This window comes from Mirounga leonina, unplaced genomic scaffold (genome assembly GCF_011800145.1).
Source record: "Mirounga leonina isolate KUSES-001 unplaced genomic scaffold, KU_Mleo_1.0 Mir_176, whole genome shotgun sequence".
NCBI lineage: Eukaryota > Metazoa > Chordata > Mammalia > Carnivora > Phocidae > Mirounga > Mirounga leonina.
In genome coordinates this window covers 21485598-21538941 of record NW_023270454.1, presented here as the reverse complement: position 1 = coordinate 21538941, position 53344 = coordinate 21485598, and the positions used below count along the sequence as shown (strand labels likewise).

Sequence of the window (53344 nt, the reverse complement as noted above, 5' to 3'; positions counted from 1 at the left end):
CACTGTCATGATACTGACTTTACTGTCCTTGTCAGACATGGGACAGTTAGACGAGAGACATCCCTCAAGAGGGAACTGCCTCAAGCAGATGACACCTGAATTGACAGGTGATGGGTGGCCGGGGAGACGGCTGATTATTTCATGCAGAAAAACCAGTTTCAGCATAGCCCTGAGAGAACAGCATCCTGTTTCCTGAAACTACTGAATAGAAAGTGCCTTCGACTAGACCAAATGGTGCCTTTGTGCGAACTTTTAGAAGGCACTCTTAGGTTTGAATTCGTATATTATTACACCACCTGTACACGCTACCCGTATTCCCTTGTACACAAGTATTTGAGTGTTGAGAGATGGCTGCGATGAGGCCAGGGCAGTAGACCACTTGCAAGGGTGTCAAATCCTCTGTGCCCCTCCACCCCCGGGCTTCTGGAGCTCCCTGTTTCCCTGTGGATTACACCACCTGGGGGTTCTCGCAGCCCACGCACTACTGGCCAGGTCAAGGCCTTACCCCTCCTCAGGGGAGCAGCCATCTGCCATCTGTTATGTCAAATCATTTTCTAAGCTTTTCCTGGCTTCGATTTTCTCATCTGCAAACTGGGGATAATGATAACCAACTCTCTAGATGATCGCAGGAAATATACTGCCATGGAAATTCTCCATCTTCCATACATATAGTTTATTAAGGGATACTGGGGCTGGGGAAGCAAGGCAGGAGAAAGATCTAAATCCCAGGTACACCAGAGAAGGGCGGAGCTATCTGTAAACACAGAACAGTCAAACTGCATTTATACTATTCTCTTCCCAGGTTTTGGCGAAGCGACTGCTACACAAAGCACATCTTAAAGTCGCGGGGAGGACGGCCTGGTACCCTCTTACCGGGACAGCGCGGGCGCGGCAGGAAGCGCGAAGGAACCCAGGTTGCCAAGGCAACTCCTGGCGGGGGCCCGCACGTAGCGGCCGTCCGAGCCCGCCCCCTCACGCCGTCACGCGCCTCGCGCTTCCCCGCCTCTAGGCGCGCCGCGGCGCTGGCTACTGGCTAGACGTCCCGGTCTCACTATCCTCACTCCATCCGCGGAGCCAATGGCTGAGATCGCCAGGGAGTCGTTCACGCGAGTCACACGATGCCGGCAACCCCAAGGACCAATCACAGCGCTGAGAAGGCGGGTTGCGAGCCCTCACAAGCCAATAACGACAAAAAGAAGACGGCCTTGCGCTTTTGGCTCCACCCCCGACGCTGAGAGGCAGGTTCCGAGGCTGCCGCACCTGGCCGAGCCTGGGTGACGGTGGCCCGCAGTTCCCGCGCGGTCGTCCAGGTGAGGGGGCTGGAAGAGACTCGGGTAGGTCAGGACGCGGGAGTGGCTGGCTCCGGCCAGCTGCTCCGTGGTGTTGAGGGGAGCGGGGTCCCGCGTGGATGCGCGCTCGGGGCGCCAGTGCCGGATGTGAGGACCGCGGGCAAGGGGAACAGGTGAAAGCGGTATGAAATCTTAAATGATGGAATTGGGCTGGGGCGTATTTCTTGCCCTTTAGGAGTTTTTTAGTCCTCGAAGACGGGAGATATTAGGAGATAGTTAACAGCACAGGGTGAAGGAGTGATGACAGTTTTACCAAAACGGAAGCACTACCGGGGAGGTAAGATCTGTTGTGTTTGTGCCCTGGACGTGGTGTGGTTGGGAAGAGCGTCTGAGAGGAGGTTACTGAAGGATGAGTAGGAGTTGGATGTTACCGGCAAAGGATAAATGCTGTGTCCGTTACACGTGAAATACAAGAATATGGCGAGGTGGGAGATGCGAGAGATGGAGAGTGGAGAAGGCCTGGCAGGGCCGGTTTTGCATCGCTGAGGGCCTTGGTCTTTGTCTTTCAGGGAGGCACACCCTTGAAATTTGTTTGAAGAAGGGGGTTAACTCCCCTGTTGAGATAATATCCCGGCATTGGATCGCTTCAGGAGGGCAAGCTTAGAGCAACTCCAGCAAATGAGGAAACTTCTGCAGTCCGGGCTCAACTAAGGTATAGGGCCAAAGGACAGACCCTGGCTGACCCTCCTCGGACCCCTAAACTTCACGGTTTCTCAGAGCATCCACGGGTAACTAATTTTTTTCTGAGGATAGAGCACGCTTTCAGCCAATCAGGTTGCACAAGGATGAGAGAAGGAAAAGAAAATTCACTCTTTATTTCTCCTCCCCCTCCTTAATTCCTAGTTTTTGTTTTGGTTCAGTTGGCAAAGGTGTATCCACTTTCTTTTCTTGTGCTGGGAGAGTAAACTCCTGAATGTTAATTAAACCAAGTATTTCTAAATTGAGGGGGAGTTTGAAGGCTTAGGCAGCAGAGACAGGAGAGACTTAGAACACTCCTTCAGAAATGACTAAATAGGTGATGGTGCAATTCACCAAATTAGAGGTTAAAGAAGGTAGAGTATTTGGGCAGGGTTGCAGGGAGCAGTTGCTGAACTTTTGGACATGTTGAGTTTGATGGGCTTCTGAACTGTCTGATTGGAGATGGCCGGTAGAGTTTTAGATAATCAGAACCTGGAGTTTAGGAGAGAGGGCTAGGGCTAGAAAGGTTGTGGATATCTGTATTTTTAAAACAGGAAATAGGGGCGCCTGGGTGGCTCAGTCAATAAGCGTCTGCCTTCGGCTCAGGTCATGATCCCAGGGTCCTGGGATCGAGCCCCACATCGGGCTCCCTGCTCGGCGGGAAGCCTGCTTCTCCCTCTCCCACTCCCCCTGCTTGTGTTCCCTCTCTCGCTGTGTCTCTGTCAAATAAATAAATAAAATCTAAAACAAAATAAAAATAAAACAGGAAATAGTTACTATCACTCTGGGTACTCTGAAATAGTTAGAAAGGAGTAAGGAAAGCATTCTTGGGAAACTAGCCTCAATTCTCAGGTCTTCCTTTCTCAAAAGCTGTAGCACAAAAATACTAAATCAGAAAGTGCTGTCTTTCTGGCCTCCTGGTTGAGTCTTTGGATCTGTTGTGCCCTCTACTCAAAACATTCCCTGTTCCTCCCACCCACCAACCCTACTTTACTCTCTTTTAATCAGGTCACCTCCCCCTTAGCTCCAGGTCTCAGTTTAGATGGCATCTTTCTTTAAGAACTCTTTCCTGGTCCTCTGTGTTCTAGCACTCTGTATTTCCAACCCGATATTGTTCTTATCACATAATTTTATGACAGTCTGGTTATTGCTTTGTATTCCTCTTTAGAGTTTGTATCTTGAAGTCAGGGGTGAGGACAGCAGCTAGCACGGTAGCTGCACATAGTAGCGCAAATTAAATCAGAGTGAATACATGTGAATCCCAAGAACCAAGGAAGGAGAGTATTTTAAGGAGAGAAGTAGCAAATCTTCAGATTGGTCAAATAAAATCAAAGAATGTTTGTCGGATTTGGCAGCTAGGAGATCCTTAGTGATTATATTAGTGAGTAAATTCAGTGCAGTGATGAGCACAGAAAGCAGATTGTAAAAGCTGGAGAGTAAATGGGAAATGTGAAAATGAAGACAGCCTGTGTAGAATAATGTTTAAGGAGCCTTGGGAAAGCTGTAGGAATCATTCCCTTTTTCCTATAATATTTACTGTGTGCTTTATTATTTCTTATTACAGTAGAGCCTAAGGGATGAGTGCATAGGCTCCCCCACTTAATATTTTTGTCACTTGGGTTACAAAAGTTGTTTACTCTTTCTAAACCTCAGTTTTTCAATTATAAAATAGAGATGATAAAATTACCTACTTCATGAAGGTATGGTAAGGATTAAAGTCTTTAATATAGAGAGAGCATACAGAACTCTTAAAACACAGTTCCTGGCATATAAGAAGTGCCCCCAAATTCTTAGCTTCTTGTAGCTACTATGTGTAAGGTTCTATGTTAAGTACTTAACATTAGGTCTTGGACCCATTAGAACTATTGTTTTTCTTTTTTCAGCTTTATCAAGGTATAATTGACAGGTAAAATTGTAAGATATTTAAAGTGCTCATTGTGGTGATTTAATATATACATACCTTGTGAAAAGATCCCCACCATTTAGTTACTATTGTTATTCTGTGCATTTTGCAGATGATAAAACTGAGGCTCAGAGAGGTTATATAACTTGCTCAAGGTCACACAGCTAGTAAGTGGTGTTCGTTCAACATTGCCAAATTTGGTAATGACCTCATGAAAAATGAGGATTGGAATGACTGTTTTACCTTGCAAGTTAGAAGACCGAAGATACCTTGGTGTTAGCGGGAGCTAGATTGTAAGTAGATGAGTGAGTTGTATGGGTAAGAGGAAAGCAGGGGGAGGCTTTTTGTTGATTTCTCCCTAGAGAAAGAAGCTGGTTCAAAGAAAAAGAAGAGGGACAGTGGCTTGGGGAAGAGGAGATACAGGTTAGGAAAACTTTGCACTGGAAATGAAGACTTGAGTATGTTTTTAAACTTGAGGGGATGGACTTAGTGAAGAGGGAAGAACGAAAGATGAGAAAGGGTAAGTGACAGGTTCTCAGGTAAAATAAGAACAGCAGACTGGTCACTCTCAGAGAGGGGGAGCGAGAAAAGAGGAATTTTGAGGTTGGGATGGCCCAGGATGTAACTGTAGCTTCCATAGTATAAGTCATTGAGAATGAGTAGGACAGAAAAATAAGGCTGCAGAGTGAATTCAGAGACCTGAGGAAGCTGGCTAAGTAAGCTTCCCAGACCCTCCATGAGGAACTGGTCAGAGGTCAATATGGGAAGTGGGGCATTTTAAGCACTATTAAGAGTGCTTCTGAGGCATTTTGTTTTTAAAGTAGTGTATTATAATTAATAAGTTAGGAACAACAGTGAACATTTTTAGGAAAATGACACTCTTTATAAACTTTTCTTTTTTGATTTGGTGACGTATTATGCTTATTTGTTGTATAGATAAAGCATACTCATGAGAAAATTATAATTGTAAGAAGGTATAAAATGGAAAGAAATTTTTCTCCTCTCCTCCATTACAGCTCCCCCCCCACCCCGGGTGTGCACATATGAAAATGAGAGCATCTATTACCTCTTGATCTCGTTTCCCTAAAGGTCATCACTCTCAGTTGTTCCCTGGATATCCTTCCATACGTTTTGTGTGTGTCTCTGTGTGTGTGTGTGTGTCTGTGTCCGCCTGTCCATAGGCATGAAAGTGCACAATATATAACCTTTTCACAAAAACAAAAGGGGGGTGCTCCTGTTATGTGCATTATTCCTCCTAAACTTGCTGTTTCACTTAACATTGTATCTTGGACATCTTTCTTTGTGGGAACATAGAGATTTTCCTGTTCTTTTAAGTGGCTGTATAATTGTCTATGGAAGGACTTAGGGTTTATTTAACTCCTTTCTTGTTGATGGACTTATTGTTTTTCTTTTTTCTTTGTTTTTGCTGCTATAAGCAATGCTTCTTTCAGTCTTAGTGTGCCTGAGTGAGAAAATTGCTGGGTCAAAGGGTATATTTATTTTGAATTGTGACAAATATTGTGAATTTTTCTTCAAAGGCCTACTAATCCCTTCATCAACAATGTATAATGGTGTCTGTTTCCCCAAATTGTTACCCTTACCAGTACTCTGTCCTGAACACTGACACTTTTAAAGATTTTTGTTTTAGGGTGTATTTCTTTATTTGAGTCTAACTGAACTGCTTATTTGTTTAGTGAACATTTGTATTTATTTTTCCGTGAACCCCTTGGGAATGGCCTTTGTCGTTTTTCTGTTGGGTTTTTAGTCTTTTTCTAAAGCACACTTTTCAGCCTTTTGTCATAAGTGTTGGAAGTATTTTTTCCAGTTTGTCATTTGATCTTTGACTTTATTTATAATTGTCTATTTGTCCCCCAATTAGAAGTATTTAATTTTTATGTAGTCTTACTTGGCAGACTTTTTCTTTATAGGGTTTTTGGTGTTTTTTTGTAATTTTTTGTTTGTTTTTGTTTTTTTGGTTTTAAATGACGCTCGAACGCCATTATTGGTAATTGAAATTACAAATTTTTCCATGGAGACCACATTGAAAAGTCTCTTTAAAGGTAGTTTGAAATTCTTTGTCCACTGTTGTTTAGATCCTGCTCTTGAAAGTTAACATGTGGCTTTTATTTTTTATTTTTAAAAGATTTTATTTATTTATTTGACAGAGAGCACAAGCAGGGGGAGCAGCAGCAGAGGGAGAGGGAGAAGCAGACTCCCCGCTGAGCAGGGAGCCCGATGCAGGACTCCATCCCAGGACCCTGAGATCATGACCTGAGCCGAAGGCAAATGGTTAACCAAAGGCAGACGCTTAACTGACTGAGCCACCCAGGCGCCCCTATTTATTTATTTGAGAGAGAGAGCGCGCATGCCCTCACCCAAGCCCTCACCCTCATAAGGGAGGGGGAGTAGCAGGGAGAGAGGGGCAGGGAGGGGGAAAGAATCTCAAGTGGACTCTGCCCTGCGAAGTGGAGGCCGAGCAAGATCTCATGACCCTGAGATCATGACCTAAGCAGAAACTAAGAGTCCTGACCTTTAACTGATTGAGCCACCCAGGTGCCCCAACATGTGGCTGGCTGGCTGGCTGGCTTATTTATTTATTTAAATTCAGTTAATTAACATAATGCATTATTTGTTTCAGGGGTACAGGTCTGGGATTCATCAGTCTTATGTAATACCTAGTGTTCATTACAACACCTACACTCCCCAATGTCCATTACCCAGTTATCCCATCCCTTCACCCCCTCCCTCCAGCAACCCCCATTTTGTTTCCTACGATTAAGAGTCTCTTAAATCAGGGGCGCCTGGGTGGCTCAGTTGGTTAAGCAACTGCCTTCGGCTCAGGTCATGATCCTGGAGTCCCAGGATCGAGTCCCGCATCGAGCTCCCTGCTCAGCAGGGAGTCTGCTTCTCCCTCTGACCCTCCCAGCTTCTCATGTGCTCTCTCTCTCTCAAATAAATAAATAAAATCTTTAAAAAAAAAAAAAAAAAAAAGTCTCTTAAATCAATGTCTGCAAATGGACATGGTGATGATACCCAGTAGACTTTTTTTTTTTTAAAGATTTTATTTATTTATCTGAGAGAGAAAGAATGAGACAGAGAGAGCATGAGAGGGAGGAGGGTCAGAGGGAGAAGCAGACTCCCCGCTGAGCAGGGAGCCCGATGCGGGACTCGATCCCGGGACTCCAGGATCATGACCTGAGCCGAAGGCAGTCGCTTAACCAACTGAGCCACCCAGGCGCCCTAGACTTTTTTTTTTTAATCACATGTTTAGGATCTGAGAATTGGTACTTTAGTATTTGTGGTTTTTAAAATTATCAGAAGTTGGATTTTAAAAATTATTTTCTGGGAATTTCATTGTTTGGCTTACTTGGTTTGCTTGCTTGCTTATGTATTTATTTATTTTTACAGAATTCTAAGGCTTTCAGCAGAGATTTGAGAAATGGCAACAAATGAAAGTATCGGCATCTTTAGTTCAGCATCCTTGGCTGTGGAGTATGTAGATTCACTTTTACCTGAGAACCCTCTACAAGAACCATTTAAGAATGCTTGGAACTATATGCTGAATAATTACACAAAGTTCCAGATTGCAACATGGGGATCCTTGATAGTTCATGAGGTCCTTTATTTCTTGTTCTGTTTACCTGGATTTTTGTTTCAATTTATACCTTACATGAAAAAGTTCAAAATTCAAAAGGTGAGTGCGATGGACTTACAGTCAAATGTTATTATTCATGTTGAATATTTTAAAAGTAAATGTAACTTTGTTTTAAGAGAACCTAGATCAGGACTGTCCAATAGATAGAGAAAGAAGGAACATATGTAATTTTACGTTTTCTGATAGAATACATAAAAAGGTATAAAGAAATAGGGACATTAGTTTTAATATTATATTTTATTTAACACAGTAAATTGAAATTATTATTTCAATAAGTAATCAGAATTTAGAAGTACTTAATGGGATGTTTTATGTTCATGTTCTCACAATCAGTCTTTGAAATTGGGTGTTTTACATTAATTTTAGCCCATCTAAGTTTAGACTAGCCGTATTTAAAGTGTTCTGTAGCCACATATTTCTAGTTCCTGCCACATTGGACAACCCTAGATCATTACTGATAATGTTTCAAAAATAATTTGTTAACTTGTGCTTTCAGTAGGTGTGACATTTATCTAATTTGGGTTTATAATCTTTAAACTAGCTGGAAAGAGAAGTTACAGGGATTTGTAGATACTTTGCAGTTCACTCCAACCCTTGATGTCTCAGCCACTAAGTGTATGTTTAATATGGTAAGATCTTTATCAGGGCTATTAAAGTTTTGTTTTTTCCTTAAATATATGATGTTGGTTCTGCGGGATTCAGGTCATCCCAAATGAGGAAGTCATGATGCTCCCAGATTCTAGGTATTTGCTTCAATGCACTAAGTTCCTTGAGACTCCCACCGTGCATGACAAAGTGTTGAGGTAGACACAGTGCCTCTTCTTAGTTGTAGTCATGGGGAAAATAGCTCTACCACTGTGAAGACTAGAGCTTGACAGGGTGCCCAGAACAGAATCTGGACTAGCTTATCAGAGATGATTTATCAGCACTTGGCAAAGCCATGGTAGTGTCTAATATTTGCTGTTTACTTTCTAAAAAGTCATGCCAAACTAAAACTCGGGGGCACATGGTCTATGTAGAAAGTGGACATCTTGAGAGCGTTCACCTGTGGAGACTAATTTGTACTCACCAAGTACACATCAGGTGGCAGTCACCATGCACATTCTCTCCCACCAGTCTCTTAGCCCTGTTGCCTCTCCCAGTGAGTCTCACTTCAGGTGCTCACTCAAGTGTTGTTGTTGATCCTTTCTGGGGATAGTGCATGGGGTCAGGCCACTAGACTCTAAGCCAAAGGAGGGAGGAGCAAAAGGAAAAGGGGGAGGAATTAAAAAGGGACATGTCCAAAGGGGAGTATCCTGTTACCCTAAATTAAGGACAGAACTTCCAAAATGCTTTTTATAACAGGGCCTGCTTTGAAAAGCAGAATTCAATTTGGATGTGTAAGTTCTCATGCATGTTTGGGGTGATTCTGGCTATAGTGTGTCACTCCTGTATTTGTTGATAGGGCTGATTCATGGTGTGTCTGGCCAGGCTGGAGTATCCTTGTCCTCCTCCTCCCCTCTGCCCTTGACTCACTGGTCAGAGGTGGTAAATTTTCCAGAGAGAGGAAGGCCTTTTTCAGTCATGGTTTTATGCATGATTTTAAAATAAACTGTGGCAAAAGACAGTACAAGTAGTTGTCTAGTTGGTTACGGGTAGTTTTTTAAAGATTTTATTTATTTATCTGACAGAGCAAGAGAGCACAAGCAGGGGGAACAGTAGAGGGAGAGGAAGAAGCAGACTCCCTGCCAAGCAGGGAGCCCGATGCGGGGCTCAGTCCCAGGACCCTGGGATCATGACCGAGCCGAAGGCAGACGCTTAACCATCTGAGCCACCCAGGTGCCCTATAAACAGAAATTGAAAGGCTGGGTAGTGTGGCTTCACATTGCCTTGTCTTCCTTTGAGTTTCACAACTGTTAAAAATCCCTACTTTGAGCTTTTTTTTTCTTAAGATATCATTTATTTATTTGTCAGAGAGAGAACATGAGCAGGGATAGGGGCAGAGGGAAGGGGAGAAGCAGACTCCTCACTGAGCAAGGAGTTGGACATGGGACTCGATCCCAGGATCCCAGAATCATGACTCCAGCCGAAGGCAGATGCTTAACCAACTGAGCCACCTAGGCAATCCTAACTGCAGCCCTTTAAATTGAATAAACTTAGGTTTTTTTTATATGGCTTACTAATCAAGTCGATATCCTGATGAGGTTTTTTTGAACATTTACTACATTGATCTTACTTTTCTCGCTTTGGCTTTTATCTTTGAACATCGTTATCTGCGGGGCAGTAGCTCTCCATTCTTTGGGAACCACTGGACCCATTTCTGAAGTTCTTTCAGCTCAGTGAATTTATAATTCTGTCATCATATGTGAACAAAACTATGCTTTTTTCTGGGAACAAGCACCGCTGAATGGCTGGCAGCATCGATTTCCCTTTGTAATAGAGGCTTCCGGTGCTGCCTGCAGGACTGCCGCAACAATTGGGAGAACCCACCTGTGATCTTAGCGTAACACATTTCTGCTCTGAGAGTCCTGGCTGACAGAAGGGAATGATCTGTGGGCTGCAGAGACTGGACAGTTACTCTGTAGTGTTTCTTTGGTTTGTTTGAGATCATTAGCCTGGGCTTGTGTATTAACAGTTTCTTTACCTATTTAAACTAGTGATCACAGTTGTCAAGAAGTTAGAAGGGGAGGAGGCTGTGATTCCTGGGCCTCAGTTACTGTCATATAGTCACTGTAATATGGAATTCACATCATAAGATTAATTAAATAATGTAGAATTACGATCACCTAGAAACATTACAGAAACAATTAGGAATTCACTCTTAAGTATCAAGTCAAACTACTGATAGCAGTGGCTAATAGTAAATATTGTGATTTTTCTCCATAGGATAAACCAGAAACATGGGAAAACCAATGGAAATGTTTTAAAGTACTTCTCTTTAATCACTTTTGCATCCAGCTTCCTTTGATCTGTGGAACTTATTATTTTACAGAGTATTTTAATATACCTTATGATTGGGAAAGAATGCCAAGATGGTATGTAGATAAAGATTTGATTTTGATACTCAGTCATGGTTTATCGTCCAGTTAAAATACCCTTCATGTTTATCTTCTTCTTCATGTTTGTTCTAAACTTGAGAAGTAAATAAAATGTAGAAAAGTAAGCCATAGTAGAAACTTAAAACGTTTCCATTTTTCTGTCTTCCTGTGTTTTAATGTAATATTTTATTGGAAAGTGACTTATGTATGTATTTATTTATTTTGGAAAGTGATTTCTTACATCAGAAGTTTCGGTAGCATCCTTTATATTATTTTATACAGATACACCTGCTTATACCCAGAAAAACTATATTACATTTTAAGTCTGAAATGAATAAAAAGAAAAGAGTAATTGTGAGGTTTATAAAAGTTGTGTCTATATAGACACAAATATATATTACCTGAGCACTAGTAGTTGTGTTCAAATAATATTTGTATTCAACTATCTGCTCTAGACATAATCTGAATACAGATACACCAATATATAGGTGTATACTTTTTCTTTGTAATATATGTAATATAAAAGTTTTTGTGTATGTGTTTATTTGTATATAAAATGTTTTGCCCATTGCACTTATGTCCCTCTCTTTGGTGGAAAGAAGTGATGATTTTTACTATTGATAATCTCAGTTCTAGTCCCTCATCAGTCCTCATCAATATTACTCTTTTCCTAGAAGTTTTGGATTTTGTTTCTTAACTTTGATTTTATACATGTGAAATTTTTTTCAGTGTTTTTTCTTTAAGTGGGCTCCATGCCCAACATTCAGCTTGAACTCATGACCCTGCAGTCAAGAGTTGCATGTTCTACTTACTGAGCCAGCCAGGCTCCCATGTACATGGCAGTTTTTAAAAAATGAACTAGAATTGGGATCGTGGTCAATCTCTTTAACCCTGCTGCAGGAGGCATTATAGAGTCACCTTTACGTAGCAATTGTGAGAGCTTGTTGCTATGTATCCAGTTGGTCAAGCTGGTTAGTGGGTATTTGGTTTCATGTAATTCTCCAAACAGTGATCCCAAGGAAAAGTTTAGGTTGTTGAAGCAAGTTATTTTATACTCATTACAGTGTTTTCATCCTGAAGGTATCTGCTTTTGGCAAGATGCTTCGGCTGTGCAGTGATTGAGGATACCTGGCACTATTTCCTGCATAGGCTCTTACATCACAAAAGAATATATAAATATATTCATAAAGTTCATCATGAGTTTCAGGTATGTTAGAATTATTTTTAACACATTTTTTTGTATTAAAGGCAAAATGCTTTTTTAAAATCTTCTGAGGTTTTAAAAAAATTGTCAGTGATGTTTTTATTTCTTTCTCTTTGGCATGAACATGTTAAGAACATCACACACACACACACACACAGCCAGTTCTATAAATTTTCAAGAAAAGTGTTACATGAAATAGTTCAGTTTCTCATTTGGGGCCAGACCACTATCCTGTCACAGTTGGTACTTGGCAGATTAATAGAGACCATAGTGATGTTAAGGTCATTTAAATTGGACCCCAAAACAATGAACCTTTCATCTTTAAATTTCTAAAACAATTACCGACTTGTTTGATGAACACATTTCCACCTCATTCTGACCCCCACAAAAACTGATTTTATCAGAACTGCTTTGTATAAAATATACCTTTGTCAAACTGGTTTTGTCGATATGTTCTGCATTGGCCCTGATTACATGGTATGCTAAATCAAGCATCCCTTTCTAAGAAGCAGAACAAATTCAGAAGCATAAACCAAAATTAGAATTTAAGTCAATTGTTTAATGCCTTTATCTTTTTTTTTTTTTTTAAAGATTTTATTTATTTATTTGACAGAGGGAGACACAGTGAGAGCAGGAACACAAGCAGGGGGAGTGGGAGAGGGAGAAGCAGGCTTCCTGCCTAACAGAGAGCCCGATGCGGGACTCGATCCCAGGACCCTGGGATCATGACCTGAGCCGAAGGCAGACGCTTAACGACTGAGCCACCCAGGCGCCCCGCCTTTATCTTTTTTTTTATAGTTAATATTTTTATTGATGTTTGCTTGTTGAACCCAGTGAGTTGTTCTTTTGACAAATTTTCCGGCGTCAGGAAGACAAAGAATTTGAATTTACAGTGTCAAATAAAGAATAATAGACAGATCATGAGCACTTTGAGGTATATAGGTTGGGCTCTGACTAATGCTCAAGATTAGGGAAACTCTATGGGACTGTCTGATCCAGAATTTCATTGATTCTTGCCCCTGGGGATGTGGGAATCTGGGAAGGGTTTGGCACATGTTTTCATACCCCTCCCATGTTCATCACCATAAAGAGGAGCACCCACTTAGCTCATCTTCTTTTTACTGGAAACCTTTGAAAGAAAATACAAGAATTCATATGTATCTGGGAAACAAAGGTTGCCAAATACATGTTCAGATTGTTAGACTATATTTGGAAGACTGAATAATTTTTTAATGCCTTTATCTTAAACCATCAAAGGCAGTTACTAAGATTCTCTTAAGGACATCCCTAGACCTTTTGATGTTTGGTAGGAACAAAAAGATGTTTTTATTAAGAATTACTGTTATTTGTTATATATCTATGGTTAGATATACTGTCATTACCTATAGAAACAATCTAATTTTATAAAACTGTATGCATAAATTAGAATATATGTATTTGTCACGGTTCTCCAGAGAAACAAAATCAGTAGGAGATACATACACACACACACACAGATTTATTTTAAGGAACTGGCTCATGTGATTGTGGGGCTTGGCAAGTCTGAATTGCGTAGGACAGACCAAGGACTGGAAATTCAAGCAGGGTTTCTCTATTGCAGTCGTGAGAATTCTTTCTTCTTTGTGAAACCTCAGTCTTTGCTTTTAAGGCCTTCAACTGGTTGGATAAAGCCCGCTTGCATTATGGAGGGTAATCTCCCTTACTCAGAGTCTACTGATTAGTAGGAGTCACATCTACAAAATACCTTCCCAGCCGTATGGTGTTTGACCAACCAAACAGTTGGGCACGGTAGCTTAGCTAAGCTGACACATAAAATTAACAGTCACAATATATTAAGGCATTCGTATTTATTTATTTTAGGCTCCATTTGGAATGGAAGCTGAATATGCACATCCCTTGGAAACTCTGATTCTTGGAACTGGATTTTTCATTGGAATCATGCTGTTATGTGACCATGTCATTCTCCTTTGGGCATGGGTGACTATCCGTTTGATAGAAACTATTGATGTCCACAGGTGAGTTATGGTTTCTATTCAGGTGTAAGGTATCAAAATATAAAATATCTTTGTTTTCATGGTCATAAGATCATCTTTATTTCTAAGCAGACTAATAGGACAGATTAAATTGTAAAGGATGTCTCCTTCCTTCATTCTTTCCTTCCACTGTTGTCTTCTCCCTCCTGCCCTCTCAGCTTCCTGAGGAAGGGAGGGGGTGGGTGATTCAGAGCTGTACAGTTGTGGCTATCAGATTCTAGATTTGTTGTTGGAAATAAAGGAGGATACTCTGAAAGAATTGCTACATAGTGATTCTCAGGTTTAACCTTCTTAGTGCTTGATACTCATTTCATTTAACTTTTCCTAAAGGACATAGACTGTTAGGGGCATTACAAACTGTGGTGAGAAAGCTCCTCTAAAGAAAAATAATTCTTGAAAATCTGTGTCTAAAGATCCATTATTATAACCCCCACTTTCATCCCCTGTTGTGTAATAATTAAATTCCATAGATCTTTCAGGGCTTTTATTTTAATTTCTTAAAATGGTTTCTAGAATATGTACCATTTTTCTGTGAGTTTTTGTCTTGTGTAAACCTGTCAGAAACAAAGTGACTGAGGTAAAGTGGAATATTATTTGAATTAGTTAACAGGCATATTACTATCAATGAAAATGTCAGTTATTTAAAATGTATTTATTTCCTTAAGAATCTTTATCATTTTTATTTCAGTGGTTATGACATTCCTCTCAACCCTTTAAATCTGATCCCTTTCTATGCTGGTTCTCGGCATCATGATTTCCACCACATGAACTTCATCGGAAACTATGCTTCAACATTTACATGGTGGGATAGAATTTTCGGAACAGACTCTCAATTTACTGCCTACTATGAAAAGATGAAGAAGATTGAGAAAAAGACTGAGTAAATATCTAAACCTTCCTGAACATACACACTTTCCTGAATTGAAGCGAGTAGCTAACATTGCTTCTGCAGAGCAGAAATAAACAAGTGTCGTGGCTGCTAAGTGATACAAAGGACATTAACAACCTTTAATTATCTTCCTAGTGGGAACTTTTTCTACTTTACATAAAAGTTCTGTATGTGTAGAAATAAGTATATATTTAAGTATGATTTTCATGAGGAAGTTGTAAAGGCCATGTTGCTAACCTTACAGAAAGGTTTTAAGTAATGGAAGAAGTATTAATTTCTGTCTTTCCCCCAGTAATACCATAGGCCTGAAGTTGAAACTGGTCTTTAAAATCTTTTATATATATAGTGGCCATTTCAGAAACTCTTAGTAGGGTGTTGGCCTCATGTTGAACTTTAAACATTTTTTAGAATTTGCCTAAACATCAAAGTATCATGGGTTGAACCATACCAGTTGACAGTGGGTGAGGCTGCCGAATCAGGAATAGCCAGTAACAAGAACTTCACTCTTGTCCTGAGCCGACCGGTTTGGGGTGATTTTCTTTCTTTGAGAAGTCTTTTGGGATTTGCACCGTACTGCTGGTGTCTATAAATTAAGGCATTTCTGAATTGTTGTAAGTGGAATATTTTAGTCTAAAGGTTTTCGGGTTACTTGAATTCTTTAAAAAATTGAGCTTTATTTCTGCTATTTACCCTTTCATTTTTGTATTTCAAGTTTTCATTATACTTAAAACTGTATCTTGAAACGTGAACTGACTTGCTGTATTTGCACTTTGAACTATTGAAATAAATGTGATTTTTTTTGTCTGATTATCCAGTTTCCAATTTTGAACATCAGTTTTATTTTATTCTTATAAGGAAAAAGTACAGAAATCATTAAATTAAGTTTTGTAATAAAAGGAATAATTCTACTTTTTTTAAGTGCTTCATTTGCTGAACTTCTTGGGCAGTTTCAACATGTATTTATCAGGCTATGATTGTGGGGAATTCCACTGACCTAGTATTGAGACAGCTCTTCTCTGGTTAAAAGATGAATGCTTTCTGTACAGAGGGAAAATAGAGTTAAACTTTTTTTTTTTTTTTTTTTAAGATTTTGTTTATTTATTTGACAGAGAGAGAGAGATAGCGAGAGCAGGAACACAAGCAGGGGGAGTGGGAGAGGGAGAAGCAGGCCTCCCGTGGAGCAGGGAGCCCGATGCGGGGCTCGATCCCAGGACCCTGGGATCATAACCCAAGCCAAAGGCAGACACTTAACGACTGAGCCACCCAGGCGCTCCTAGAGTTAAACTTTTTAAGGCTGATTTAAATCTGGTATCTAGATTCTAACTCAAACAGTTGATAATGCTAACTTAGTATATGATAGTACCAAATTGTTATTTATAATATGGAGCCATTTTCTGTTAAGTTTCTTTTCCTTCTTTTGAAAACACAGTAAAGAGATTCACATAAGGATTCAGAAAGTTAAACAGAATATTCTGCTAGACCATGTTTTCTAACTTGTACCTAGTCCCTATGACCCTTTCCATTTGCCCTTTCTGTCCCTTCCCCTACTCTCATGGGTGTGGGTTTAATATGTTAGCTCTTCATTCTCAAACCGATTTGGGGGCTGTGCTTAAAATCGTGCTGTTCAATTATAAGGTAATCTATAGGAAGTTTTATTCTCTACCTTTTGTTCTCTAATATTCATGGAATGCACAGGCACCTAATTAGTTAAAGGTGACTCTCAGTACTTGGGGGGAGGGTGACCTCTACCGTTGGAAATAGTACTAAACAACTTGGTATGCCTAATTCATTCTTCACACTAGTTAACTTACTGTATACTCTGAATTCTGATAGAGCTTCTTTTTTTTTTTAATATTTATTTGAGCGAGAGAGAGAGAGTGCGGGCTAGCAAGGGGAGGGGTCAGGAGAGAAGCAGACTCCCTGCTGAGCATGTAGCCTGATGTGGGGCTCAGTCTCAGGACCCTGAGATCATGACCTGCACTGAAATCGAGTTGGATGTTTGAGCCACCCAGGCTCCCCACTCCCATGAGCTTTTTTTTTTTTTTTGATGTAGTGTTCCATGATTTATTGTTTGTGCATAACACCCAGTGCTCCATGCAGAATGTGCCCTCCTCAATACCCACCACCAGGCTAACCCATCCTCCCACCCTCCTCCCCTCTAGAACCCTCATTTTGTTTTTCAGAGTCCATCATCTCTCATGGTTCGGCTCCCGCTCCGATTTCTCCCCCTTCCCCTCCTGCTGTCTTCTTCTTTTTTTAACATATAATGTATTATTTGTTTCAGAGGTACAGATCTGTGATTCAACAGTCTTACTCAATTCACAGCGCTCACCATAGCACATACCTTCCCTAATGTCTATCACACAGCCACCCCATCCCTCCCACCCCCCACCACTCCAGCAACCCTCAGTTTGTTTCCTGAGATTAAGAATTCCTCACATCAGTGAGGTCATATGATACATGTCTTTCTCTGATTGACTTATTCCGCTCAGCATAACAGTCTCCACGTTGTTGCAAATGGCAAGATTTCATTCCTTTTGATGGCTGCATAATATTCCATTGTATATATATACCACATTGTCTTTATCCATTCATCTATTGATGGACATCGAGGCTCTTTCCACAGTTTGGCTATTGTGGACATTGCTGCTATAAACATTGGGGTGCACGTACCCCTTCAGATCCCTACATTTGTATCTTTGGGGTAAATACCCAGTAGTGCAATTGCTAGGTTGTAGGGCAGCTCTATTTTCAACTTTTTGAGGAATCTCCATACTGTTTTCCAGAGTGGCTGCACCAGCTTGCATTCCCACCAACAGTGTAGGAGGGTTCCCCCTTCTCCACATCCCCGCCAACATCTGTCATTTCCTGACTTGTTAATTTTAGCCATTCTGGCTGGTATGAGGTGGTATCTCATTGAGGTTTTGATTTGTAGTTCCCTGATGCCGAGTGACGTGGAGCACTTTTTCATGTGTCTGTTGGCCATTTGGATGTCTTCTTTGGAAAAATGTCCATTCATGTCTTCTGCCCATTTCTTGATTGGATCATTTGTTCATTTGTTGAGTTTAAGAAGTTCTTTATAGATTTTGGATTCTAGCCCTTTATCTGATATGTCATTTGCAAATATCTTCTCCCATTCTGTCAGTTGTCTTTTTGTTTTGTTGACTGTTTCTTTTGCTGTGCAAAAGCTTTTGATCTTGATGAAGTCCCAATAGTTCATTTTGCTATTGGGAAAGCCTTTGCTAAGGGAAGCCCTTGCTTCCCTTGCCTTTGGCGATGTTTCTAGGAAGAAGTTGCTGCGGCTGAGGTTGAGGAGGTTGCTGCCTGTGTTCTCCTTTAGGATTTTGATGGACTCCTGTCTCACATTTAGGTCTTTCAACCATTTGGAGTCTATTTTTGTGTGTGGTGTAAGGAAATGGTCCAGTTTCATTCTTCTGCATGTGGTTGTCCAATTTTCCCAACACCATTTGTTGAAGAGACTGTCTTTTTTCCATTGGACATTCTTTTTTTTTTTTCTTCCATTGGACATTCTTTCCTGCTTTGTCAAAGATTAGTTGACCCTAGAGTTGAGGGTCCATTTCTGGGCTCTCTATTCTGTTCCATTGATCTATGTGTCTGTTTTTGTGCCAGTACCATACTGTCTTGATGATGACAGCTTTGTAATAGAGCTTGAAGTCCGGAATTGTGATGCCGCCAGCTTTGCTTTTCTTTTTTAACATTCCTCCGGCTATTTGGGGTCTTTTCTGGTTCCATACAAATTTTAGGATTATTTGTTCCATTTCTTTGAAAAAAGTGGATGGTATTTTGATAGGGATTGTATTGAATGTGTAGATTGCTCTAGGTAGCATTGACATCTTCACAATATTTGTTCTTCCAATCCATGAGCATGGAACGTTTTTCCATTTCTTTGTGTCTTTCTCAATTTCTTTTATGAGTATTTTATAGTTTTCTGAGTACAGACTCTTTGCCTCTTTGGTTAGATTTATTCCTAGGTATCTTATGGTTTTGGGTGCAATTGTAAATGGGATTGACTCCTTAATTTCTCTTTCTTCTGTCTTACTGTTGGTGTATAAGAATGCCACTGATTTCTGTGCATTGATTTTATATCCTGCCACTTTACTGAATTCCTATATGAGTTCTAGCAGGTTTGGGGTGGAGTCTTTTGGGTTTTCCACATAAAATATCATATCATCTACAGAGTGAGAGTTTGACTTCTTTGCAGATTCGGATGCCTTTTATTTCTTTTTGTTGTCTGATTGTTGTGGCTGGGACTTCTAGTACTGTGTTGAATAGCAATGGTGATAGTGGACATCCCTGCCGTGTTCCTGACCTTAGGGAGAAAGCTCTCAGTTCTTCCCCATTGAGAATGATATTCACTGTGGGTTTTCATAGATGGCTTTTATGATATTGAGGTATGTACCCTCTATCCCTACACCCCGAAGAGTTTTGATCAAGAAAGGATGCTGTACTTTGTCAAATACTTTTTCTGCATCTATTGAGAGGATCATATGGTTCTTGTTCTTTCTTTTATTAATGTATTGTATCACATTGATTGATTTGCAGATGGTGAACCAACCTTGCAGCCCAGGGATAAATCGCACTTGGTCGTGGTGAACAATCCTTTTAACGTACTGTTTCCCATGAGCTTTTAATGCATAATCTCATTTAAGTCTCTGAGGCAAATGCCATTTTCTCCATTTATATGTGAGGGATTTGATATATGAGAGGTTAAGTTACTCAAGATCACAGGGCGAGCCTTTTGACATCAGAAGCCATGCTTGCAGCTACTATATTCACTACACTGGAGACTTGCATCTTCTAGAAAAATCTCACAGGATAGGTTTCCAAATTTTTCTCTCATTATGTACAGTTGTCTGAGAAGAAATTCTAAACCAGTAGCTACCCAGAAAGTAAGGTTCATATATAAAACTTTAGTGCAAATTTTAATGATTTACTGGCCAACCTCTTTTTAAATTACCTGGATTAAGCTTCTATCTCTTTTCTATTTGTACTTGTCAAAAATAACACATGGAGACTGGACTACAAATACAACACATAGCTCTGATTCTACTCTAGAAAATTGTAAAATGCTCTCTTTCTTGGATTATCTATGGGACTTTACTGAAGCTTAAGGTTAACATTGTAGCCAAAATGAATAGCAGAATATGTTGGAGTTACATCTATAATGTCACAATTAACTAATATTTTACTCTTCCGCATATTCTGGCTAAAGACATTTAGACCTTTAGAAAAGCCTATGTTTGCAATATTTCACGAGACCTCCCCCTGTCCTGCAGCTCCCAGGTCTCCTGCTCTCACGTAAAGCCTCGGGCTATGAAATCATTTTCAAGTCCCATATCCTCCCTTGCTGGAGAAAGACTCTAAACCATTCAGTAGCGGGTGGTCAGAAGGTTGTATGTTCATCTCTGAGGATTTAGCTCCTAATCAATTCTTCCAAAAGATTATAATCTCTGCCAGTATTCTGAAGAATGATGTGCCTCTGGTCACATGAATGGCAGGTGACTGTCAAATGGTGACATTCTTACCTAAAATCACTGGAGGACCATGTGAAATGTCTTTAGGACCTGTACTTAGGGGTCGAGTTCCACATGTCAAAAGGAAGGGGATGTGGGAGGCTAAAATCCAGTATCTGAAATTACCTTCAACCTACTAAGAAAATCACAGAACTCAGGGGACAGAGGCATGCTCACTGTGTATGGAAAGGAAAGGGCTGGTGGCAGAGAAGAAGGGCACAGGATAAGTAACCCCCGGAGCTGCTTGCTTACGGACACTGAAACCAACTGCAGGGACAGTAGCAGGAGAGACAAAGCCACAGGGGCCACGACAGCAGCGCTCACTTCCTGGAGAGCCTTTTCCCCTCCTCTTCCTCGAAACCCATTTCCTTACCTATGCAATGAGGCTAATAGTAATTCATAGGAGTTTTGTGAGGATTTAGTAAGATGCTCCATGTGAAGTATGTGTTGCCGTGTGCAATAAATGTTTATTCTGTTAAAAATTCCCTACCTTCCCTATTCTTAAGGACCCGGCTCAAGGCTCACCGAACCACCCCCACCTTCTTATTCCTAGAAGGTCTTATTCCTGCTTCGGGTGACTGCAATCTCTCATGGCTCTCCCCACTCCGGGTTCTGCAGCACTCGTCTCTATCACTGCTTGCACATGCTACTATGTATTGCTACCTCTTTTTAGCCAAAGATACCTATTTTGCACCATGTGCTTCCCTTCTGTGCAGTTGCTCATGCTAATCTCTCAGCCTGAAACAGAGGCTCAGTGAGGGGCATTCATATGGTCAAAGACATGCAGGTCATGAGTGGCTGAGCTGCCTGCAGAGCTGGGATTTTCCTCTTCTCTGTATTTTCCCCTGTATCCTTTGTACATCTGACATGATGCCTCTTATGGGATAGTTTGAGAAACGTCTACCGATTAAAAAAAGGGGAGGGCCTGTAACAGCATCTTAATGTAGGATTTAGCGATTGAGCTGCTATTGTAACAATCAATTCAGAAAGTCTTAAGTAATAACAGCAAATGGTGGTGAGAGCAGAGGGCAAAGAGGGGTTCTTGAAGTACCTGCCGGAGGTGGAACCCTGCGTTGGGGCTGCCTGGGTCAGCTGAGGTCTGGCTGCACTTTCATGCTTTGGCAGCTTAGAGTCCGACTTCATTGATGTAGATTGCTATGGAGTATGCAGCTTGATATATTCGGAGGGCATGCATGTCTGTTGAACTTGACAAAAGACAGTGTCCGCCTAATAAAGAACATCTAAAATTTTGTTTAGCCTTCTGGCAGATTTGAGTGAAACTTCTTGTACTCCATGAAGATTCAGTGAGCTTTCTTTTGCTATAAAATCATTCATCTGCTAGGAATAGAAGAAGGAGAGAGTAAGAAGTAAGAACAAGGTCACTGCTCAGGAGTAGCCGTCTGAACGACTTTGCTCTTACACTCCCGTGTCAAGGGAACACGATCTGTAGTTGGGAAAGGAAGCAAGATTGCCCTGCTAAGAGAGAACTGAATCCCAGGAGAGAGGAGGAAATAGCTCATCAAGTACCTAGTAGCTTTAAAGACTTGATTTATTTATATGACACAGAGAGAGCGAGAACCAGTAGGTAGAGCAGCAGGCAGAGGGAGAGGGAGAAGCAGACTCCCCGCTGAGCAGGGAGCCCGATGCGATGCAGGGCTCGATCCCAGGACTCTGGGATCACGACCTGAGCCGAAGGCAGACGTTGAACCGACTGAACCACCCAGGCGCCCCTGCCTAGTAGTTTTAAATGCACTTTGAAATTTTCAAGTTCCTGAGGAGGGAAAGTATTTGCAAATGTGATTGTGAAATCATTTTAGATGATCAGGCAGCAAGTGAGTCATTTCAGACTTTGTCTTTTTCTGTAGGTTGGGTTTGGTTTCTTCAGAGAAGAGTGTTCCAGTCTCTGTCTGGGGAAGAATATACCCTGATTCCCAGATTCATTCTTAGGAGCCCCGGGTCAGTAGTGCCCTTTCACAGAATCCCTCTGTTCTTGGCCTCATGCCCACCTCATCCAAGGCCTCCTTAGTATCTGGAGATACCTGAGCCTCTTCTGCTCAATTTCTACTCCTTTTCTCCCAAAGAATAAACCTACTCTCTTGGGTCTCAGGTTAGACATCACTTGAACATTGTCTAACCTCTTCTCTCAGGTCAGACCTAGGTACTTCTCTGTTGACTGTTGACTTCTCCTATCATGGAACTTAGCACACTGGATGCAAAGGGCAATGTGCTGGTCTGTATCTCCCAGTAGACTTAAACTCAGGGATTGTCATAGTGGTTATCTTATCCAGAGTCGCCTTCCTAGTTCCTACACAGAGTCTGGGTGTTCCTAGGAATGCTAGTTAAAATATAACTATTTTGGACTGAAGCCAGTCCAAAGCTTTTGGACAAAAAGTCTTCTACAAAATGATTTCATTGTAATTATTATTAAGTGGATGAATATTTAATCAATCATTATGGACCCATATCAGGAATACCTATAGGCATATAAACTTTTCAAGAAAGTGAAAACACTTGACAGTGACCTGATAGATTGAGACAGAGAGACAGAGAGAACAGCAGTGTTTCAAACTCAGTAAAATGCATTCTGTGAGACCAGTATTACCTGGATACCAAAACTAGACAATAACATCACAACAAAGAAAAACTATAGAGTAATATCCCTTATGAATGTAGATGTGGAAATCCATAAGAAAATACTAGCAAACCAAATCCAGTATGATATAAAGAAGGATTATTTATACATTATCAGATGGCATTTGTCTCAGAAATGTAAAGTTAGTTTTGTTGTTGTTATGTTTTTATTATATAAATTTCAGGTGTACAGGTTTATGATTCAACATCTGTTGAATACCCTACATAGTGATCCCCCACCACAAGTCTAGTTACCACCCATCACCATACAGTTAACCCCCTTCACCCATTTCACCCACTCCCTGACTCCCTTCCCCTCTTGGTAACCACTAGTCTGTTCTTTGTAAGTTTGTTTTTGATTTATTTTGTTTGTTCATTTGTTTTCCTTTTTAAATTCCACATATAAGTGAAATCATATGGTATTTGTTATTCTCTGTCTGATATATTTCACTTAGCATAATATCCTCAAGTCCATCCATATTATTGCAGATGGCAAGAATTCTCTCTCTCTCTCTCTCTTTTTTTTTTTTTGGTGTGGCTGAGTTATGTTATATTCCACTGTATAATTTTACCATGTCTTCTTTATCCATTCAGCTATTGATGGACACTTAGGTTGTTTCTATGTCTTAGCTACTGTAAATAGTGCTGCACTGAATGTAGAAGCACAAATATCCTTCTGAATTAATGTTTTCATAGTCTTCAGATAAATATCCAGAATTGGAATAGCTGGGTCCTATGGTAGTTCTAGTCTTAATTTTTTTGAAGGATCTCCATACTGTTTGCCATAGTGGCTGCACCAGTTTACAACGGTGTCTGAAGGTTCCCTTTTCTCCACATCCTCTCCAACACTTGTTATTTCTTATCTTTTTGATAACAGTCATTCTAACAGGTGTTAGGAGATATCTCACTGTGGTTTTGATTTGCATTTCCCTGACTAGTGATGTTGAACATCTTTTCATGTGTCTGTTGGCCATATGTATGTCTTCCTTGGGGAGATGTCCAAGGTCCTCTGCCCACTTTTTAAATCAGAGTGCTTACTTTTGTTGTTATTGTTGTTGAGTTTCTTATATATTTTGTATATTAACCCCTTATAGGATATAAGGTTTAAAAATATCTTCTCCCATTCAGTAGGTTGTCCTTTTGTTTTGATAATGGGTTTTCCTTTGCTGTGCAGAAGCTTTTTAGTTTGCTGTAGTCCCATTTGCTTATTTTTGCATTTGTTTCCCTTGACTCTGGAGTCAGATCCACAAAGTCATTGCTAAGACTGATGTCAAGGAGTTTACTGCCTATGTTTTCTTCTAGGAATTTTATGGTTTCAGGTCTTTAATCTATTTTTTTATTTTAATTTCTTAAGTCTTTAATTTTTATGTCTGATATAAAATAGTGATCTAGTTTCATTCTTTTGCATGTGGCTGTTCAGTTTTCCAATTGCCATTAGTGAAAAGACTGTCCTTTCTCTGATGTATGTTCTTGGCTCCTTTGTCATATATTAATTGTCCATATATGTGTGGGTTTATTTCTGGGCTCTCAATTTTGTTCCATTGAACCTTGTGTCTCTTTTTATATCAGTATCACACTGTTTTGATTACTACAGCTTTGTAGTATAGTTTGAAATCAGGGAGATTGATGCCTCTAGCTTTGTTATTCTTTCTCAAGATTGCTTTGGCTATTCAGGATCTTTTGTAGTTCCATACAAATTTTAGAATTTGTTCTAGTTCTGTGAAGGATACCGTTGAAATTTTGATAGGTATTGCATTGAATCTGTAGATTGACCTAGGTAATATGGACATTTTAACAATATTAATTCTTCTAATCCACGAGCACAGAATATCTTCCCATTTATTGGCATCCTTTTCAGTTTCTTTCATCGGTGTCTTATAATTTTCAGTGTACAGGTCTTTCATAGTTGAGTATTATGTTAGCTATAGGATTTTAATATATGACCTTTATTATGTGGAGGTATATTCCCTCTACACCCACTTTGTTGCAAGTTTTCATCATGAATGGATGTTGACTTTGTCAAATGCTTTATCTGCATCTATTAATTATATTGTTTTATCTTTTACTTTGTTAATGTGATGTCTTATGTTGATTAATTTGCAGATGTTGAACCATCCTTGCATCCCTGGAATAAATCCCACCTGATTATGGTACATAATCCTTTTAATGTATGGTTGAGTTCAGTGTGCTAATATTCTGTTGAGGATTTTCTCATGTATATTCATCAGATATATTGGCCTGTAATTTTCTTTTTTTGTTGCATTCTTGTTTGGTTTTGGTATCAGGGTAATGCTGGCCATATAAAATGGGTTTGTAAGCTTTTCCTTCTCTTTAATTTTTTTGGAAGAGTTTGAGAAAGATAGGTATTAACTATTCTTTATATGTTTGGTAGAATTCAATGGTGAAGCAACTTTCTTCTGGATATGCCTCCCCAGGCAAGGGAAACAAAGGCAAACACAAGCAAATGGGACTGCAGCAAACTAAAAAGCTTTCGCACAGCAAAGGAAATCATCAACAAAATGAAAAGGTAATCTAATGAGTGGGAGAAGATATTCTCAAATGATATATCCAACGAGGGGTTAACATTATAATTATATAGAGAACTCCTACAACTCAACACCAAAAAACCAAATAGTCCAATTAAAAAATGAGCAGAGGAACTGAATAGACATTTTTTTTTATTTAAAGATTTAATTTATTTATTGACAGAGACAGCCAGAGAGGGAACACAAGCAAGGGGGAGTGGGAGGGGGAGAAGCAGGCTTCCCGTCAAGCAGGGATCCTGACGCGGGGCTCAATCCCAGGACCCCGGGATCATGACCTGAGCCGAAGGCAGACACTTAATGACTGAGCCACCCAGGCACCGCCTGAATAGAAATCTTTCCAAAGAAGACATACAGATGGCCAACAGGCACATGGAAGGATGCTCAGCATCACTAACCATTAGGGAATTGCAAATCAAAACCACAATGAAATACCACCTCACATACATCAGAATGGCTGTTATTACAAAAAAAGAGGGGTGCCTGGGTGGCTCAGTCAGTTAAGCATCCTACTCTTGATTTCAGCTCAGGTCATGATCTCCGGGTCCTGGGATCAAGCCTTGTGTCAGGATCCATGCTTAGTGGGGAGTCTGTTTGAAGATTTCTCTCCCTCTCCCTCTGCCCCTCCCCCTGCTCAAGCTCTCTCTCTCTCTCTCTAAAATAGATAAATAATTCTTTAAAAAAAGGAAAAGAGGGGTGCCTGGGTGGCTCAGTCGTTGAGCATCTGCCTTCGGCTCAGGTCATGGTCCCAGGATCCTGGGATCGAGCCCCGCATGAGGCTCCCTGCTCAGCGGGGAGCCTGCTTCTCCCTCTCCCACTCCCCCTGCTTGTGTTCCTTCTCTGGCTGTCTCTCTCTGTCAAATAAATAAATAAAATCTTAAAAAAAAAAAAAGAAAAAGAAATAACAAGTATTGGAGGATGTGGAGAAAAGGGAACCCTCATGCAGTGGTGTAGCCACTATGGAAAGCGGTATAAAATTCCTCAATAAGTTAAAAACAGAACTACCATACAATCCAGCAATTTTACTTCTAGGTATTTATCTGAAGAAAATGAAAACACTAATTCAAAATGACATATTCAAGCTTATGTTTATAGCAGCTTATCTTATTTACAATAGCTAAGATATAGAAACAACCTAAGTATCCATCAATAGATGAATGGATAAAGAGGATGTGGTATATATATATTTACACGGGCAATGGAATATTACTCAGCCATAAAAAGAATGAAATCTTGTCATTTGCAACAACATGGATGGACCTTGAGGGTATAATGCTAAGTGAAATAAGTCAGACAGAGAAAGACAAATACTGTATGATCTCACTCATTTGTGGACTCGGAAAAACAAACAAACCAGTTTGGATATAGACTCATAGAGAACACACTGGTGGTTGCCAGAGGCGGGGAAAGTGGGAGGAAAGATGAAATAGATGAAGGGGATTTAGAGGTACAATCTCCCAGTTGTAAAATAGATAAGACAAGGGATGTAAGATTCAGCATAGAGTATAGTCAATAATTTTATGGCAACAGATGGTAATTAGACCTGCTTTGGTGACCATTTCACAATGTATATAAATATTTAATCACTATGTTGTATACCTGATACTAATACAATATTATATGTCAATAATTTTTAATAAAAAATCCCAGCATAGTATCTGAAGTCATCCAGAATAAAAGATAAATGAATGAACGAATGATCTAGAGAATTCCATGGGTGTCTTTCATTTCAGGGTTTTATGGAGCCCCAAGAGTGTGTACTAAGCAGGGTGATGATTGGGTCTGTGGGAAATCACCACATACTGAACCAGGTATTAACTTCTCTTCCTTCCCCTATTGAATCCATTTTTTCAAGATTTATTTATTTATCTACTTATTTATTTATTTATTTGACACACAGAGAGAGAGAGCACAAGCAGGGGGAGCAGCAGAGGGAGAGGGAGAAGCAGGCTTCCCGCTGAGTAGGGAGCCCAATGCGGGACTCAATCCCATGACCCTGGGATCATGACCTGAGCTGAAGGCGGATGCTTAACGGACTGAGCCACCCAGGCACACTGAATTGATTTTTCTTGTCATCTAATGAGAGACACAGCTTTTCTAACAGATGAGAAGAATTAGGAAGGCCAAGATGCGCCAGCGCCCTCAAACACCAAGTCCTTTTCTCCCCATAAAACAGAGCACTAAACACAGCCCCTGGATGTCTGTCCAAGGATCCGACGTATTTAGCTGCTAAAGCCTTTGCGGTTTGTCGGACCAACTTACTGGAAGTACCGTCCAGGGGTTCGCAGACACACCCAGGGCTTTGTTAAATATTATTTAAAAAATAATGCTTCTGTGTGATTCAGTCACCTTAAAAGTTGTTTAATTTGGTCACCTACCTAGACTCGAATCTCTTTTCTGTAATAGCCACGAGAAAAAGCTCCGAGCTGAGCCCACGAGAGAGACAATTCACCATCCCCGGTAGCTCCCTTGCCATCTGGCGATTCAATTTTGCTTGAAGGGGTGAGGCCCAAGGAAAGGGGAGAGGAGCTGTACCGACCTTAGTCTGGAGTCAGACTCTGGCTGTTTCCCTGGGATCTTGGGCAGGTTGCTGGAGTGTCTGTTCCCTTGCCTGTAAGATGGGAGTATTAATGCTTATCTTACAAGGGTTTAAGGATTAAACACATTTAGCTCAGGTCATGCAAAAACAAAAAACAAAAACTAAAAAACAAAAACCAGCAAATTGCCCAACACAAAATAGAAACAACAGCAACAAAAAGCTGAAAATTGAAGAAGACAACTGAAGTTTGATTTTCTAAATTAATTGACTAATATTTTTCAAATGATCTGTCAGGGAAATGGACAATTTGGAACCAATACTTATCCTTTTCTTTTCTTTTTTTTTTTTTTTTTAAGATTTTATTTATTTGACAGAGAGAGACACAGCGAGAGAGGGAACAAAAGCAGGGGGAGTAGGAGAGGGTGAAGCAGGCTTCCCGCTAAGCAGGGAGCCAGATGCGGGGCTTGATCCCAGGACCCTGGGATTATGACCTAAGCTGAAGGCAGACATTTAACAACTGAGCCACCCAGGTGCCCCTAATTATCCTTTTCATTGGAAGTTATTATTTCCCCCTATTTATACCAATGGGTATACACAGATTTTACAAATATCTTTCTATAAAATATGGAAGGTAGATATATTCAATAAATTAAACTGACTTGATAGAAATACCAAGTGCACATTTAAACTTCAAATAGTTATTAGTTCACTCTAATTCAGCAGATTTATTAAGAACAAAAACTTTAAAATTTTGTTTTCAACTCAATTGGAAACTCTACATGAAAATTATTTTTATCAGGCATTTTATCAGTTTTTCTTATTTTAGTCCAAATGAATCATGTTCTATTTTGCAGCATCTCTTACAACACCTCAAAAATGAAGTGATTTCCTACTGTGAGGAATGCTATGCGGGATTGAAATACTAAAATAATTCTGGAACTAGATAGTCCAGGTGGCTATTCCCCCAGACAATTTCGTTTACCGAAGCAAATGATCTTCTTGAGTCTCGTTCATTCTGTTCCAGTTTATTTTTACCATGTAGTCCACGGGTAGTCTATAGCCATCCCTTAGCTTACATATCAGCAAGAATTTCTTTTTTTAAAGATTTTATTTATTTGACAGAGACACAGTGAGAGAGGAAACAGAAGCAGGGGGAGTGGGAGAGGGAGAAGCAGGTTCCCCACTGAGCAGGGAGCCCCACACAGGGCTCGATCCCAGGACCCTGGGATCATGACCTGAGCCGAAGGCAGACGCTTAACTGGCTGAGCCACCCAGGCGTCCCTTAGCAAGAATTTCTTACATGAGACTCTTGAGAACTGAGTAAAGAATGGTTTTCTAAAGTACTAATTCAGTGTAGTGAGGGCAAGTCACAAGATGGCAAAATACTCCGAGCTGTCACTATTCTGAGACTTCTACTCAAAAATACTCCCTTTTCCTATGGCAGCATGCCGGTTCTGCAGCTTTAATTGTTTACAGCCTGAAGAGTCCCAGACTGAGAACTTGGCAATGATTTCCCTCCGATTCTGGCTGAGGGATGGGTGGAGAAAGTCTTCCAGAAACAAGGATCGAGCTAGAAAAAAGTCAGGAGAAGATCTTGACCTTAACTTAGATCATGAACATTATTTAAAGGCACAACTCTAGTCTATGAAGTCTATAAAGCCCGAAAACACAGATAATATTATTTTATTTTTATTACAGATTGAATATGTTTTGGATGACATAATGTGTCTTTACCTGTGCTTCTAGTCTTTATAGAGACCCTGTTGGGGGTTTGACTTGTTCTAGGCTTTTAGATAAAAAAAATTGAGGTGTAACTTACCATAGTGCCCCATTTTCTTATTTCCAGTAATTAGCCTGAAAATAGGCACCTAACCCAAGTCTGCAGCTGATCCATGGAATTTGGGGATTTATGGGCATTGACCGAATGTACTGACTGCGTCTGCAGAAATCCCTGTGGAACTCCTTCTCACTGGATAGAATGACGCTAACACAGAGGGGTGTGGCAAGAAAAGGACCCACAGGTGGATGGATAGCTAGATGGAGATTCCTGGTGCTGGAGGAGTCCTTGGAAGAAGTTGGGAAAGAGGCCAGCTCTGTTTTTTTTTTTTTTTATATTATGTCTTTTTTTTTTTTTAAGAATTTATTTATGTGAGAGAAACAGATAGTGAGAAAGAGCACAAGGGAGTGGGAGAGAGAGAAGCAGGCGACCTGCTGAGCAGGGGGCCTGACCCGGGGCTCGATCCCAGGACCCCAGGATCATAACCTGAGCTGAAGGCAGACACTTAACCGACTGAGCCACCCAGGCGCTCCCCAACTCTATTTTGTGAATTAGTTTTCCTCCTTCCTCCCTCCCCACCTCCCTCTGCCCTTCCTTCCTATTTACTTATGCCATTTTGAATTCGATTTATTTTAATTGCAACGAAGCAAGAACTGACTAGTTCAGCTACTCAGGACTTCAGTCAGTAGAGTTCTATTCCAGGTTCCATGTGAACTGGCAGAAGTAGGCAGTGGTGATGGGTTCTTCCTCAGCTTAGGACAATATTTCCCTCAGATCTGCATACATCCATAACCACGAGCTGTTTCCTATAGTTATGCAAGCTGTTGCAGCTTAATGGATGTAGACTTTGAGCAAGTTATTTTTGGACGATGAGGCTCAATTTATTTATTTATTTTTATTTTTATTTTTATTTTTTTTTTAAGATTTTATTTATTTATTTGAGAGAGAGAGAATGAGAGAGAGCACATGAGAGGGAGGAAGGTCAGAGGGAGAAGCAGACTCCTTGCCGAGCAGGGAGCCCGATGCGGGACTCGATCCCGGGACTCCAGGATCATGACCTGAGCCGAAGGCAGTCGCTTAACCAACTGAGCCACCCAGGCGCCCGAGGCTCAATTTAAATGATGGAGTATCAGATGTCAACAGAGAAGCATAGTTTGATCTCTTTAAGAATTTATGTATTCATCCAGTCAATAAATATTTGTTTAGTTTCACTTTTGTATCAAACTCTGCTAGGCCCTAGAAGACACTAGAACACACTAGAAGACATTAGAAGGCATGAGAGACATGATTCCTGCCTTCACAAAATTTATAGTATAATGAGATTATGGTCAATTAAAGAAGTAATTATTAAAAAAGTTCTGAGAAAGGAGAGAGGCAAAGGAACTTTGGGATCACATAGCCATGGGACCTTCCTTGCCTGATGGAGGCTGTTAGGGAAGGTTCCTCCATAGGATGTCTAATCTGAGACCTGACTGACAACAAAAGTTACCCAGAAAGGGAGTGGGGACAGAAGGGGAAGAATAATCGAAGTAAAGTAAACAACATGCACTAAGATCCGGTGGTCAGAGAGTGTGGAATATGCCACATACTGACAGAAGGGTGGAAGCAATGGGGGTGATGATGAGAGAAGATGGAGAATAATGCTAGCTCATGATGTGCTTTGGAGTTTGTTTCTGAAGCACTTTAGGCAAGGGAGCTTGCCCTGCTCTGAGGAGTGAGCAAAGACAAGCCAAGGTGGAAGAACGGCCAGGGGGGCTTGTGGCTTATTTTCCATCAGAGCACCTGTGTGTGACTCATTTCTCACTTGCCCTCTATTTCCACTCCTACATAATCCCATCAGTTCAAGGGACCACTTGAGCCTTTCTCTACTTGGTGCTGTTGTTCCCGCCCCTGTTGGCTGTCCAGCCAAGCGTGGGTTGGTCATAGACATTCAGGGGCGGGTCACTGAAGTGGTAGAGGGAATACCAGCCTGAACATGAAAGGAGATAAGAAACTACTCCCCAGCAAGAGGTAAAACTAGATTAAAGAGGGGACAGTGGTTGGGCTGTTGGGATTTCTGCAAGTGTTAAACAAAGTTTAGGGAAAGTCAAGGAGTCAACATATGCATTTTCTGAGGCAAGGAACCAGACAGAATAAATAACACATAGAAACTTGAGAGAATCCTTAATGAAGCAATTTTGAGCAATGTGGCAGCTGAACCTACTTGTTTTACCCAGCTAGGAAGGCTTAATGACTCAATGTGTTTGGTAACACTTCCTGTCACAAGTGGGTTCCTAAGCAGCTGGGGTGTGGTATCTTCTGAATCTGTGAATTAATTAGATATTGGAATTTTTATTGTATATTGTTTTCAAAGTGTTAAAAATACTCAACAAGTCACTTCTTAACAGGTTGTGTTTTTCCCAAATTTCAATTCTGCTACATCCTAATTGAAATAAACTCTCCTATGCATGGTAATCGGTTCTAGCCAGAGAACACGTTTATCACTGGACAAGGCAGTCTTGTATCTGTACACTGAGAGTGAGCTCTGAGCTCTTTTCGGCAGGGACTGTATGTTAATCCATTTACATTCTTCACTGACCACATCCCACCAAGTAACTACCAGGTACCTGGCATAGAGTGGGTTCTAAATAAAAGTTTGTTGAATGAATAAATGAATGAATTGAAAGCCCATACCATGGAAATGATGCTATCTTTCTTCACCAGTCTGACTTCATCATTTCCTATTTATATAAACTTGTACTAATTATTTAACATCTCTAAACTTTAGTCTTCTTATTTGTAAAATGTGGTACAAGGTGGAAGGTTAAAGCCAATAATTAGTATAGTGCTTAGTTCAGAGACTGTAGATACTGGGGCACCTGGGTGACTCAGGGGGTTAAGCGTCTGCCTTTGGCTAAAGTCATGATCCCAGGGTCCTAGGATGGAGCTCTGTGTCAGGCACCCTGCTCAGCGGGGAGTCTGCTTCTCCCTCTTCCTCTGCCTCTCCCCCCGCTCATGCTCTCTCCTCCCCCACTCTCAAATAAATAAATAATAAATAAAATCTTTTTAAAAAGATTGTAGATATTAAGTCTATTAGGGATAATATTCTTCTTTTAGAGATAGATTGGTTGTTTCCTTAAAATCTTTAAAGTTTAAAAGGCATAAAGTTCTTGTGGACATATATCTCATTGTTTTCAACAAATATTTATTAAATCGCTTTCGTAGGTTAGACTCTGGAGGTAGGAACCTACCCTCAGGTACTCATCTTCTATAGGGGAAAAAAAAAGCAACGTAAGTAAAGAAACAGCATTTTTGAGATCAGTGTGTTGAAGGAAATGGACAAGAAGATATGATAGATAGTACCTGGGAGTGCCCACCGCACATGGAGATCCCAAGAGAGTGGCTCTCGAGGAGATGGACGAGGTAGGCAGGAGACAGAGTCTGTGGACTATGAAAGTCATGGTGAGAAGGTGGGAATTTATTCCAAGTACATTGGAAAGCTCCTGGGACGTTTTAGCAGGAGAATGATATAATCTGATTTACATTTTGAAGATGGATCGCAGTGTGAACAATAAATTCAGGGTGGGCAGGTATAGAAGCAGGGAAATCAGTTAGGAGGCAGTAGCAATGGTTGATGTGAGAAAAGTTGGTGGCTGAGATTAGGGTAGTGGCAGGGGTTGTGGCAAGAAGGGTGGATGCCATATATATAGATAGGATATAGCTATACATGTATATCTATATATATGATAGAATTGATGGAAATTGCTGATGTGGAGCATGAGGAAAAAGGGAAGATCGAGGCCGTCAACTGTAATTTTATTGAACAAATAGAAAATGAGGTCATTTCTTTTTTCAAAAAATAAGATTTATTGATTGATTTGAGAGAGAGAGAGCAAGAGTGTGAGCGGGGCAGAGGGAGAGAGAGAGAATCCCAAGCTGACTCCATGCTCAATGTGGAGCCTGATGTGGGGCTGGATCTCACAACCCCCCTGAGATCACAACCTGAGCCAAAACCAAGAGTTGGATGCCTAATGGACTGTACCACCCAGGCACCCTGAAAATGAGGCCATTTCTGAGATGAAACACACTGGGAGAAACACAGGGGGTTTGTGTGTGTGTGTGTGTGTGTGTGTGTGTGTTGGGAAGGGAAGTGGGGACCATACTTTGACAAGAGTAGTATTAAAGATCCAAGTAGATATGATTATTGATTATAATGAAAGATTCGTGTACTGCTGTGTGCATTTGTGTAATGTTTAGAGTTACCACTGTAGATTCCTGAGCAACTCAACTTGATCCAGAATTAAAGACCTTATTTATTTATAAGATTTATTAATTTATAAGATTTAAAAATGTATTAGATGGCCAACATCTTACAGCTGAAGAGAAAACCATCCACCCTTTGTGACATTTGTCTCATGAGAGCCTGGCACTTGATTTTCATTTTGGTAATTTCATTCCCAAACATGGGTATATGAGAGAAAATGCACTTTTGATTTTTTTCTATGTATTATATTAGTGGAAAAATTAGGGACTAAAAAAACAATACCTTCCCTTAGCTACTAGGGCCTAGTATAATATTTTATAAGCAAGTTATTGTATTATCTTTTTTATTCCATTTTGGATACCTTCTTTTAAAATAGTAGAGTTTATCATTTTAATTTAAGTCTGATGAACACCACATTTTATAGTTGTTAAAGGCACAGAAATAATAATTTTTTCATAGACAGGAGGAAAACACAGAAAATCAATTCGTCCCTGCCTGAGGTAACGTGCTGAGACTTTAGATTTATAGTACATTTTCCTAAAGGAGAATCAGGTCAGGTCCAAAAAATTAAATGAAGGGGTAATTCTAAAATATATCTTTGAGTTAATAATATTTCTCTTTGATCTCATGTATCGCTGCTTTTGAATTTATCCTCCATGAATTCAGGTGGCTTATCTGTAAAATGTGGATAATAAAATGAGGTCATTGAGAGAATCAAGTTGGAAAATGCAGGAGAAACACTTTGTAACCACTGAAATGCTTTATAAATGTTATGCTTTTTGTTTTTGTTATGCTACTGTGTGTCTTGCATAAGATATAGAGATTCCTCAGTTTGATTTAGGATTAATCATCCAGAGGGAAGGTAAATTTCCCACACTTTTCACACTAAAGTAGATGAAGTTTATAAAGTTTCTGAGGCCCTTGAATAGAGATAGTACTGGATTTTCGACTGCCTTACTTTTGCTTTTTCTTCCCTTCTCTCTGTCTCTCTCTTTTTTTAAAGTAGACTCCACGTCCAGCATGAACCCAATGGGGAGCTCGAACTCATGCCCCTGAGCTCAAGACCTGAGCTGAAATCAAGAGTCCAAGGCTTAACTGACTGAGCCACCCAGGTGACCCTCTTCCCCTGTTTTCTTATTCTTTCCCCTTCCTCCACTCCTCTTCTTCCTCTGCCTTTGCTTTCTTTTTCACTATTTCTCTCTCTCTCTCCACCCCATACTCTCCACACTTTGCTTACACAAATCTGAGCTAAGTTCTCATCTGAACTCTATTCTTTTGACCACAGGATTTCCACTGAAAGACACAATCCGTGAAGTCACTCTTGAGAAGGCAAACCTGGCCCCAAGACCTAGGCTCAGCCCCAATGGGACTCTGCTGGGTAGTGATCACTCCATACCTCCAGGCCCTTCATCTACCCGGTGGAATGATCCGCCCTTTCCCAAGCTACATATCTGAGGAGGCAGGCCCCTGAAGGTAAATCGTGCAACCACGTGGGGAGCAAACCAAGCCCCCTTCCTCATTAACTTGGACTGACTCCACATACGGGTTACTTTTCAACAAAAGGGCCAATACAAGTGCTGTGTTCAGGGTGTAGGAGGACCCTGATTTAACTTCAAGGCCTATAATCAGTCGACATTGAGGAGCCTAACAGCAATAATTGTGTAATGGTACTATATAAAAATCATTGCTATTGTGAATATTGTTTGAGCATCTACTTGATGAATGTGCTGTGTATTTTTTTTCTTCTTTTGCTAATAATAATATGACTGACCACTCATCCACCTACAGCCATCTGACCTAAGCTTCAGTGGAGTTGGGTTTGTTGTCACGCACAAATCTTTCCTGAAATTAAGGACGTAGTCCTGATCATGAGTAAGAGGTTTGTTTGTTTTGCTCTCTGTGTACATAATTAACCTCATTAGTTTTCACTTAATTAACATCTTGGTCAGTCCATCTAGTAGCAGAAAGGCTTCCAAAGTGTTGGACAGGAGATACTTTAACATATATGTATGGACACACAATATGTTTACATATGCTGATAATTCTGTAGTCTTGTGAAGAAATGAGCAGCTTTCACTAAATAAGAGACTGTTTCACGCTGATGTCTTGTAAGTTGTATGAAACAAAGAGAGGTGAACTTCTTTCTTTTTTGGACACTTGAATTTTTTTTTTTTTTAAAGATTTATTTATTTGACAGAGAGAGAGGGAACACAAGCAGGGGGAGTGGGAGAGGGAGAAGCAGGCTTCCTGCTGATCAGGGAACCCAATGCGGGGCTCAGTCCCAGGACCCTGGGATCATGACCTGAGCCCAAGCATGAGCCTTAACTACTGAGCCACCCAGACGCCCCAAGGACACTTGAAATTTAAAAAGGTGCAAGAAATACTATGGATTGAAAAGTGACACAATAGCTAAGTCATGGTTGTTGTTTATAATGAAAGATTCCAGTACTTGTTTGTACATCTCTGTAATACTTAACATTCCTGAGCACCATAAAGTTGTTAGCATCCTCCATCGTAAAGTCAGTCTGCATTGTTTGTACTGGTAAACTTCCAGCAGCTGAAGGGAAAACCAGTCATTCTTTGGCAATGGAAATTGGCAATCTGATTTTCATTTCAGCAGTGTGGTTTCCAAAGGTAAGAACATAATAGAAAACCCAATTTTCTTTCCTGAATATTGTATTTGCAGTGTAGTAGAATTGAAATTATAATACAGACAATAATAATGGAGAGAGAAATAGAAACTACATTGAATAAGTACACAGATCAGATGAGAAAATTGGCAAATGACTTACGTTACATGCAAGCGACTTGGTAACTGTGGTTGCTGAGTGAAGAGAAGGCTGTGGTGGTTGGGTCACACTGAGGAAGGGGTCCTGTAGGAGAAGGTGGGAATCCAAGAGCTTGTTGAGTAAGCAGAACATTGCAAACATGGGGAGGGGTCTGAGTGCCATAGTTAGGAAGGTGCTAGCAGATTTACTAGTTCCTTCATTCACATGCAAACATATCGACCTATGATTGTGGTTCCACTGTGGTAGGCTGTGGAGACAAACACACAAGGAAGGTGGCCTCTGTCTCTGAGTGGGAGGGAATGGATATGGGACTCTGGATCTTGGGAGCAGGGAGGTGATAACTGAAACCATGAGCGTGTGAAGAGGGAGAAGAACACTAAGCTGAGTGCAGGGTCCTGAGTTAGCCCAGGAAAGGTCAATGAATGTTGAGTCTTATTAAATGTGTAGAACCTACAGAGTAGAAGTTGAGTGAAGGAGTGAATGAGATGTGACAAAGTTGAGGTGTTTGGGTGCTAGCTGGGGAAAGTGAACTCAAGTCAGAATTTCAGTTTTTTTTCAAAAAGGATAGGAGAGAATGGTGCAAAGGGGAAATGCAAGGAGAGAAAGAGGACCCGAAAGAATAGGAGAGGGGGAATGCCTGGTGGAGGAGAAGAGGACGGGAATAGGGTTAGGGGATAGGGTTGGCCCTGGTGGGGAGGGAAGACAGCTTAGGAGGTAAGGATGGTGTGGATAGAAATATGGTTGTAGTTTGGGGGATGGTGGTGCAGGAATTCAAAGTAATAGATTGGGAGATAAAACGATGTAGTGAAAGAAGCAGCAGGAGATACAGTAAGTTAAGATTTCCCAGGGCTCTCCAGTAAAATTCTCTGAAGAAGGTGTTAACCTGCAAAATAAAACTGCTAGTTGTTTCACCAGAAAAAGATGGGTGTATTCAGGAATAGCAGAGAATCTTAACCCAGGAGAGGCAAGCTAGGGCAAAACACAGGTGAGTCTGGAGAACTAAACAGAGGAATGCATTTTTATAGCGAGGAAAGGGGGAGGTGCTGGGAGAGGCAGTTATAAACTGAAAGGTCTTTGGAGTAAACTGGGAGCTGGAAGTATAGTGGCTTTTCCCTGGCTGAGTTGTAACTGTCTCTCATTGGCTGGGCTGTTGCCAGGGGAGGAGGAAACCTTCCTTCCTTCTGCTGGGATAGTAAGGTAGTATCTTCCGGCAAGGTCTGTCTTCCTGTTGGGGCTGCAATGGGGCAGGAGTGGTAGGGCTGAGAGCTCCCTCTGCTGGCCTCCTGGCTCCATTCTGAGCAAGGTTTCCCTTTGGGGATCGCAGCTTTGGTTTTGATCCACTGAGTGATGGACATGACAGGATGGTAGATAGTGTAATCACGGTAAATGATGGAGAAGGTGGTTTTGGCAGCAAGATTTAAAACTCGGATTAACCAGTGATGGAGAAGAGTCATCTCCAGGGGAGGATGTTGTCATAGTCCAGGCAAAGAAATAACCAGTGAGTGCTTGGACCGCAGAATTAACTATGAAGATAAATCAGGAGGAATAATTTTAGAAGATCGGAATGTAAGAACAGCAAGATCGGTCAGCTGTCCGATACAGTTGTCACTAACCGTAAGTGGCTATTGAGCATTTTAAATATGGCTAGTCTGAATGGCACTGATGGGCTATGATGTAAATCGCACAACTGATTTTGAAGACTTAGTATGGAAAAATATTTCGTTAATAGATCCTAAAGTGGTTGCAAGCTGAGATGATAATATTTGGGGTACATTGGGTTAGGCAAAATTTATTATTAAAATTAATTTCACCTGTTCCTTTTTACTTTTTAAAAACATGGCTACTAGAGCATTTAAAATTACACATCTGGTTCACATTACGTGTTTTTGGACAATGTTGCTGGGAGGTCGGTAATACTGGGGTGGCCTCTAGGATACAGAGAAATTGGTACAAGATAGAGTTGTAGAAAAACATCGATAAACCCTTTGGACTACCTTCAATTTGAGTCGGTAATTCGATATTGAGGTGGTGATACTCGTAGATGGAGTACTGTCAGCACTGAGTCAAGTGGCACATTGAGAATGCATTTGGTTGTGACCCGCCGGCCACAGTACACGTCTCCCTTCTCACCCGATACAACTGGGACATTTAGTGGGTTGGTTAATGGAAAAAAACCAGTTAAAGAAGAAAAACAAAAAATGAAGCATACAAGCCCAATTTAAATAGTCTATTTAAATTTAACATAAGCATATGCACATCCATTGGTTGGTTCTTGGTTGTTTTAGGAACAAGGCCTTCATGCAATAATGCTTTCCCTACCGTTATGGTGGTAACGGTATCAGGTTCTTTATGGTAAAGTGACAGGTTTGGGATCAAATCTCCGAGCGGAAGTTTTAGAGATTTTTATAAGTTTTCCTCAGCCCTTCACTGTTTCCTCAACTGCGCCTAATTCCACTTTGAAAATTCACGTGCATCCAAAGCTTTCAACTTTTTTCTACTCTTGTTTATGTGTCTGCCTCTTTAATTAAGGACCCAACCACATGTGGAAGTGGCATGAACATTCTGGTGGCACAGCTGACTGACCTTGATATGCACGCAAGCCAGCGGTGAGAGAACTGTGACAAATGTGAGGAATGAGCAGTGAGGGAAGAAGTGAGACCAACCCCAGCCATGGCCAGGGACATGGGCATCCCCCAGAGCATTTCAGGTGTGAACAGAGAGATGGTTGAGTGGAGACTGGCTGAGAGAATTTCCTCAGTGCTAACAAGGGAAGTCAGACATTGGTGTTTGGAGTTCAGAAGGTAGGAGGAAGGATTCTGAAGCAGGAATACCTGGATGGGGCATTCCAGTGGCCAGTAAGAGGGTACCATGATGGCAGTTTTTCCCAGCAATGGAAGGTTTCTCTTTATGGAGTGCTTTTCTTGTGCCCACAAGCCTTGCGGGCCTTATTTCATGGAATGCTCATAGTGTCCCTCATTTTCAGGTGAGTAATTGAGCAGTTTTCCAAAACAAGTTGTCCTGGAATTGGAACACTGTTTTGTCAAATTTCAAAACCAGTCTCTGGAATGAGGGTTCCTCCAATCATACTGTGCATCAGAATCACCCTGAGAGGGTGGAGTGGTGGGGTGGGGAGAGCTTATTCAAATACAGATTTCCAAACCCCATCCCCAGAAAATTGGATCCAATTGGTCTGGAATGTGGCTATGCTTACCAGGTGATTCTGATGTAGAAGGTTCATGAAAACTGAGTAACATTACAATATTTCCTCTGTGGGGGACTACAGAGGAGGGCCAGCCATAAATGGAGGGTGTACTGCTGAGTGAAGAATGGAGACTACAAATAGATATAGTGGTTTGTTGGCAGCTCAGACCCACTTCTAAGAGCCAATTGTTAGGGGCACCTGGGCGGCTCAGTGGGTTAAGCGTCTGCCTTCGGCTCAGGTCATGATCCCAGGGTCCTGGGATTGAGCCCACATCGGGCTCCACGCTCAGCGGGGAGCCTGCTTCTCCCTCTCCCTCTGCCTGCCACTCTGCCTACTTGTGTTCTCTCTCTCTGTCAAATAAATAAATAAAATCTTAAAAAAAAAAAAGAGCCAATTGTTAAAATTGAAGAAATTTTATGAGGCATTTATTAAACACAATCATTCTCTTTTTTTAAATACATTACACCATTAGTTTTTGATGTAGTGTTCCATGATTCATTGTTTGCGTATAACACCCATTGCTCCATGCAGAATATGCCCTCTTTAATACCCATCACCAGGCTAACCCATCCTCCCACCCCCCTCCCCTCTAGAACCCCTCAGTTTGTTTCTCGGAGTCCATAGTCTCTCATGGTTCGTCTCCCCCTCCGATTTCCCCCCCTTCATTCTTCCCTTCCTGCTATCTTCTTCCTTTTTAATTTTTTTTTAACATACAATGTATTTTTTGTTTCAGAGGTACAGGTCTGTGATTCATCAGTCTTACACAATTCACAGCGCTCACCATAGCACATACCCTCCCCAGCGTCCATCACCCAGCCACCCCAACCCCCAAGTTTTAATTCCTTTAAACTGATTCGTTGGTGTGTGTGGTATGCCCCCAAATAAGCAAGGAGCTCTATCATCTATCAGATAAGCAGGGATTTTTTTCTAAAAAAATACCTTCCAGAACCATAGCATTTTATTTTAAAGATTTCACCCATTTGAGAGAGAACGTGAGAGAGAGCATGAGCGGGGGGGGGGGGGGGGGGGCGGGGGGGGAACCCCCCCCCCCCGGGGGGGGGGGCCCCCCCCCCCCCCCCCGCTCCGATGCAGGACTCAATCCCAGGACCCCAAGATCAGGACCTGAGCCGAAGGCAGATGCTCAACCCAGGTGCCCCAAGAATTATAACATTTTAGATCTGAAAAAGACCTTAGAAAACATGTAGGACAGTATTTCTCAAAGTGTGTTTGTCAGTCAAACATCAAAATCAGAAATACCTGGTGTTGCTATTAAAACCTGGAACCTCATTAATATGTGGAACATATCTCAGAACTCCTGTATTGGTGGGGGCTTGGGAAGCTGCACATTTTACAAACTCTACATGATTCTGCTGCACTCAAATGAGTAACCCAGTCAAAACCTTTTGTTTTATACATAAAGGAAACAAAATTCTACGATGCAAAGAGAGTCCCCCTTAAGTGAGTCTACATAGCTATTAAGATTCTATCCACTTAAAAAAAAAAGTAAAAGCAACCCATAAAATTGAAATGTGGGAAAAAATAGAAAGCATACCCTTTGTTTAGAGAGATAGCTAAAGGACAATGCAGGACTTCAATCGATATTATGTTGTTCATGTGTGTAGTTACTAGTCCATATGCCCCACCTAGCCACAAATTAGTGTGGTTGCCTTAAATTGCTAACATGAAAATCTTAACTTTCCACTTCTGAAGTTATTGGTTTTAGCCACTCTGTTTTCTTTTTCTAGGTTTCCAAGGTTGCTCTTTTGGGCATGATTTTAGAAATGTAATTATAACTCTGGTTTTATACTTCTGGACTATGTAATCAAACACAGGCTGGTCATAGTGGAAAATATACAATTCTTAGCTCTGTTACATTAACAAGGAACGTGGCTGGATGCAAATCTAACCGAGTGGCATGTCTTCCTAGTGGCAGCTTCCCCCCCCACCAAATCCAAAAAAGATGCTGTAGGAAATGTAGACATAGGGGTATGGAACCAGTTTTTCCAGAAACATTTTTCTTTTGATCCAATAAAATCATTTAAATGTCCTATTCCAGGAGAAAGTTTTTATTCAGTGTGATGCATTGTTAGACAGGTGGAGAAAGAACAAGTTAAGAAAGAAAAAAAGTCTCACGGTGTCCAGGTTTTTTTTTTTTTTGCTTGGTTGGAGTACTCGATGGATTATTTATTTATTTAGATTTGCACTATTCTTAAATCCAAATGGCAACCTCTTCAGAATAACATTTGTTTCAGAGTTGCTCCAACAATATAAATCTTGTCCAAGGGCTGGGCATTTAAAGCTCTAAATGATTATATACTTTTACAATAACTTTAAGAAGGTTTTGGAGGCTTTATCTCTCTTGATCAGAGTTTTCTTTCTATAACAGGATTTAATCTTTTTATTTTTAAATTTTTTCTTGGAAAAGATTCTTCAGCCCCAATCAAGCGTTCAGATGACTGCAGCCCTGGCCAACATCCTGGTTACGATCTAATAAGAAACTCGAAGCCAGAACTACCCAGATAAACTGCTCCTGAAAGATTTAATGTTAATTCAAACTGAATCCTTTGTCCAGTGCACACCCAGTGTTGTATTTTGTTTTTCCGAGGGTTGCTACAGAAGGAGGTTGGCACAGCACTGCCAAATGACAGCCTTATCATGTTTTGTTTTTCGTTTTTTTCCTGAGAGAATCCAGGAATGTGCATTTAATACAATTAAAGACAGTATCTGCAAAACGATAGAATGTATTTTTATTGTCTTAAACCTCTAAATCGAAGTGCACAATGTTCTGTTATCCAGCCAGACCTTGCAATAAATGCAAGCCCAACTCTTGGGTTTGTGTTTGGACTATCAGTGCAGTCATTAAAGATACATCATGGGGAAAGGGCAAGTGGCTGCCAATAATTCCTTTTTGTTTCTCTCTCTCTCTCTCTCTCTTTTTTTCCTGGAATAGTCTCTAATTATTGGTGCATCAAGATGGAAACCCTGGTCGGCTGAGAGCAGATGTTACTTTAAAAGGCTCCCCTAGCAATCCAAGAGCATTTTTCCACGCGCGAAGTCCTGGGTCTTTCAATGACCGCAACGTTCCCAACGCATTCCGTAGCTGTCACTTCACCTGCGTCGTCCGCGGCGCCATTTGGCTCTTGACGTGGCTGCGAGCCGGCCACGCCAGCCGCCCCCCCCGATCCGCACCGAATCCGGCTGGCGCGCGCCGGCCCCCTCCTCGCAGTGGTTTCTCCTGCAGCTCCCCTGGGCTCGGCGGCCAGTAGTGCGGCCCGCCGAGCCGCCGCTTCGCCCCTCTCGTCTGGGTGGCCCCGCGCGCGGCCGGCGCTCAGTCGCCCGCGGAGGTGAGGCGTGCGGAGGCTGCTGCGGAACTTGGCTCCCCGCGCAGCGCCGGCCCGCGGAGTCCCCGAGCCAGACAAAAGAGGCGGCGGGCGCAGGGAGGCGCGAGCGATGGCCGCGCGAGGAGGCCGGGCGCTGCTGGCGCTGTGCGTGGCCCTGGCCGCCTGCGGGTGGCTGCTGGGGGCCGGAGCCCAGGAGCCCGGGGCGCCCGCGGCGGGCATGAGGCGGCGCCGGCGGCTGCAGCAGGAGGACGGCATCTCCTTCGAGTACCACCGTTACCCCGAGCTGCGCGAGGCGCTGGTGTCCGTGTGGCTGCAGTGCACCGCCATCAGCAGGATCTACACGGTGGGGCGCAGCTTCGAGGGCCGGGAGCTCCTGGTCATCGAGCTGTCCGACAACCCCGGTGTCCATGAGCCTGGTAAGAGCGCTGCACCCTGCCGTCTCCGGGGGCGTCTCGGAGGGCCGCAGAGGCTTGGACGTGGCGGTGGGGGCAGGGGGGAAAAAGGTGGGCCCGGGGGTGCCTTTTGGGAAAGGGCGCCTGGGGTGGAAGGTACAAGTGGAGGGAGGGATGCAGATGCATGAACCTGACCTAGAGCGTTGCGGGTTGCCGGCTTCCCCATCTCTGCGGTCTCCCCCCCACCCAAGCCTTGCGCCCACCTCCAGCCCTTAGTTCACCCTTGGTGAGCATGGGCCCGGGAGGCGGGAGGGGGGCACGCAAATCCGCACGCCCGCAAAACCGGGCGGTCACTCTCACTCTGCTGCGTCGAAGACCAGAGAGAATAATTGGGAGTCCTCAGAGAGGAGGTCGACCTTCCTTGCAGACAAGAGTAGAAAGGTAAGGTGCAGAAGTCAGGAACTTAGAGGAAACGAGGAAGAGTCCTTTCGCATTTGTTTCCTCATTTCCAGAGGACAAGCTTGGGTCCTGCAGGCTCTGCATACCCATCCCTACCTGTATGTGCTTATCAGGTACGCGCACTGCTGTGGGTGCCCCAGCAGCGTGAACGATATCGGCAGCACTGGGTGGTGGTGTGTGCAGACACGTAGGTCTTCCTGCCAGGGTGGAAAAGTGGCCCTGACAGGCATTTCCATTCTGAAACTGCATACGGCCTAAGGAAAAAAAGGAGTATCCCATTTTCTTGGCTTTAGCCAGTTGAGATGAGTAGTTTGTGACCGGGTTTTTATTTCAGCTGATGTTCCCATATAGCCGTCTTATGCATCTTCCTTCTGAATGTGTTAAGGCACGTTTTATTTACGTTAAATGCGATTCATTTGGTATTAATAAATGGATTTAAAAAATGTTCTTGGGTCTTTTTTTCATTATGCTTCTGCTCTTTGGAAATGATGTAACTCTTCAAATGATATAAGGCCTGGTCTTCTGATAGTAAAGGTACTGTTAAAATAATCTGGGCTAATAACAGTAGCATAGGATGCCTGATGTTTTTTTTTTTTAATGACAGAGAAAGCTAGAAAATAGACTAAAAATTCTCAGTGTAGGGCCAGAATAGTTTTATGATGATATTTAGGAATCAAACTGGAAAAATATTAAAATAAGTGATGAATAGAGACTCTTTGATCTTCAAATGCAGAGTGTATGGGTTGATCAATAATAAATCTTCAAGCAGGAAACTTTTCTCTTTTTTTTTTTTTTAAAGATTTTATTTATTTATTTGACAGAGAGAGAGCGAGAGCAGGAACACAAGCAGGGGGAGTGGGAGAGGGAGAAGCAGGCTTCCCGCTGAGCAGGGAGCCGGATGTGGGACTCGATCCCAGGACCCTGGGATCATGACCTGAGCCGAAGGCAGACGCTTAACGACTGAGCCACCCAGGCGCCCAAGCAGGAAACTTTTCTTACCTTCAACTAATATGAGGGAAAAGGTTTGTATAAGCTTGTTGTCAGACCCTAAAATGAGATCCTAGAAAACATTTTATGGAGTGAGGTCTAGCAGGACTCAGCATGTAGACTTAGAAAGTTTGAAGATTGGTTTCATACTGTTCTCTGAAGATAAAGAAAAATTAAAAATGTGGCGACTCCATCTCAATTATTTCAAATAACCAAAGTCATGGCATCCTAGGCACAGATAAAGCTAATCTAAATATTTGTGATTCTCCTGTTGCCTGCTTACTTAGAACCTTTTGTTGTTCTACTATTAGAGATTGCTCCTCAGAATGTGTTACACTGTTTCGTCAAGATAATGTGAAAGCTAATGTTAACTTTTTTGTTGTTTTGTTTCAAGTTAAATAAAATTCTAAAGTGATATTACTGTTAGGACGCAATATGCTTTTGAAGATGAAAACAATAGTTCTTTTACTTCAATACCTGGAATGTATAGTCTTTCAAGATTTGCAGAGTTCTCTTTTAGATTGCAAACTCTGTGAGGGGGGACGACGCCTGCACACATAGCCTGACTCAGGCACACCGCAGGCACTCTATACACATTATGGGAAAAATGGAATCAGTCATTAGCTGAATAAAACAGTGCTTTGAAATAAAATGTTTTATTCCTCATAAAGACAAACATCTACCTCTGCCCCGATTTACATTATGTGCTTTATAGTTCCTTTTTAAATGAAGGGAACTTTAAGTTCATGGTTACTTAATAACAAAATACAAATGTCTATCCATTGTATTTTTTATTTTTTTATTATTATTTTTAAGTAGACTCCATACCCAATATGGGGCTGGAACTCACGACCCCCAAGATCAAGAGTTGCATCCCACTGATTGAGCCAGCCAGGCGCCCCATCCCTTGTATTTTTATTTATTTTTCATCTTTTTAAGATTTTATTTATTTACTTGAGAGAGAGAGGGAACCAGAGAAAGCATGAGTGGAGGGGCAAAAGAAGAGGGAGAAGCAGACTCCCGCTGAGCAAGGAGCCCCATGCGGGACCCATCCTAGGACCCTGGGATCATGACCTGAGTGGAAGGCAGACTCTTAACCTACTGAGCCAGCCAAGCACCCCTATCCATTGTATTTTTAAAGGTAGAAATAAACTATGATGAACCAACACTAAAAAGCCACACTTTATAAGAGAAGATAAGTAGGTTAGAAATTTCTCCATCACTTTATAAGAGAAGATAAGTAGGTTAGAAATTTTCAGTGAACTAGTGTTAACAAACAAGATTCAACAGTAAATTTTAGAGATCTTATTGGCTCTATTCACCAATTCATGAATGGGTCAGCATCCACTCTAGTAGATAGAAGGGAGCTCCAAGGAGCTGTACAAAATGAAAAACTTTAATAGGCAAAAGGGAGCGGGAACAAGAAAGTTATACTAGGCAAAAAAAGCAGATTGATTATTGTAAGCTTACTTTCCTTTAGGGAATGGCAGGGATCTATCAGGCAGAATCCCTAACTAGTGCTGATCAGGTGATTCCTAAGTGACTGGTTTAAGATTCCATTTCTGGGACAGATAAAACTGCAAGTAAGTTCAGGGCAGGTCTTTGGCAGTAAGTTCTTCAGCTCAGGTCAAGATCCCAGGGTCCTGGGATCGAGCCCCGCATCGGGCTCCCTGCTCTGCGGGAAGCCTGCTTCTCCCTCTCCCACTCCCCCTGCTTGTGTTCCCTCTCTCGCTGTGTCTCTCTCTGTCAAATAAATAAATAAAATCTTAAAAAAACCAAACAAACAAACCTGCAAGTAAGTTCAGTCTCTGATGTGGAGCTTAGCGTAAGTGACTCCACCTTGGGCCTGTTGTCTTATTTCTAAAATTGGTAAATAGTTCTGATTAGTATATAAGTTTGATAGTACTGTATGAATTAACTTTTTAGGAAGTTGGAGAGTATTCACCATCCTTAAATGATTTTCAAATTCCTTCTAGAGTAAAATATTTTAAGAAATGAAAAAGGAATATCCTCACTTCTTCTGAGGTAGAAATGGATGCTTCAGTGTTTTTTTGAGCACCCCACGCTCTAGGTGGGCCAAGTTCTATGCACTGTGCAGTGATACACAAGCTAGTCCTTGCCCTCTGGGGAACTGAGAAATAGGAATTGGAAGGGCAGTATGAAGGTTGCAAGAACAGTGTGGGAGGACTGGAGAAAAGACACCGGGGACGTTAGGTTATTGAAGACTAGATGACAAGAAGGCAGGAAAAGTGCAGTTACTGGAATTTACCATTGCCAGTGCAGCTTGAACAAATGTATGTTTTAACAGAGGCCCCTGCATCTAGGGGCAGTGTCTTAACTGTTTTTCACCTTGTAAGTATCTGTTTTTTGTTTGTTTGAATTAATATTTCTGATTAAGCTAGTAAGAAATAATATTTGGCTTAACAAAATCATTTACTTGATTAAAACTTTGATCAACTTGCCCATAATCATCTTACCTTCCAGTAAGAGAGAGGTGTCAAGTTTATTAGTTTTCTTAATCAAAATTCTTTTACTGGAGGTGCCTGGGTGGCTCAGTCGTTTAAGTGTCTGCCTTCGGCTCAGGTCATGATCCCAGGGTCCTGGGATTGAGCCCCACATTGGGCTCCCTGCTTCTCCCTCTCCCTCTGCTCTCCCCCCACCCATGTTGTGCTCTCTCACTCTTGTTCTGTCTCAAATAAACAAATAAAATCTTCATTAAAAAATTCTTTTTCTGAACTTTAAAAAAAGGTAGCTAATGTCTAAGTATTTAGTTAGCATAATAGAAGAGCTCTCCCCAAACAAAACATCTGTACATAAAGCTTTCCCTGTGGTAGACCGGGCAAGTGAGAGGTTTACTTGGTTAAATTGGCAGGTTAGGGATGGAAGGTATTCGTTCACACCACCAGCTCTCTTCCTGAGCAGAAAGAAGTGATCATCATACTTGCATGGTACTAGGCTGTGGCCTGAGCTGAAACTTATCTACTGAAAATGATTTGTTCAGTCAGATAGTCTACATTTGAATTCATCCAAAGGGAAAGAAAATTCCATTTTGAATTGATCTGCCAGGAATATCCATGCTTATTCTGTCCTGGCACCGTAGGAATCAACTTGACTCTAGACTGGCTGAATGCTGGGTCTCAGTTATTATTTTGTATCTCTTGGAGACCTGCAAAATTGGATTGGAGAAGAGTTGTGCGTAACTGCCATCCTCAGTTAGAAGAACTGCAAGTGGTCTTGGAACCAGTCTCATCTCACACTTTGTGAGTCTGGACCCCTGATGCAGGAGTAGGATGAGGGCTGGCTAAGATTGAGTCTCTGTCAAACTGGGCTCTTGGCTGATTCTAGATGCTCAGATGTGTTCCCTTAGGTATGATCCTTGCCAGACCTCATCATGTTCCTTATTTTTCTTTCTGTTTGCTTATATCTTATACTTTTAAAATATTTCTGTGCATAGGGACTCAAGTTCTCAAACCCAAACATATGCTGTCCTAGGAATGCATATCCATCATTACAATACTCATAAAAGAACCTGTATTAATTTATGTCTGAACAATGAAATCTGTTTTCCCAGACCAGTCCTCCCAGAGTTAAACGGGAGTTAAGATTAGTTTATTTAAAACATGAATTCTTTAACATCTAGTTTAAGATTGCTCTTGGGAAGCAAGTCTGATTTATAGCTAAAATGCTATCTTAGAAACTTCTTTAGAGCATAGATTTTTCTCTTTCAAAGGCTGGAATGATTATTTTGGACCTATTCCTTCCAAAATCTGTTAAAATTTAAAGTGTATGAATGCCAGTACATATTTGCCAAATATTGTGATGGAACATTTAATGTTGGCAAAATTTCTATACAGATAAAAAAAGGGGATTTTGATTATTTTGTATGACCTTTTTCATACCAGATTAGTATGTTATGTATTAGTGGGAAATGCTTATAATTGAGTAACACCTTACAGTTGGTGAACATAGATGTTAGACTCTGGAGAAGGATCTAGATGTGTACCACATATGGTCAAGGGTTATTTTTAGACCTGAGTGAGTTATTGCAGCTCTTGCCAGAAATTGTGTATTTGATTGACTTGTGATTGGCTTATGGAAGAGAGGAAATGAGACTGGCCTCTAACATTATATCCTGTGCTCAGGCAAAGTACCAGCTTTCTGTGGAAACCGATTTGAGAGATAGCAAAGGAATCATCTGCCAGCATCTTACTTATTGACATAGCATGGGGGTGAAATCCCCACCTTGGCAGTCCCTTCCTTTGGGAAAGATATTTTTGACAAATAGAAAAATAATCCCTCTAAGGGGTGACGTATAACCCGGTCTTTCCCAAAGTATGTTCAATGGAACATTAGTTCAGCTTGGCTTGAGAAATATTAGGTAAACAAAACTAAATAGGTTTGTTTATTGCACACCTTATCAGAGCCCTTGAATAAACAAACCTGTATTTTAAATCTCCAAGTTAGATATATAATATACAGTATTTTCCAATCTTTTTTCCCCATGGGACCCCACCTTTTTTTTTTTTTTTTTTTTTGAGGAACTTATTTTGGAACTAGTATTTCGTTAGTTTGAGAAACAGAGCATTAGCATATTATCATTCATTAACATATTATGCAGGATTAATTGGACAATTCTGTAGCAGAGAGACTCATACAAGGTGTTCCTCAGTGGTGGAGAGCATATGGCTTCTGTTTTTTTCCTCCCTTAAACAGCTAGCATAGCGATTTGTGTAAATTCTTAAGATAGGCTTATTGACTTGAGAACATGGTCCTGAGGCAATCAGGCATAGGACAGATCATTTTGATAGGAAAGATTAAAGTATCAAGTGCATCCCAGTTCCTTTACTGGTAAGTAGCTTTATGCTTTTAACTTCGGTCTACCTGTTTTTCTTATCTATAAAATAGGAATACTTAAAAACTCATAACCTCCCAGGGTTGCCGTGAGGCCGAAGCAGCATGTTATACAGAAAATAATTCCACGAAGTTGCTTGCATCTAGTTATTAAGAAGATGGGCTCATTTGTTAAATTTTTTTCTGCAATTTCAGTCGATCTGGAAAACGTGCTCCATTGGCTTTGCCCACTTGGAGTGGCCTCCTTGGCGGTGTCGGCCGTCACATGGGAGCTCTACATGTTTACCTGTTCTGATGGACGGCCCCCAAGGACTTTCCCCTCTTATCACTGTTTCTTGTTCGCACATGTTTGCCTTTTCTCGATTTTTAAAACGTGAGGCGTTCCTGCTTCTCTTCAGTTTTATATCCTAATTTGCTTCATTCAGTAGAAACAGTGAACATGTTCATGGGTGTTTGAGAACGTCTTTACGGTTGTTTCTTCACGGAGCTAAATAAATCCAGGGCAATTCCAAGATTTACTTTGGCAAACTAACTTATTTTTCCAAAAAATTTATAATGAAACTGCTCAGGTCCTGACTACTTTATTCTTTTACAGCCTCAGTGTAAGTGAAAGCTCTTTAAAACCTCCTTCCTCACCCCTCCCTAATTTCCTTACTCCCATTTCTTTGTTTTCCAGAGTTCTTTGAAGAGCTATCATGTAAAGGTTTCTACTATATGCACTGATGTCAGGGGCCTTTTGTTCAAACCCTATCTCTTCCTATTTTTAATTAATTGCTCTTGGGTGAATTACTTAACTGCTCTGTAAGTCCTAAATTCATCACCTATGAAATGACAATAATGTGATGATTCAGTGAAGTAGTAAATATAAAGTCCTTAGTTCAACATGTGTCAACAATTATTACCTCTATTACGGTCTTTCCCAGTGTTGGTCTAAATGCTCCCCAGTAGACTGTGAGCTTTTTGTGGTCACGGATGGTGTTTATCCCAAACGTTTAGTACTCTGTGTAGGACATAGTGGCCACTCGGAACGTTTGTGGAATAAATGAAATTTCTCAAACAGGCCAAAAATGTGCATCACCAAACAAAGCTGTGTTGAAGGTCAATGTTGATTTTATGCCTGGTGGCATACTGGCAGTATGATCACAAGAAAGGATAGAACTGATATTTTTCTTATGTATATACTTCTGTTTTATTGTGATGCATCCAGTTTTGCATAATGGGGAGAAATCCACCCACATATCAGTGATGGCTTGTTGTGTTTGTTGTCTGCTACAACTGGACTCTTCTCTTGAGACATTTTAGAAAATTAGGTGGCTTTTTAAGCATTAACTAAAAGTTCTCAAGATAACCAGTAAAAATGTACTTAGTAAAATTTTTGACCTTTAGAAAATCTGCTCGAGCCCTTCGGTGTTGTGTGCTAAGAACTGTGTGCTCCTTTGAAGGTGGAAGGCATACATCCCAGGTTTTAATTTTCCCTTCCCTCATGAAATGGCATTCAAATCATGCCCCTGAAAATGCCGTAGAGGAGGTTTATCTGAAAGCCAGCTGATGGGTCAAAAGAGCTCAAATTTGAAATACGTTTAAATTCACTCTTTCCTTCCCTTCTTGTTAATTACAGGAATTGCTGCCAGTCCATTCTTCTGAATGTTTCTCTTTCTTTCAAAATTCAGGATATGGTGTTTTGTAGGCGATCCAGCGACCAGCTCTTTCTAATAAAATGTGGCTTCAGAGAAGATCCTGTCTGTGTTCCCAGTGCCTTTTATTATTTTCAAATGATTACCTACATCTTTAAATGTCTTCAAATAGTAATCCTTGAAGGATAAGGTGGCTCGCGTAGAGTGTTACAGAGCTGACTCTTAAATGAGAAATGAATGAATTATAGTAATAAACTCAGCAACAATTCTCCACTGCCAGTAAATATTTTGCGTTTTTTAATAGAAACCTGTTTACTATAAAGTCACTGCCGAGCATCATAGTCCTATTATAATAATAACAATAATAATACCTCTCATTTTTAAGACATTTGCTTTCAAACGAAGACTAATTATTTAAAAAATGGATGCAGATCACTCATTTTAAAAAAAAATGAGACTAAGTATAACCTTTAACTTAAATCCAGGTTCCTAAAATAATCCCTTGCTGTTCAGGGAATTGGGAAAAACAACAATTATCTCATGTATTTGCATATGCAGGCAAACACTCAGATGTTCACATCCCAGAATGGTGCTGTCTGATTGGACTACCCCGTTTCTCTTACTACATTAAATTATTCAAAACTAGAAAATCTTCTCTTTACTACACAGCTGCTACTCACTGCCATTGTCCATTTTTTTTCCCAAAGAAATATTTTGTTTCTGGAGCTCAGCTCAACATCTTGCACAAATCATAAGCTTGACCATGAGTTCAGGGTAGGAAAAGCTCAATATAAATGTTGGGCTGTCACCTCCCTGACCAAATTTCTGAATACCTTTTTTTCTTTTTCTCTTTCTTTTTCTAGCCAAGGGGTAGTTTTAAAAAAGGCCTTTTCTCATAACCATTATAAAAAATTGCTATGTAACATTCCAGGATGAAGGCAACTTTCCAAGATGAAAAGAGAATTAGGCTTGTGTCGGTGTAGTTAATATTTTTAATTTAATTTAGAGAATATTTACTGAATACCCACTATGTATATGCTATTTTATTTTCTCTCCCAGTCACCCTTTCAGGCAGTTCCTTTGCATATCTTGAAATGAGCTATTTAGTTTCTTGACTTGGATTCACTTTTTTTTTAAAAAAAGATTTATTTATTTGAGAGAGAGAGAGAGTGCACAAGTGGGGGGAAGGGCAGAGGGAGACAGAGAAGCAGACTCCCGACTGAGCACACAGCCTGACTCAGGGCTTGATCCCATGACCCTGAGATCATGACCTGAGCCAAAACCAAGAGTCAGACACTAAACTGACTGAGACACCCAGGCGCCCCCTGGATTCACTCTTTTACACATGTTGAGCTTAATTTACATGCTGTATAACCATTGGGCATTTTACTTCATTCTGTATAAAATGTGTGCTCCATATAGATGCAAGGGTCGAAGAGCTCCCTATTCTGTTCTTGATGTAGCAAGCATAAAAACAGTATCTGTAGGGGAAACTACTGGAAATGTTAGACATTTGCAAAATAAAATGTCTTCTGTCCTTTTTGTGTGTGTTTTAGGTGCAGTGTGGGCCATATGTTTTAAAGTACAAACAGTCTTATTGAAATAGTTTCATTTGTCTCAAACTGTGACATTGTTCAGCACAGATCCTTATTTATTTATTTATTTATTTATTTATTTATTTATTTATTTATTTA

The 53344-nt window shown here is 41.0% G+C and overlaps 2 protein-coding genes across 6 annotated transcripts in view; both read left to right on the top strand.

Annotated features, from left to right (window-relative positions):
* Positions 1-1208: 1208 nt before the first annotated feature.
* MSMO1 (methylsterol monooxygenase 1) lies at positions 1209-15538 on the top strand. Of its 5 annotated transcripts, XM_035022759.1 has the most exons (7): positions 1209-1310; positions 1859-2077; positions 7339-7624; positions 10451-10599; positions 11683-11809; positions 13667-13821; positions 14528-15538. In XM_035022759.1, exons 3-7 carry the CDS (start codon positions 7370-7372, stop codon positions 14721-14723), a joined length of 882 nt encoding a protein of 293 aa, XP_034878650.1. In that variant the 5' UTR covers positions 1209-1310; positions 1859-2077; positions 7339-7369; the 3' UTR covers positions 14724-15538. The 5 variants fall into 5 exon arrangements, with proteins under 5 accessions (XP_034878650.1, XP_034878651.1, XP_034878652.1 ...); XM_035022760.1 differs by lacking the exon at positions 1859-2077; XM_035022761.1 differs by lacking the exon at positions 1859-2077 and having other exon boundaries at positions 1228-1334.
* A 27607-nt stretch (positions 15539-43145) lies between these two features.
* Positions 43146-53344, top strand: part of CPE (carboxypeptidase E) — a 110141-nt gene continuing 99942 nt past the window's right edge. Inside the window, exon 1 of the mRNA XM_035022758.1 lies at positions 43146-43743. Within this exon, the coding sequence (XP_034878649.1) occupies positions 43437-43743 (307 nt within the window). The 5' untranslated portion in view covers positions 43146-43436. The remainder of the gene's footprint in view (positions 43744-53344) is intronic.

Excerpts from the sequence above, each read along its gene's own strand:
- MSMO1 (XM_035022760.1), top strand. The coding sequence starts at position 7,370 with ATGGCAACAAATGAAAGTATCGGCATCTTTAGTTCAGCATCCTTGGCT. Across the intron at positions 11,810-13,666 it reads AAGTTCATCATGAGTTTCAG|GCTCCATTTGGAATGGAAGC; the intron begins GTATGTTAGAAT and ends TATTTATTTTAG. Across the intron at positions 13,822-14,527 it reads GAAACTATTGATGTCCACAG|TGGTTATGACATTCCTCTCA; the intron begins GTGAGTTATGGT and ends TTTTTATTTCAG.